Source organism: Aegilops tauschii, chromosome 5 (assembly GCF_002575655.3).
Source record: "Aegilops tauschii subsp. strangulata cultivar AL8/78 chromosome 5, Aet v6.0, whole genome shotgun sequence".
In the NCBI taxonomy this organism is placed as follows: domain Eukaryota; kingdom Viridiplantae; phylum Streptophyta; class Magnoliopsida; order Poales; family Poaceae; genus Aegilops; species Aegilops tauschii.
The window spans coordinates 99,793,513-99,865,275 of NC_053039.3; the positions used below are offsets into that span (position 1 = coordinate 99,793,513).

General features: G+C 46.1%; 3 protein-coding genes and 1 pseudogene across 14 annotated transcripts; 1 reads left to right on the plus strand and 3 right to left on the minus strand.

Annotated features, from left to right (window-relative positions):
- Positions 1–9,147: 9,147 nt before the first annotated feature.
- Positions 9,148–35,554, plus strand: LOC109755663 (formin-like protein 12). Of its 12 annotated transcripts, XM_073499921.1 has the most exons (19): positions 9,151–9,557; positions 10,218–10,915; positions 10,988–11,209; positions 11,294–14,825; positions 14,886–15,045; positions 15,196–15,319; positions 15,978–16,049; positions 24,928–25,026; positions 25,124–25,165; positions 25,370–25,450; positions 25,536–25,586; positions 25,669–25,750; positions 30,686–30,780; positions 33,340–33,411; positions 33,487–33,603; positions 33,724–33,792; positions 33,878–33,944; positions 34,802–35,120; positions 35,220–35,554. In XM_073499921.1, the coding sequence occupies exons 1-18, from the start codon at positions 9,485–9,487 to the stop codon at positions 34,981–34,983; spliced, it is 5,838 nt and encodes a 1,945-aa protein (XP_073356022.1). In that variant the 5' UTR covers positions 9,151–9,484; the 3' UTR covers positions 34,984–35,120; positions 35,220–35,554. The 12 variants fall into 12 exon arrangements, with proteins under 12 accessions (XP_073356028.1, XP_073356030.1, XP_073356025.1 ...); XM_073499927.1 differs by having other exon boundaries at positions 9,148–9,557; positions 11,294–15,045; positions 25,541–25,586; XM_073499929.1 differs by having other exon boundaries at positions 9,148–9,557; positions 11,294–15,045; positions 25,134–25,165; positions 25,674–25,750.
- Positions 16,056–20,905, minus strand: LOC141023304 (uncharacterized; annotated as a pseudogene).
- A 757-nt stretch (positions 35,555–36,311) lies between the features above and the next one.
- Positions 36,312–38,731, minus strand: LOC109755662 (uncharacterized). Its single transcript, XM_020314556.4, has one exon. The coding sequence runs from the start codon at positions 37,478–37,480 to the stop codon at positions 36,458–36,460; it is 1,023 nt and encodes a 340-aa protein (XP_020170145.1). The 5' UTR covers positions 37,481–38,731; the 3' UTR covers positions 36,312–36,457.
- Positions 38,732–62,644: 23,913 nt separating this feature from the next.
- LOC109755660 (uncharacterized) lies at positions 62,645–63,061 on the minus strand. The gene is made up of 2 exons (XM_020314552.1): positions 62,837–63,061; positions 62,645–62,791 (listed from the first exon to the last, which is right to left on the minus strand). Exons 1-2 carry the CDS (start codon positions 63,059–63,061, stop codon positions 62,645–62,647), a joined length of 372 nt encoding a protein of 123 aa, XP_020170141.1.
- Positions 63,062–71,763: the final 8,702 nt, after the last annotated feature.

A 71,763-nucleotide genomic window follows, 5' to 3' on the forward strand; every position in this document is an offset into this window, starting at 1 on the left:
TGAGACATCTCTCCGGCCAATAACCAACAGCGGGATCTGGATATCCATGTTGGCTCCCACATGTTCCACGATGATCTCATCGGATGAACCACGATGTCAAGGATTCAATCAATCCCGTATACGATTCCCTTTGTCTACCGGTATAACACTTGCCCGAGATTCAATCGTCGGTATACCGATACCTTGTTCAATATCGTTACAGCAAGAGTCTTTACTCGTTCCGTGACACATCATCCCGTGACCAACCCCTTAGTCACATTGAGCTCATTACGATGATGTCTTACCGAGTGGGCCCAGAGATACCTCTCCATCATACGGAGTGACAAATCCCAGTCTCGATTCGTGCCAACCCAACAGATACTTTCGGGGATACCCGTAGTGTACCTTTATAGCCACCCAGTTACGTTGTGACGTTTGGCACACCCAAAGTACCCTTACGGTATCCGGGAGTTGCACAATCTCATGGTCTAAGGAAAAGATACTTGACATTAGCAAAGCTTTAGTAGACGAACTACACGATCTTGTGCTATGCTTAGGATTGGGTCTTGTCCATCACATCATTATCCTAATGATGTGATCCTGTTATCAATGACATCCTATGTCCATGGTTAGGAAACAGTAACCATCTATTGATCAATGTGCTAGTCAACTAGAGGCTCACTAGGGACATGTTGTGGTCTATGTATTCACACATGTATTACGATTTCCGGATAACACAATTATAGCATGAACAATAGACAGTTATCATGAACAAGGAAATATAATAATAACCATTTTATTATTACCTCTAGGGCATATTTCTAATAGTATCCCACTTGCACTAGAGTCAATAACCTAGTTACATTGTGATGAATCGAACACCCATAGAGTTCTGGTGTTGATCATGCTTTGCACGTGGAAGAGGTTTAGTCAACGGATCTGCGACATTCAGGTCCGTATGCACTTTACAAATCTCTATGTCTCCATCTTGAACATTTTCACGAATGGAGTTGAAGCGACGCTTGGTATGCCTGGTCTTCTTGTGAAACCTGGGCTCCTTGGCAAGGGCAATAGCTCCACTGTTGTCACAGAAGAGAGTCATCGGGCCCGACGCATTGGGAATAACTCCTAGGTCGGTAATGAACTCCTTCATCCAGATTGCTTCATGTGCTGCCTCCGAGGCTGCCATGTACTCCGCTTCACATGTAGATCCCGCCACGACGCTTTGCTTGCAACTGCACCAGCTGACTCCCCCACCATTCAAAATATACACGTATCCGGTTTGTGACTTAGAGTCATCCAGATCTGTGTCGAAGCTAGCATCGACGTAACCCTTTACGAAGAGCTCTTCGTCACCTCCATAAACAAGAAACATATCCTTAGTCCTTTTCAGGTACTTCAGGATGTTCTTGACCGCTGTCCAGTGTTCCATGCCAGGATTACTTTGGTACCTTCCTACCAAACTTACGGCAAGGTTTACATCAGGTATGGTACACAGCATGGCATACATAATAGACCCTATGGCCGAGGCATAGGGGACGACACTCATCTTTTCTCTATCTTCTGCCGTGGTCGGGCATTGAGCCGTGCTCAATTTCACACCTTGCAATACAGGCAAGAACCCCTTCTTGGACTGATCCATATTGAACTTCTTCAATATCTTGTCAAGGTATGTGCTTTGTGAAAGACCTATGAGGCGTCTCGATCTATCTCTATAGATCTTGATGCCTAATATGTAAGCAGCTTCTCCAAGGTCCTTCATTGAAAAACACTTATTCAAGTAGGCCTTTATGCTTTCCAAGAATTCTATATCATTTCCCATCAATAGTATGTCATCCACATATAATATGAGAAATGCTACAGAGCTCCCACTCACTTTCTTGTAAACACAGGCTTCTCCATAAGTCTGTGTAAACCCAAACGCTTTGATCATCTCATCAAAGCGAATGTTCCAACTCCGAGATGCCTGCACCAGCCCATAGATTGAGCGCTGGAGCTTGCATACCTTGTCAGCATTCTTAGGATCGACAAAACCTTCCGGCTGCATCATATACAATTCTTCCTTAAGGAAGCCGTTAAGGAATGCCGTTTTGACGTCCATTTGCCATATTTCATAATCGTAGAATGCGGCAATTGCTAACATGATTCAGACGGACTTCAGCTTCGCTACGGGTGAGAAGGTCTCATCGTAGTCAACTCCTCGAACTTGTCGATAACCCTTAGCGACGAGTCGAGCTTTATAGATGGTAACATTCCCATCCGCGTCCGTCTTCTTCTTAAAGATCCATTTATTTTCTATCGCTCGCCGATCATCGGGCAAGTCTGTCAAAGTCCATACTTTGTTTTCATACATGGATCCTATCTCGGATTGCATGGCTTCAAGCCATTTGTTGGAATCTGGGCCTGCCATTGCTTCTTCATAGTTTGAAGGTTCATCGTTGTCCAACAACATGATTTCCAGGACAGGGTTTCCGTACCACTTTGGTGCGGAACGTGTCCTTGTGGACCTACGAAGTTCAGTGGTAACTTGATCATGATCGTCATCATTAACTTCCTCTCTAGTCGGTGCAGGCACCACAGAAACATTTTCTTGTGCCGCGCTACTTTCTGGTTCGAGAGGGGTCATCTCATCAAGTTCCACTTTCCTCCCACTTACTTCTTTCAATAGAAACTCTTTCTCTAGAAAGGACCCGTTCTTGGCAACGAAGATCTTGCCTTCGGATCTGAGGTAGAAGGTATACCCAATTGTTTCCTTAGGGTATCCTATGAAGACGCATTTTTCCAACTTGGGTTCAAGCTTTTCAGGTTGAAGTTTCTTGACATAAGCATCGCATCCCCAAACTTTAAGAAATGACAGCTTAGGTTTCTTTCCAAACCATAATTCATACGGTGTCGTCTCAACGGATTTCGACGGAGCCCTATTTAAAGTGAATGCGGCAGTCTCTAAAGCATAACCCCAAAATGATAGCGGTAGATCGGTAAGAGACATCATAGATCGCACCATATCCAATAGAGTGCGATTACGACATTCAGACACACCATTACGCTGAGGTGTTCCAGGCGGCATGAGTTGTGAAACAATTCCACATTTCCTTAAGTGTGTGCCAAATTCGTGACTCAAATATTCCCCTCCACGATCTGATCGTAAGAACTTTATTTTCCTGTCACGTTGATTCTCAACCTCACTCTGAAATTCCTTGAACTTTTCAAAGGTCTCAGACTTGTGTTTCATTAAGTAGACATACCCATATCTACTCAAGTCATCAGTGAGGGTGAGAACATAACGATAGCCACCGCGAGCCTCAACGCTCATTGGACCGCACACATCAGTATGTATGATTTCCAATAAGTTGGTTGCTCGCTCCATTGTTCCGGAGAACGGAGTCTTGGTCATTTTGCCCATGAGGCATGGTTCGCACGTGTCAAATGATTCATAATCAAGAGACTCCAAAAGTCCATCTGCATGGAGTTTCTTCATGCGTTTGACACCAATGTGACCAAGGCGGCAGTGCCACAAGTATGTGGGACTATCATTATCAACCTTACATTTCTTGGCATTCACACTATGAATATGTGTAACATCACGTTCGAGATTCATTAAGAATAAACCATTGACCAGCGGGGCATGACCATAAAACATGTCTCTCATATAAATAGAACAACCATTATTCTCGGATTTAAATGAGTAGCCATCTCGCATCAAACGAGATCCAGATACAATGTTCATGCTCAAAGCTGGCACTAAATAACAATTTTTGAGGTTTAAAACTAATCCCGTAGGTAAATGTAGAGGTAGCGTGCCGACGGCGATCACATCGACCTTGGAACCATTCCCGACGCGCATCATCACCTCGTCCTTCGCCAGTCTCCACTTATTCCGCAGCTCCTGTTTTGAGTTACAAATATGAGCAACCGCACCGGTATCAAATACCCAGGAGCTACTACGAGCGCTGGTTAGGTACACATCAATAACATGTATATCACATATACCTTTGGTATTGCCGACCTTCTTATCCGCTAAGTACTTGGGGCAGTTCCGCTTCCAGTGACCGTTTCCCTTGAAGTAAAAGCACTCAATCTCAGGCTTGGGTCCATGCTTTGGCTTCTTCCCGGCAACTGGCTTACCGGGCGCGGCAACTCCCTTGCTGTCCTTCTTGAAGTTCTTCTTACCCTTGCCTTTCTTGAACTTAGTGGTTTTATTCACCATCAACACTTGATGTTCCTTCTTGATCTCCACCTCCGCTAATTTCAGCATTGAATATACCTCAGGAATGGTCTTTTCCATCCCCTGCATATTGAAGTTCATCACAAAGCTCTTGTAGCTAGGTGGGAGCGACTGAAGGATTCTGTCAACGACCGCATCATCCGGGAGATTAACTCCCAACTGAGATAAGCGGTTGTGCAACCCAGACATTTTGAGTGTGTGCTCGCTGACAGAACTAGTCTCCTCCATCTTACAACTGTAGAACTTGTCGGAGACTTCATATCTCTCGACCCGGGCATGAGCTTGGAAAACCATTTTCAGCTCTTGGAACATCTCATATGCTCCGTGCTGCTCAAAACACTTTTGGAGCCCCAGTTCTAAGCTGTAAAGCATGCCGCACTGAACCAGGGAGTAATCATCACTACGCGACTGCCAGGCGTTCATAACGTCTTGAGTTGTTGGGAAAACAAGTGCATCACCTAGCGGTGCTTCAAGGACATATGCTTTCTTGGCAGCTATGAGGATAATCCTCAGGTTACGGACCCAGTCCGTGTAGTTGCTACCATCGTCTTTCAGCTTGGTTTTCTCTAGGAACGCGTTGAAGTTGAGGGCAACATTAGCGTGGGCCATTTGATCTACAAGACATATTGCAAAGTTTTAGACTATGTTCATGATAATTAAGTTCATCTAATCAAATTATTTAATGAACTCCCACTCAGATAGACATCCCTTTAGCCATCTAAGTGATACATGATCCGAGTCAACTAGGCCGTGTCCGATCATCACGTGAGACGGACTAGTCATCATCGGTGAACATCTTCATGTTGATCATATCTTCTATATGACTCATGTTCGACCTTTCGGTCTTCCATGTTCCGAGGCCATGTCTGTACATGCTAGGCTCGTCAAGTCAACCTAAGTGTATTGCGTGTGTAAATCTGGCTTACACCCGTTGTATGTGAACGTTAGAACCTATCACACCCGATCATCATGTGGTGCTTCGGAACAACGGACCTTAGCAACGGTGCACAGTTAGAGGGAACACAATTCTTGATATTTTAATGAGGGATCATCTTATTTATGCTACCGTCGTTCTAAGCAAATAAGATGTAAAAACATGATAAACATCACATGCAATCAAATAGTGACATGATATGGCCAATATCATTTTGCTCCTTTTGATCTCCATCTTCGGGGCGCCATGATCATCATCGTCATCGGCATGACACCATGATCTCCATCATCGTGTCTTCATGAAGTTGTCTCGTCAACTATTACTTCTACTACTATGGCTAACAGTTTAGCAATAAAGTAAAGTAATTACATGACATTTATGTTGACACACAGGTCATAAATAAATTAAGACAACTCCTATGGCTCCTGCCGGTTGTCATACTCATCAACATGCAAGTCGTGATTCCTATTACAAGAACATGATCAATCTCATACATCACATATATCATTCATCACATCCTTTTGGCCATATCACATCACACGACATATGCTGCAAAAACAAGTTAGCCGTCCTCTAATTGTTGTTGCAAATTTTTACGTGGCTGCTATAGGTTTCTTAGCAAGAACGTTTCTTACCTACGCCAAAACCACAACGTGATATGCCAATTTCTATTTACCCTTCATAAGGACCCTTTTCATCGAATCCGATTCGACTAAAGTGGGAGAGACAGACACCCGCTAGCCACCTTATGCAACTAGTGCATGTCAGTCGGTTGAACCTGTCTCACGTAAGCGTACGTGTAAGGTCGGTCCGGGCCGCTTCATCCCACGATGCCGCCGAATCAAGATAAGACTAGTAACGGCAAGTAAATTGACAAAATCAATGCCCACAACAACTTGTGTTCTACTCGTGCATAGAAACTACGCATAGACCTAGCTCATGATGCCACTGTTGGGGATCATTGCAGAAATTAAAAAATTTCTACGCATCACCAAGATCAATCTATGGAGCTTACTAGCAACGAGAGGGGAGTGCATCTTCATACCTTTGAAGATCGAGATGCAGAAGCGTTGCAAGAACGCGGTCGGTGGAGTCATACACGAAGCGATTCAGATCGCGGCCGAATCCGATCTAAGCACCGAACAACGATGCCTCCACGTTCGACACACGTGCAGCCCGGTGACGTCTCCCGCGCCTTGATCCAGCAAGGAGAGAGGGAGAGGTTGGGGAAGACTCCGTCCAGTAGCAGCACGACGGCGTGGTGGTGGAGGAGCGTGGCACTCCAGCAGGGCTTCGCCAAGCACTGCGAGAGACGAGGAGGGAGAGGGGTAGGGCTGCGCCAAGAGAGAGGGAGACTCGTGTCTCTGGTAGCCCCAAAACCCCCACTATATATAGGGAAAGGGGAGGGGGCCGGTCCCCTAGATCCATCTAGAGGGGGGGTGGCGGCCCCTCGGGGGGGGGCAGCGGCCCCCTTAGGGTTTCCAACTAGGGGGGGCGCCCGCCCCGCCGGGGGGCAGCGGCCCCCTAGGGTTTCCAACCCTAGGCGCCTTGGGCCCTTGGGGGGGGTGCACCAGCCCACTAAGGGGCTGGTTCCCACCCAACTACAGCCCATTAGGTCCTTCAGGGCAGGTGGACCCTCCCGGTGGACCCCCGGAACCCCTTCGGTGGTCCCGGTACAATACCGATAAACCCCAAAACCTTTCCGGTGACTGAAACTAGACTTCCCATATATAAATCATCACCTCCGGACCATTCCAGAACTCCTCGTGACGTCTGGGATCTCATCCGGGACTCCGAACAACATTCGGTAACCATGTACATCTATTCCCTAAAACCCTAGCGTCATCGAACCTTAAGTGTGTAGACCCTACGGGTTCGGGAACTATGCAGACATGACCGAGACATCTCTCCGGCCAATAACCAACAGCGGGATCTGGATACCCATGTTGGCTCCCACATGTTCCACGATGATCTCATCGGATGAACCACGATGTCAAGGATTCAATCAATCCCGTATACGATTCCCTTTGTCTACCGGTATGGCACTTGCCCGAGATTCGATCGTTGGTATACCGATACCTTGTTCAATCCCGTTACGGCAAGTCTCTTTACTCATTCTGTAACACATCATCCCGTGACCAACCCCTTAGTCACATTGAGCTCATTACGATGATGTCTTACCGAGTGGGCCCAGAGATACCTCTTCATCATACGGAGTGACAAATCTCAGTCTCGATTCGTGCCAACCCAACAGATACTTTTGAGGATACTCGTAGTGTACCTTTATAGCCACCCAGTTACGTTGTGACGTTTGGCACACCCAAAGTACCCTTACGGTATCCGGGAGTTGCACAATCTCATGGTCTAAGGAAAAGATACTTGACATTAGAAAAGCTTTAGCAGACGAACTACACGATCTTGTGCTATGCTTAGGATTGGGTCTTGTCCATCACATCATTATCCTAATGATGTGATCCCGTTATCAATGACATCCTATGTCCATGGTTAGGAAACCGTAACCATCTATTGATCAACGTGCTAGTCAACTAGAGGCTCACTAGGGACATGTTGTGGTCTATGTATTCACACATGTATTACGATTTTCGGATAACACAATTATAGCATGAACAATAGACAATTATCATGAACAAGGAAATATAATAATAACCATTTTATTATTGCCTCTAGGGCATATTTCCAACATAGTAATGGCGCACCGTTGGACATAGTAATGGCGCACTACCAGGTGCGCCATTATTATCTGATATACTAATGGCGCACCAGAGGTGTGCCATTAGTATTTGTTACTAGTGGCGTGGTAATAGTGGCGCACCTATAGTGCGCCATTAATGGCCAAAATAGGTGTGCCACTAACATGCCTTTTTCTAGTAGTGACTTTCCGCGCCCACTTTCTTTGGCAACAACACAATTAGTGCACAGTTTAGTTTAGAGAATCATCGTCCATCTCCCATGAAGAGTTTGATGAGAGCCGCCATGATGTCATTTTTTATAATGCCCCACGCCCTCTGAAAGAAGGCGCCGATGTATCCATCAGAACCTGGAGCTCGATCTGGATGTAACTCTTTAATTACTGACCACACTTCCTCTTTAGTGAAGATAGCCTCGATGCCCTGTAGATCTATCTGTTGCATGCCCAACTACTCCAGATACAGGGTGTGCTCTCTAGCGCGGGCCGTCCCAATGATGAAGTAGAAGGAGTCAGAAAAGACCTCCTCCATCCTCTCCTGATCTGTCACTATCTCTTCACCATGCTTAATATGTGGGATGAATTTTTTTGCTCTCCGCCCAGCAAATGCTTGAAAGAATTTAGTGTTCGCATCTCCTTCCTTAAGCCATCTGAAGTGTGACCTCTGTCTATCAATGATACGCAAGCCCAAGAAGTGCCAGTTTCAAGGTGCGCCTCAACCACCCTTCTAGTTTCGTAAGTTGTCTCACGTCTGAAGCCTTATCCAATATGAAAATGATCCATGTGGCATGGCCATTTGCAGCTTGATATTGCTGTTTTTGTGTTGTCCTAGTGTTTCTCATCAGCGTGTCCAGCCTCTTAAACGGGTCAGTGATGCGGTCATCACATACCCATGCATCACGAACGGCCTCTTCGAACCCCTCCAATCTAGTCCAAAACAGCTCGAACCGGAACCTTTTTCTATGCATGAATGAAGCATTAGTGGTGAGATGTAGCAGAGAATGATCCGAAACTCCGGATGAAAGGGCTTGGAGAAGACTCTCACTATGCTTCAAATCCCAATCCATGAAAAACTATAATGCGATCAATCTTGGTCAAGGTAGCCAGCTCCTCTTCATTAGACCAAGTGAACCTTCTCCCATAACATAGACTTTAGATATGCAATACTTAGAGCAATGTGATTTAGCAAAACTGTTTAAAAAAAAACCCAAACAGCCGAGCCGAGCCGAGCCGAGCCGTAGTTTCTGCTGTTCCGTCTCGTGCCGCCTCCTCCTTCCTCCCTCCTTTCTTCCTTCTCTCTCTCTCCTCTCCTTCCGCTTCCTTCTCCGCCACCTCAAACACCAAAAAATTAGCAGCGACCCCAAAAAACCAGAGATCTTTTCGCACCAAAAAATTTGAGGAAAAAAATACGAGGGCGAAACCCTAGCGAGGGGCGAATTCCGCCGCGCATTGCCTCCCCCCGCGCGCGTCGCGTGCCGGAGCTGGGTCGTGGGGTCGCCGGCGGCCGCGGCGGCGCGGGCGAGGCGTCGTTGGTAGTGCTCCTCGGTCGCTGGTTGCGCTTGAGCAGGCGGACGCGATCAGGAAGGGGGGTGCCGCAGCCTAGGCCGCCGGAGACGGCGGCAACGGGGAGGAGGAGGAAATGGCGCTGTTCCGGAGGCTGTTCTACCGGAAGCCGCCGGATCGGCTCCTCGAGATCGCAGACCGCGTCTACGGTAACCCCGCCCGCCTCGTCCTCTTGAAATGTTGGGGCAATTCGCCAAGGATACAAGGGGGCATGGAATTGCTCGCGATTTTTTTCATTATAGCTCTTTTAGCCTCATAAATTTAGCTGTTTTACGTAATAATTTGGTCTATACGGGAAGAAACTGCTAGTACAAGATTTTATTCTTTTTCCCCACATTTTATCACCAATGTCTACATTATGTACGTGCTGCATTAGTTACTTTTTTAAACACCATTCTAGTTTACTTAGGCCAATGCAAATGAATGTGCTGTTCTAACCTATGGAAAAGAACAAGTAGCTGTATAGCTAAGGCAAAACAGGCGCACGATCACTATCGTGCAGTTATAGTTTGAGAACTAGAACAAGACTGAAGCGGGGAGACAAAACTACGACATGAATGTGCTGCTCCTTTTTCCAATCACAACACTTAAATCTTGTGAATCGTATAGGTTTTCAATATGTTACTGAACTGTGCGAACAGAGGCTCCAAAAATTATCATGTAGTGCTGCTATTCCCATATCTGATTGTTTTCAACAAGTAGTGCCTGCCAGCCTTGCACCATGCTGCTAAAATCTTCGTGAATATGCTTACAGTTACAAGTCCAGTTTGACATGAAGAGAAAATGACTGGTCTGTTCAATGCTTGCAGTATTCGATTGTTGCTTCTCAACAGAAACCATGGATCAATTCAAATACAAGAATTACCTGGACAGCATTGTGTTGCAGCTCCGTGAGCAGTTTGCAGATTCTTCATTGATGGTATTAAACTTCAGAGATGAAGGAAAAAGTCTGGTTTCAGGCTTGTTCTCCCTGTACAGAATTACAGTCAAAGATTACCCCTGCCAATACTTAGGATGTCCATTGCTTCCTTTGGACATCGTCATCCACTTCCTCAGGCTGAGCGAGAGGTGGCTTATGTTTGAAGGGAAGCAAAATATTCTGCTAATGCACTGTGAGAAAGGCGGATGGCCAGTGTTGGCATTTATGCTTGCAGCTCTTCTTCTGTACCGGAAACAATACAATGGGGAACAAAGAACTCTGGACATGGTGTACAAGCAAGCACCGAAGGAGCTTCTTCAGATGTTAACAACATTAAATCCACAGCCTTCTCATGTTCGATATCTACAGTACATATGCAGAATGGACTACGAGTTGGGGTTGCCCACACAACCTATTCCTTTCACCCTGGATTGTGTAATTCTTAGAGGAGTACCAAATTTCGATGGAGTAGGTGGTTGTAGGCCAATAGTTCGAGTGTATGGGCAGGATATTCTAACGCTTGATAGAGGTCGCAATGCTCTTGCAACACCATTCAAAGCCAAGAAACATGTTAGGCGTTACAGACAGGTACCATCAAGCTCAGCTTAGATCTTGATCATTCTGCTATTTGTGTTAGTTACTTGTTAACTATCGCTGCAGGCAGACAACATGCCGGTGAAGTTAAATGTGGGATCATGCGTCCAAGGTGATGTGGTCCTTGAATGCTTGCATGTGGATGATGGCCTAGAAAATGAAAGGCTAATGTTTAGGGTGATGTTCAATACTTTCTTTATCCAGTCTCACATTTTACAGTTGAACTTTGAGCACATTGATGTCTCTTGGGATGCTGATCACCGGTTCATAAAGAACTTCAAAGCAGAGGTAGGCCGTGCTTTTTTCTTACATGTCTGGGGCAACTTATTATCAAATCGATTAATGTTAATTGCAAGTGCATGCCTGAACCAGGTACTCTTTTCAGAGTTTGATGCTGAATCTGATGCGTCTTCCGAAATTGCATCTGGTGATGATGATGATGACGACGACGACGACTGTGGTGATGAGATAGAAGTTGGCTCTGCTGATGAGTTCTTTGAAGCAGAAGAAATCTTCAGTAGTCTTGACTTACATGATGGACACAAGGATGCTGATTTTCGTTCCATAGCTTCTTCAGATCGTACTTCAAGCATTGAAGCTAGGAAAATCTCACCATTTTCCAGTCTTGAGCTGAGCAGTGATGATATTGATGGATCACCAGAAAGTAAAACCGATGACATGAATATGTCATTTGGAATACTAAATGATGAAAATGCATGCACATCTGTTGACACCAATATTATGCATGAAGATGTAACGAGAGTAGTGTCAAGTTTGGAAAGTACAACAGATGGAGGCAGAGACAACATCAATTCGAGTTCTGCTACCTACATAGATAAAGATGATGGCTGCACAGTTGAAAACAGTGATTCAAGGCAGGACAGGACAGTGGATCCCAAGCAAGACTTGAGTCATACTGATAACGTGCTGGTCAAAGAGGTGATTATATTGGAAACCAATAGTCCAAAGGACATTCAGATGATCAAAGAAGTAATCATATCTGAAGTCACCACTCCAAAACAAGTGCTGGAGGGCGAGATTGAATTAGGCAATGCAGTCCACAATTCAGAAAGCATCATATTGACGGAGGCTGATAGTACTGAAGGACTTAACATTGACATTGCTCTCAAACAGGATGAGGGAGATAGTCCAAGAGAAGAATGCGTTACTTCTGTCAATGGCACCAAACAAGAAAACAACAGTAATACGGATCAGCCTAGCATCAGTGAAACAAACGTACTAGTGATTGAGCCCGCAGATCAGAATAACAGGATGGAGCCTCCAGTGGTAGGGAGGCCACACCTGCAGAGCACAAGTGCTACCCTGATTTTAAATTCTGGTGAGCAAAAGATTAAGCAGTCTGATGCTTCCAATAACAATGGAACTGCAGAACAAACAGAGGGAACGGAAGCTTCCGTATCCAACTCGACAGGCCAACCTTTGAATATTTCTTCTGTGAATATGCTACCTGAAGGTTTTAGCCTGGAAGCAAATGGCGCTCTAACTCATGCCAGTGCAAGTACAGTTACAGCTGACTCGTCTCGACTGGCGCTAAAGAAAAAAACTTTTCTTCCTTTGTCAACACAACGTATTTTTGCTCCATTTTCTCCCAGGCGTAATGTGCTCCGTTCAGCATCGACAGATTTGTCCTTTCTATCTCCATTGCAAACAGAATCTAATCAGAACTCTGTTCCTTCTACAAGCGGGAGGGATGTTGTTGCTACACCTTCAGTGTCTCCACCGCCCCCATCCTCTACATCTCTGAGATCATCCCTAGTAAATCCCCCTCTACGACCAATCAAAACTGTTTCATCTTTACCTTCATCTTCATCATTGGAAGCATATATAGAGATGTCAGCTTCCTATTCTCCATTATCACATGTTAACCCTCATCGTCCCTTGATACCATTATCACCACCTCGACAACCTTACCCAGCAAAGACACATGAAAAAGATTTACATCCAGGTAGTCTATCTTTTCCTGTTTTGCCTGCTTCCAACAGGTATGCATCTCACCCTCCAGCGCCATCCCCACCTCCTCCTTCACATACACTTTGTACTAAAATTAATTCAAGCACCTCAATATCTCATCATGCACAAAGAAGAGAAAAAGGGTCTTGCTCCTCTAGTCCTCGTAAACAAACTATTCTCAACCTAGGTTTTTCCTCTCTAACTTTACCATCCAAAAGTAGTATAGTGATGACAGACTTTATCTTAGGAGCCTCTGATTTTATAGACACGGAAGTAACAAACAGAAGAAATATACCAACTGACATGGATGTTCCAACTACCAGTGAAGATACAAAGTATTTCTTTCACATGCCTCATTCTTTATCTCCCAAAACTTCTCAACATAGTACACCACAGTCTCCACCTCTGCTTCCTCTACTGCCACAACTACCATTGCCAATTACAGATAGTGAATCGGTACCACTTATAAGCTCAAAGTCTTCTTCAGATTGTTCATATAAAGAAGCAGCAACACCACCAGGAAAACAACCCCCCTCTCAACCTCCACTTCTTGGAGCAAATGATCCTTCAAGTTCAAAATTTAAAGAGGAAGTACCTCATGAACAGCCTTTAGATCCTCCTTTGGAAGCATGCAAGGAATTCTCGCGGCATGAACTGATCAATGAAACCCCACCCTCCGCAGTTCATATAAAAGAACATGGAGCCATTCCAACCCCACCACATCCACCCAGCTGGCATAGGGGAATTTCACCTGTTCATATACTTACACGTCAACCCCGTCACCCACCTTCAACACCACCTGCAGCCCCGCCTTTGCCACCACACTTGTCTTTACTCCCATCTCTAGAACCTTTGCCCTCACCTTCAGTTACACCCTCAACACAATCCTTGTCATCTCCCCATTTACCTCAAACACCAGCTCTTCATATAAATGATATATCATCCCCGTCTGCCCCACCGCCTCCTCCACCTCCGCCTAGAGAGCATGAAGTAATTTGCCCTTTGCCTCCAATTTCACCTAAAAGGCATGATGTACCCTCACCTCCACCACCACCTCCTTTTGGACAACATCAAGCACTTTTGCCTCCTTCCATTTCCCAGGATCATGTAATAGCTCCACCTCCACCTCTAACAAGGGATGCTGGAATTCTGCAGCCACCACCACCTCCACCTAGAGAGAGTGCTGGGAATTTCCCTCCTCATCCTATTGAAGGAAGCCCATCTCCAGCTCTACTAGAATGTCAAGTTGGAGCTCCAATTCCGCCATCACCTCCTTTTTGTGAAGGAAAGGAAAGAATTCCACCTCCAATTTCTCTTGAAGGAAATAAAACAACTCCACAGCCTTCTCTTATTAGAGGACGAGAAGGAACTCCACTGCAAGATGGATTTCAAGGTGGAGCTCCGCCTCCAACACCACCTCTTGGAGTGCATGGAGGGGCTCCATCGCCACCGCCACCACCTCCTGTAGCATGTGGAGTGGCTCCACCGCCGCCGCCACTTCCCGGAGGATACGAAGGGCCGCCTCCACCTCCTCTGCTACCTCCTGGTGCACATAGTGGAGCTCCACCGCGGCCACCACTTCCCGGAGGATACAAAGTGGCACCTCCACCTCCTCCGCTACCACCTGGAGCCTATGGTGGGGCTGCACCACCGCCGCTGCCACCTCCCGGAGGATATGGAGGGGCACCTCCACCTCCTCCACCTGGAGGAATCGGAGGAGTTCCACCTCCACCACCGCCTATTGGAGGGATAGGAGGTACTCCAACTCCTCCACCTCCTGCAGGATTTCGAGGTGGAGCTCCGTCTCCTCCTCCTCCTCCCGGAGGATATGGCGGGACTCCTCCACCACCTCCTCCTAGAGGGCATGGAGGAGTAGGTGCCCCCCCTCCCCCACCAGGTGCACCTGCTCCTCCAATGCCCCCCGGAATACCTGGTGGCCCCCCTCCACCTCCTGGAGTACCTGGTGGCCCCCCTCCACCTCCTGGTGGACGAGGTGGCCCCCCTCCACCTGGTGCAAGAGGTCTTCGTTCCTTGGGCGCAACCTCACTTACTGTAGCACGGAAGTCATCTCTAAAACCACTGCACTGGGTCAAAGTAACAAGAGCAATGCAAGGAAGTGTATGGGCAGAAATTCAAAAGCAAGATGCTGATAGGTACTCTCTGTTATTTCAATTGTTTGTTTGCCAGAAGATATAAATTCTCGTAACTTGCTCTGATGATCGAATGTCGCTATCAGCTCAATTCTCGCAAAATATATATTTAGTGCATTCTTATTCTGCTAACTGATAGCACCATCTATGCAGCGATTCTGAGTTCGATGTGAGTGAACTGGCATCTCTTTTCACTATTGCTCCAAAGGCAAAAGGTGGCGCAAAATCAGAAGGGGCTGGAAAATCTCTTGGTTCCAAAACTGATAAGATTCACCTGGTAACTTGTTCCAACAATTTCATCCAGCTCTGCTATGCTATTGGATTCTGTAGTGGCATCAAAGTTTATAGTGCATAGCATGTCAGCATCAAGAAATTTCCTATATTTTTCTGCACTAAAAAAACTGTAATATCCTTTCGGAAGGCAGGTCCATACAATGTAGACAGAGTGCAGCACTCTATTCAATTTTATAGAATGTTAATTACTTTAGGTTTAAACAAGCATTATACTATGCTTGCTCTTTAACATACTCGCTCCGTCCCAAAAAGCTTGTCTTAGATTTGTCTAGATACGGATGTATCTAGATACGGGTAACATGATATATCACATGTAAGGTCGCACAGAAGTAGTGTAAACTGTCTCCAAGTTACCATGTGAGACTGAAGTCATGGTAATGTTGAGACCATGCAAGCTGCAATGGCCTTTTTCGTGAACTAAACTTAGTGTAGGGAAAGAACATAGATGGTGTTTACACTTGGTTTTGCTTTTGTAGCATGTCTTAATTTTTAGCTACCTCAAAGTATGCTTAATTTTCTGACTCTAAGCTGCTTGCATTGGACTTTTTTAGTTATATTTCCTTTCTGACAACAAAACTTATGTCCTTGTGGTGCAAATAAAAACCCTGAAAGTTTTGTTCATGTCCTTGGAAAATCCGCAGATGGATATAAGACGGGCAAATAACACAGAGATCATGTTGACGAAAATCAAAATGCCACTCTCCGAAATGATGGTAAGTATCTCGCTACTAGCTGACGTCTCTTTGTTTCTAGAGAACATGCAAACAGCACATGCACATATTTTCACCGAGTAGGGAGCAGACATGCGTACAAGGGAGCTTAGCGGCAAAGTCGGCAAGACAAACGCCATAAGCAACCCTGGTAGGTGGTAGCAAAGAGGGCACATACTATCATTGGAAGGGCAAACCTGTTGATTGCTCAACTTCCTTCTAGTTAGTGTAGAAGATCCAGCATAGTTTGTTTTCATCAGTTTTATTGAAGTGTTAGCATGAAGATTGGGTATTAACTCAAATAAATTATCAGTGATGTAGAATAGAGGAGGGGCGTACCAGCCAGTGGCTCAATGTAGTGTGTGTGATGCTGTGCAGCTCACCAGACATGTCTGGCTGCCCTCTTCTAGGTCAGCCCCAATGGGCCTGGGCCACTTGGGCCAGCAATACATGGCCACACATTCAACACTCCCCGTCAAGAGGGGTGATAGATATCTATCATTCCCATCTTGTCACACGCTAAGCTGCATTCTCTGGTTCCCAGTCCTTTAGTCAAGCAATCTGCAATTTGTTGTCCTGAGCTCACATACCCTATCTTGATAATCTCAGCATCCAGCTTTTCTTTGATAAAGAATCTGTCAATCTCCACATGTTTGGTTCTATCATGTTGAACCGGGCTGTTTGCTATATTAATTGCCGGCTTGTTGTCACACCATACATTCATGCAACTGGTCTTCAATATCTTCAGCTCTTCTAATAGATTCCTTATCCATAACAACTCACTCAGTCCCTGAGACATGGCTCTGTATTCAGCCTCTGCAGTTGATTTGAAACAACAGGTTGTTTCTTGCTTCTCCAAGACACTAGATTTCCTCCTACAAAGACACAATAGCCTGAAGTTGATCTCGTGTCATCCAGGCAGCTAGCCCAATCAGCATCACAATAACCATCTACAACAAGGTGTCCATAACTCTTGAAAAACATTCCTTTCCCAGGAGTACCTTTCAAGTATCTCAAGATTCTATGTACCGCCTCAAGATGTTCACTTCTAGGCTCATGCATGTATCTGCTCACAACACTTACTGCTAATGCAATGTCTGGTCGTGTATGACTATGACGCAAGTACAACAATCTCCCAACTAATCTTCGATATCTCTCCTTATTCACTGGCTCTCCTGACTGGGCTGTCAATTTGTGGTTTTGATCTATTGGAGTTGATGCTGCCCGACATACTAGCATTCCTACATCGCTTAGGAGATCTAAAGTATACTTCCTCTGAGATAGCGCAATCCCCTTCGCAGACCCGACCACTTCTATGCCCAGGAAGTATTTGAGTCGGCCCAGATCTTTGACTTCAAAGGCCTTACCCAAACACTCTTTCAGTCTTGCTATTTCTTCTTTGTCATCCCCTGTGATAATAATATCATCCACATATACGGCAAGTATAGTGATTTTCCCTTGTTTATGTCTGTAGAACAGTGTATGATCACCGTTACACTGCCCATACTCCATACTACATACAACACGTCTGAACTTGTCAAACCATGCTCTCGGAGACTGTTTCAGACCATACAGAGATTTCCTTAACCTGCATACCTTGCCAACAGTCTCAGACGTAGAGAACCTGGGATCTCCATGTAGACCTCCTTCAGGTCCCCATGCAAGAAAGCATTCTTCACATCAAGTTGATGTACGGACCGCCCGAAATTCGCTGCACAAGAGATCTGGATCCTCAGTGTTCATCTTTGCTACTGGAGCAAAGGTCTCATCATAGTCAATGCCGTAGGTCTAGCTGTACCCCCCTCGCCACAAGCCTGCTTTGTACCTTTCAATCTTCCCTTCTGCATCCTGCTTCACAGTGTATACCTACTTGCAGCTGACTGCCTTCTTTCCTGTTGGAAGAGGTGTTAGTACCCATGTCTTGTTCTTACATGATGCCTCCAGCTCCTCTATCATAGCTGCTCGCCACTTTGGATCCACTTTTGCTGCCTTCCAATCAGTTGGAAGAGACACCAGCTGAAGAGAAGCAACAAATGCTTTGTGGCTCGAGATAATGCTTCATAGGAAACATGATTTCCAATATATTGGCATGAACCCATACTTTGGCGCTGGTATCCCTGATTTTGCTCGAGTACCTTTTCTCAAAGCAATTGGCAAGTCCTCTGTGTCAGATGAGCTTGCATTGCTACCTTGCTGCTCCCCCCTGCATCTGTGTTGGTTGCTCCCCCCTGAACATGATGCTGTCATCTTGAATATACTTGAGGATTACGCTCCTCATTCACCTTCTGCCACCTATGAGAAGCATCACCTTGCTTCCGTGAATACACCTTTAGCTGCTCCTCTTGCTCTGCTGTCCACCTCGGTACACAACCGATCTGGGTGGGAGTACCGTCTGCCTGACTCGGCACCCCATCAGTCACAATCGGTCCTTCACTCTGTGGTGTTATCATTTTCTGGGGCTGCTGCTCGCTTCGCTGTACCGGAATATCACCCTCAATTGGTTGCTGCAGCACCGAATCGGCACCACCACCACTCTCCCCCTCTTGACCTGTCACAGTAGACTGGGTATTTTTTTTCGAGAAAACGCAAAAGGCCTTTGCGTTTCATTTCATTGAAAAGGTGGGGTGTACAAGTACAATCCTCCTAGGAGGCTGGAATTACATAGCAGGCGCTAGGATCAGTGGACATCCCATGACTGCAGCAAGACGACCCTGAGTCCTTGGGCCCCTGCTGTGACCCAGGAGCTGATCTCTGCTTTGATCTTGTCCAGGATCTGTTCGGGAGATGGTCTAGCTTGCTCGAAGACACAATCATTTCTGTGCTTCCAGAGCATCCACGGCACTAGTAGGGTGACGGACTGCAGGGCTTTGCGCAATCCTGGTGGCGTGGCCTCCTTCGCGCAGCCACCAGTCCATGAGGTTGGCCTCGTGCTTCGGGACAGGGGCCGGGATGCGTGGCCATGTCAGGGTTGCGTGCCATGTCTGACTGGCAAAGGGGCACGCGAGCAGCAGGTGTTGGATCGTCTCGGGTGCTTGGTCGCAAAGGAGGCAGCGGGGGTGGTGCTGTAGCCCTCGACGAGCAAGCCTGTTTGCGGTCCAACACCGGTCTTGGTTAGCCAACCAGGGAAAAAATTTCACCCGCGGTGGCGCCCAGCTCTTCCAAATGAGCTTCCAGGAGTGGCAGGCAGTCGATCCCTGGAAAGTGGCCAAGTAGCATGATTGCGTGGAGTAAGTCCCGTTTGCAGACCATTTCCAGCGCAGCTTGTCCGGCTCGTTGGAGAGTGTAGTGCGCATCACGTCCTGCCACAGCAGCAAGTATTGCCTGATCTTGTGGACCCCGAGGGTGCCATGAATGTCGCGCGCCCACGCGTTCCCGGCGAGGCCGGCAGCCACAGTTATCGACTTGCGGCGTCGCTTGGGGATACACTCGTAGAGCAGGGGCGCGATCTCTCGGACGGATTGCCCGTGCAGCCATCGGTCCTCCTAGAAAAGGGCAATCGAGCCGTCTCCAAGCACCATGGATGTGGATGCGAAGAAAAGGGCTCGCTCATCGGCGGTGAACTGCAGGTCTAGGCCCTGCCACGCGCGCTCGCTGTCCGTGCGGGCAAACCAGAGCCAGCGCAAGCGCAGCGCCAGCCTGACACGCTCCAGGTCGCGAACTCCGAGTCCGCCATATTCGACCAGACGGCAAACATGTCTCCAGTTGACGTGGCAGTGTCCCCCGTTTGCAGCCGCGCGTCCTGCCCAGAGAAACCCTCGCTGGATCCTTTCGATTTGTCGTAGTGTTTTCTTTGGGGGCGCTAGTGCCAGCATTTGATGGACGGGAATGGCACTTAGCACTGATCTCACCATGGCCAGCCGCCCGGCTCTATTCATCAGCCACGCCTTCCAAGCTGGAAGTTGCCCAGCCACCGAGTCGACAAGGGGTTGCATCATGGCAACCGAGGGACGGCGCGTCGTCAACGGGATGCTGAGGTATTTGATAGGAAGGTCCGCAACTGGGCATCCCAGCTGCTCTATCAGTGTTGTGGTCTCATCGGTGCCATGAAGGACCGTGGCTGAGCTTTTGGCATAGTTCACCTGTAGGCCAGAGGCCATGCCGAACAGGTGAAGTATCCCTTTGACTGCGTCGACATCCCCAGGTGTGGCGTTGCAAAATAGCATCACGTCGTCGGCGTAGAGTGAGATAGCCGGGATGTCGCGTCGAGGGTAAAATGGTTCGGATTCCCTAAGATCAGTATGGTCAAGACTTTCAAGTAATCCACTAAGATCAGTTTTCTCACCATAAAATGGTTCGGATTCCCTAAAGGTGACATCCATGCTCACAAAGGTCCTCCGTTCAGAAGGACTCCAACACTTGTAGCTGCGCTGCCCAGAAGGGTACCCAGTGAAGATACACTTGACAGCTTGTGGATCCAATTTGCCCACAGATGGCCTGTGATCCCTGACAAAGCAGACACAACTGGACAGCTTGGGAGGAACCACAAAATCATTCTTTCCCAGAAGTAACTCAGAAGGTGACTTCATACCCAATATTCTCGATGATGTGCGATTGATCAGGTGTGTCGCAACCATCACTGCTTCACACCACAAGAATTTTGGCACATACATTGTAAACATCAGTGATCGAGCAACCTCCAGAATATGTCGATTCTTCCTTTCTACCACTCCATTCTGAAGAGTGTCCGGACATGAGGTTTGATGCAAAATCCCTTGCTCTGATAAGAAAGTCCCAAACACTTTGTTCACATACTCGGTGCCATTATCACTTCTTATCACATGTACCTCAACATTGAAGTGATTTTTCACATAGGCATAGAAAGTCTTGAAGCATTGGAAAGTTTCATCCTTGTGACGCATTTAGATCCATGTCATACGTGAGTGGCAATCAATAAAGGTCACAAAATACTTTGCACCACTAACTGACACCACCGGACTTGTCCACACATCCGAGTGAACAAGCATGAATTGGGATATACTTCTAAGAGCATCTCCAGCCGTTCGGCCCCCTGGGGCTTGAAATAGCGCCGCCTGGGGGCGAACTGGCGATAAATTCGGCTTGGGGGCCGTGGGTTTTCCAGCCGCCGCCCCAAGGTCGCCCCAGGCGCCGTTTTTTAAAAGCATACTCGGCCAAAATTCGGCCAAACACGACGCAGAATTGGGCGAAATTTAGGCGTTCCATTGATTTTTGTACATATTTAAAACATAATTTGAAAAAAAACAGCATTGACTACTACTACTACGCCGCGCCGCCTTGAGCCTACACGCCGAAGATCTTGCAGAAGGCGCTGTAGTCCCCGCCGTCGTCGTCCTCCTCCTTCACGCCTCCGCCGTCCTTGCTACACCCCTGCCCTGGGTCGCCTTGGCGGATGGGTTTGGTTGGCGGCGGTGCCTCGTCGTCGCTGTCCTCAAGGACGTTGACGCCGCCCTCGTCGCGACCGCGGCGCCAGGCGGCGATCTCCTAGAGGGCGCGGCGCTGGTGCTCCATCTCCAGCTGTACGTAGTCCTCCCGCGCCCACTTGAGGGAGGTCTCGTCGGCAGCGGCCATGTCCTCATGTTCCTTCACAGCGACGAGCCCTGTCTCCATCTTCGGCTAGGCGGGAGGAGGGAGCAGGGGGGCCACGACCGCCCTCATTGATGACGAGGGCGCCGCTGCGGGTGCGTCGCCCGAGCGGCGTCTCCACGGGCTCGGCCTTGACGTTGGCGAGCGCCGGCGACCCGGAGGAGCGGGAGGAGGAAGAGGACCCGCCCGCCATGCGCCTCGGCAGCCAAGAGCTGCCGCTCCGGCGGGGGGCCGGGGCCGGGGCCGCCGGGTACTCGAGCGGCGGCTCGTTGCCACCCTTGAGGTACTCTAGGACGGCGTGGAGCGTGCGTCCGGGGGTGCCCCACCACAGGCGGCACCCGTCGGTGTTGAAACGGCCCCTCACCGGCGCGTTGTTGGTGGAGGCGAGCTGCTCCTCGTGGCGGCGTTGGAAGTACGCCGTCCAGAACGCGTGGTTGCTGGCGGTGTACTTCGGAAGGTCCCGCACCTCCTCTGGCAGAGATGCCCGAACGCGCTCGATCTTGGCGGGGCGGCGGTCGTCGCTCGGTGTCGGGGGGACGGGGATGCCTCCGGCGCTGAGCCTCCACGAGCCCGGCACGCGCATGTCAGGCGGCGCTGGGTAGTTCGCCTCGTGGAGGAGGTAGGCCTCCCACTCGTGCAGGTGGCGGTGGCCGAATCCGTTGGCCGCCGCTCCATCGCCGTTTAATCGCTCTCCCATCGGTGGTTGTAAACGCGGCAGCTGTTGACGGGGAGAGAGAGGCGAGATGTGGGGCGCCGGCAGCGAGAGAGGGGCTGTGAGCGAAGGAGTGTACGTCCACCGGCGAGGAAGGGGGCGGCTTTTATAGCGGCCGGTGGCGGCGAGCGGGCGGAAGACGTGTGTACGCGTGCCGGGATGGGGCAGGGCGTGCGTCGGCGCGTCTTCATTGCGCCGCCCGTGAGGAATCAATGGAAGGCTGATCGCCGGCAGCCTTGGCAGATTCCCCGCGGGAAAACGAGGCGATGAGGACGACGAAAAGCGGCTGGTCGCTGACTCGGCGGGTCCACCGGGCTTTGGCGCCAAAATTGTTTCCCCCGGCGCCCCCGCGCGCCGGGTTCGGCCTGGGTCCGCCGACACCAAATTCGGCCCTAACCGGCGAAAAGTGGGCTTCTGGGGGCGCGACTGGGCCCTTTTTTTAGCGCCGGCGATAAAAAAGGGCCTTGGGGGGGGGGGGGGGGGGGAGTGGAGATGCTCTAAGTCCCTTACTCACATAAGACGTCCTCGTGTGTTTTGCAAACTCACACGCATCACATTGCAGCTTGTTCTTATCTACTCCATGCATTACATCAGGGAACAACTGGAACATTTTATCAAAGGATACATGACCCATTCTGTAGTGATGTTTCATGGCCCCGGACTCTCTTTCTTCCACAATTGCCGCAAACACTGGGCTGCCCATCTGACCAAGCCCCTCACGGTCCATGTACCACAGTCCCCTACACCTTATTCCAGTCCCCATCCTCCTTCCAATCGGCCTGTCCGTAAGCAAGCACATTCCTCTGTCAACTGTTATCGGTCCACCTGGTCAATTAGAGCACTCATAGACAACAGATTGACCGGGAAAGCTGGCACATGTAGGACCGAAGATAACTTAATATCAAGTGTAGATTGAACTGTCCCAATGCCCTTAATAGGTTGCGATGTCCTGTCAGCAGTACATATCGTGTTACTCTGAGAGGGAGTGAGCTGATCATATGACTCAAATTCTCTGAAGTCCCCTGCAACATGTTTAGACGCACCAGAGTCAAGAATCCACTCCGGATCAGTTCTGTGAGTAGCAATTGTGGCCTTTTCAGTGTCACCTTCATTTGTACGGAAAAAAGAGGCCGAACTTTTCCTCTCCTCGATGACCTCCGCCTCTTTGACATCCCTGATAAAGGTTGTCGTGTTCCTCATGCGAGCCACCCTTGCGCGTGCAACATCAAAGGCCGCTTCGGCGGAGGCCAGATGTGCACACAGCACAGCTTCCTCCTTGATGGCGGCGAGCAGGGCATCCTCCAAGTCTCTGCTTGGCACATTTCCTCCTCTCAGCTCTTCATCTCCGACGTGCCTTCCTCCTTCCTCTGCACCACACGAACATCTATCATCCGACCGCACCGAATCCATGACCGTGACCTCACCACCTGTCGTCTTCCTCCCTCAACTCTGCAAACAATAGCAGCAACAAGCAACCTCCACAGCTTTCCTCTCCTCTGCCAACAACCACAGCAGCACTAGCAGCCCTCAAGTGCAAGCAGCAGCTGTAGCAGATCAGCAGTGCAGACCACCACCAGCAACAACAGCACAATATTCAGCAGTGCCACTATTCAGCACTTCAGCAACCAGCAAGCAGCAGCACCAAGCACAGTCGCAGCTCGCCATCTTCCTCTGCCACAGCAGCCTCCTTCTCCTCAAACAGCAGCAACAGCAGCACTCAGTCTCCTTCTCCCCTGCTCCTCCCGCAGCAGCTCCCCCTCAGCGCAGATCCCCGCACCTCGGTCCTGACCCGCAGCATGGACCCGCACCTCCTCTGCAGCCGCACCTCCCGTGCAGCAACCACCCGAGCAGCCTCTCTTCCTCTTCAGCCGCCCGAGGACGAGGAAGAGCTCGAGCAGGGGTTCTGCCTTGGGTCCAAGAAGCAGCCACCCACGCAGCCCTGCCTGGCCGCTCTCCGCGTCACGCGCGCAGCACGCCGCCACCGCCGCCGCCGATTTGAGCCCCGCCGCAGCCTCCTCGCCGGACCCCACCGCCGGCTAGCTACTAGACGACCGTGGCGTCTGATACCATGTAGAACAGAGGAGGGGCGTACGAGCCAGTGGCTCAATGCAGTGTGTGTGATGCCGTGCAGCTCACCAGACATGTCTGGCTGCACTCTTCTAGGTCAGCCCCAATGGGCCTGGGCCACTTGGACCAGCAATACATGGCCACACATTCAACAAGTGAGTTATAGGGAAATTTAGTTTTGCCACTGGGTTCTTTCACCCGAAAATTTGCTTGGAAGTTCTTTGCATATTTGTTTTTCAGAATCACATTCTTTTGGTGAACTTGAGAACTCAGTTCATGGCTAAAGCTGCTTCATTTTAAAAAACCATCTCCCTGTTTTTTATGTGAACTTTACACCAATTTAATTCTGGTTTTTTAGCGAGTTGAGTCAATAGTCAAATAAGTTTAAAGTGTGCTGTTAATTCAGGAAATCTTCCCGCAAAAATAATAATCAGAAAATCATTCTTTTTTTCATAATTAAATCACGTGACTGCATATATTTTTTACATAGTAATTGTACTTTCTCTACCGATATGTCTTTACTTTCTCTGCTCATAATAGAGTGCTGCTCTGGCCTTGGACGATTCAATTTTAGACGCTGATCAGGTTGAAAATCTCATAAAGTTTTGCCCAACAAAAGAGGAAATGGATCTTCTAAAGGTTGTTTCCAAACTAACACTTCCTTGAATTTTCCCCTTGTCTCTAGTATAATCATGAACAATTTTTTTTCTACGTATTTTGTAAATTTGGCTGGCAGAACTTTACAGGAGACAAGGAAACTCTTGGAAAGTGTGAACAGGTAAATCTATATCTTTTGGCTTACACGCATTACTCTAATGCAAATATCATGTTTCATCTAAGTTTACCTGCTTATCACATAATTTATAGCTTCCTTCTCTTATATATTTCTCTGGTCATATTTTATCTGAATTGAAGTTTTAAATGACATTTTACATTTGTACCTCAGTTTACCTTACTATTTATCTTTTTCCTATATATGCAGTTCTTTCTAGAATTGATGAAGGTGCCAAGGATTGAATCTAAGTTTAGGATATTTGCTTTCAAGATTCAGTTTCAGACACAGGTCATACACTGTTAAGTTTTAGAGATTAAGGTCATTTGTGTTGTTCATGGCTTTCTCACTCTCCACTTATTTATTTCCTGCTTAGATTAGGGATGTTAGAAAGAATTTGCTGACCGTGGCAGCGGCTTGTGAGGAGGTAAACATTCTAACAACTAAGGTTTCTCACATTCAGTATTCATGTTTAGCACGCGAGAACTCATTTCTGATATGCCAATCAGCTCAGAGGCTCTGAGAAGCTGAAGGTGATCATGAAGAACATTCTGTTAATTGGGAACACATTAAATGAAGGGACACCAAGAGGTAATGTCTTCGCTGATTTCTAACTATCCTATTAGACTATTAGTTGGGAAGAATGCTCCAACTATCTATTGTACGGTACTATTTTGGGGAGTAGATTGTGTTAGAGTTATAATATAAGTCATGTACCCCTTTGTATTTATCCCGTTGTATAAGGGGTTTCCTGCATATGTTCCACACCTGTACATGTATATATATCGGCCTATGGCCTCATGGGAATATAAGTTGCTTATTCCTAACATGGTATTAGAGCTAGGTCAACTTTTTTTTGCACGTTGCAACTCGTGCTGTTGATCCACCTCGCGCCGTTACCCTCGTCTGTGGTCGCCGCTGGTCCTTCGTGCCTGCTCCTCTCCCCCTGCAGGTCAACGCCAGGACGGCGTGATCCCTCGTCCCGCCCGCTCACTGCTGGATCGCCAGGACCAGGCTGACCCGTGCCGCACTCGCGTCCTCATAGGATCCCAGTCGCCGCCCGATCGAGCTGTCCCTCTGTTGCCGATCTCCGCTGCACTCGCGTCCTCACCGGATCCCAGTCGCCGTCCTCGCCGGATTCCGCTGCCGATCTCCGCTGCTCGCCGGTTCTAGTCAGCCGTCCGCCCGATCTACTGATTCCCTAGTTGCTCTGCTCAGCTTTGCCGGCGTCCCGTCCGACTGTGCTCTCGATCTGGCCGCTGGGCTCGATCTGTTGTTCTCCAGCCGGATCAAGCTCTCGCGTTAGATTCTGTAAAAAAAAATGTCTGCTGCATCGGGCTATGTTGCTGTCCCTCGCTGTCCGGTGATCTTCGATGGTACTAACTACACCGAGTTCGCTGGCTTCATGCGCATTCACATGCGTGGCATCCGTCTCTGGGGTGTTCTTTCTGGCGAGGTCTGCTGTCCGCCACGTCCGGTTCCTCCGGTGGCCCCTACTCCGCCGACTCCACTGGTTCTTCCTACGGATGCTAATCAGGTCGCCAAGGATGCGGCTAAGCTTGCTGATGAGGCTGCTGATCGTGCTTATGATGAGAGGGTTTTGGCTTATGAGGAGGCTCTTCAGACGTATCATGGTGCTTTGTCTGTTTACACCCAGTGGCTTGATGATGATGCTTGTGCTGCAGTTGTTCTCACTGCTAGTGTTCTGCCTCAGTTTGCTTCTGAGTTTCTGGGTCTTCCTACTGTCTTTCAGATGTGGACCTGTCTTCGTCAGCGCTATGAGCCCTCTGGTGATGCCTTATACCTTTCTGTGGTTCGTCAGGAGCATGCTCTTCAGCAGGGTGACTCTACTGTTGATGACTTTTATGCATAGAGTTCTGCTATCTGGCGCCAACTTGATTCTCTCCGCAGTGCTGGTTGTCGTACTTGCCCCTGCTGTCAGGCTGTCCAGGCCAATTTGGAGTTTCATCGCGTCTACGAGTTCCTGTCTCGGCTCCGTAAGGAGTTTGAGCCCCGGCGTGCTCAGTTGTTTGCTCGTGGCCGTATTTCTCTCATGGAGGCGCTTTCAGAGATTCGTGCTGAGGAGACTCGCTTACGTGGTGCTGGTTTGCTGGAGGTTCCCTCTGTGCTCGCTACTCGGGCTTCTTCCACTCCACCTGCTGCACCGCCTCATTCTCGCTCGAGTGCTCCGCCGCTCTTGCCCACTCCTTCTGGAGGCTCAGGTCGCCCCCGTCCACATTGTGACTACTGCAACAATGATGGTCATATTGAGTCCCAGTGCTACACAAAGCGGAAACACCTGCGCAAGGCGCGATCCTCCTCCTGAGGGACTTCGTCATCTCCCTCGACAGCTTCAACCATTGCTTTGGGAGTTGGACTGGCTTCATGTTCCTTCCGCTGCCACCACCATCGCCAGTCCCTCCGCTGTTGTCGCCTCTGTTACTGGTTCCTTCAAGCAGTGGCATCATCGACTTGGTCATCTGTGTGGTTCTCGGTTATCGTCTTTAGTTCGTCGAGGTCTTCTGGGGTCTGTCTCAGGAGATGTCTCTTTAGAGTGTCAGGGTTGTCGTCTTGGCAAGCAGATTCAGTTACCATATTCACATAGTGGGTCAGTGTCTAAGCGTCCTTTTGATTTAGTCCATTCTGATGTATGGGATCCGGCTCCTTTCGCTTCGAAAGGTGGTCATAAATACTATATTATTTTCATCGATGATTTTTCTCGTTACACATGGCTTTATTTCATGACTTCTCGTAGTGAGGTGTTGTCTATTTATAAGCGTTTTGCTGCCATGGTTCATACTCAGTTCTCTTCACCCATTCGTGTTTTTCGTGCTGACTCCGCTGGCGAGTATATCTCTAAGATGTTGCGTGGTGTCCTTGCTGAGCAGGGTACTCTTGCCCAGTTCTCTTGTCCTGATGCTCATGCTCAGAATGGCGTGTCTGAGCGCAAGCATCGTCACCTTCTTGAGACGGCTCGTGCGATGATGATCGCCGCCTCTCTTCCGCCTCATTTTTGGGCCGAGGCTATCTCCACTTCCGCCTATCTCATCAACCTTCAGCCGTCTACTGCTTTGCAGGGTGGTGTTCCTTTTGAGCGTCTTTTTGATCGTTCTCCTGATTATTCGATGCTTCGCTTGTTTGGTTGTGTTTGCTATGTTCTTCTTGCCCCTCGCGAACGCACCAAACTGACCGCTCAGTCTGTTGAGTGTGTCTTCTTAGGCTACAGTGATGAACATAAGGGCTATCGTTGTTGGGATCCTATCGGTCGTCGGATGCGTATCTCTCGAGACGTGACTTTTGATGAGTCTCGTCCTTTCTACCCACGCCCATCTTCATCGATTTTTTCCGTGGAGGATATCTCTTTCCTCACTTTTCCTGACTCACCTATCACCCCCGTCGCGCCTGTGCCTATTCGTTCCACTCCCTCTGCTTCTCCACCCCTCGTCGATCTGCAGCCACCATCTTCCCCGGTCTCCTCACCTAGCATGTCACCAGATTCTACACCTTCATCTCCGGTGACTTCTTCGTCGCCACCCCCGATTCTACCTTGGCGATTCCTCCTTCTATTGTTCCATCTTTTCCTCAGCATTACACTCGTCGTTCACGACCTGTGGATGCTTCCTTGGATGAGTCGTCCTCTTCCTCTCAGCCTACTTATGGCTTGCGTTCTCGTCCTCCTCCGCCTGTTGATCGCTTTGGATTTCCCACCGCTGGTGCTGCTGTTCTTGAGCCGACTTCTTACCGTCAGGCTGTTGTTCATCCTGAATGGCAGTTTGCGATGGCAGAGGAGATTGCTGCTCTTGAACGCACTGGTACCTGGGATCTTGTTTCTCTTCCTCCCGGAGTCCGTCCCATCACTTGTAAGTGGGTCTACAAGGTTAAGACTCGCTCCGATGGTTCTCTTGAGCGTCACAAAGCTCGTCTCGTGGCTCGTGGTTTTCAGCAGGAGCATGGTCGTGATTATGACGAGACTTTTGCTCCTGTGGCCCATATGACCACTATTCGTACACTTCTTGCCGTTGCCTCTGCACGCCACTGGTCTATATCTCAGCTTGATGTTAAGAATGCCTTTCTTAATGGTGAGCTGCGTGAGGAGGTGTACATGCAGCCACCCCCTGGGTATTCTGTTCCTGATGGCATGGTATGTCGTCTTCGTCGCTCTCTCTATGGCCTTAAGCAAGCCCCTCGCGCCTGGTTTGAGCGTTTTGCCTCTGTGGTCACTACTGCTGGTTTTTCAGCAAGTGCTCATGATCCAGCCTTGTTTCTTCACCTTTCTCCTCGTGGTCGGACTCTTCTTCTTCTCTATGTTGATGACATGGTCATCACTGGGGATGACCCTGAGTATATTGCCTTTGTAAAGGCCCGTCTTAATGAGCAGTTTCTTATGTCTGATCTTGGACCTCTTCGCTACTTTCTTGGGATTGAAGTCTCTTCTACCTCTGATGGCTTTTTTATATCCCAGGAAAAGTATATCCAGGATCTTCTTGCTCGTGCTGCTCTTACTGACGAGCGCATTGTTGAGACTCCTATGGAGCTCAATGTTCACCTCCGTGCTACTGATGGTGATCCTCTCCCTGACCCGACGCGTTATCGTCATCTTGTTGGCAGTCTTGTCTATCTAGTTGTCACTCGTCCGGACATCTCTTATCCGGTTCATATTCTGAGTCAGTTTGTCTCTGCTCCCACATCGGTTCACTATAGTCATCTCCTTCGTGTTCTCCGATATCTTCGGGGCACGATCTCTCACCGTCTATTCTTTCCTAGCTCCAGTTCTTTACAGCTTCAGGCCTATTCGGATGCTACGTGGGCTAGTGATCCTTCTGATCGCCGTTCACTTTCTGCTTACTGTGTTTTTCTTGGTGGTTCTCTCATTGCCTGGAAGACGAAGAAACAGATTGCAGTTTCCCGTTCGAGTGCTGAGGCTGAGTTGCGAGCCATGGCTCTTTTGACGGCAGAGGTGACTTGGTTACGGTGGTTACTTCAGGATTTTGGTGTTTCTGTCACTACACCGACTCTGCTCTTATCTGACAGTACGGGTGCTATTAGCATTGCGCGCGATCCTGTGAAGCATGAGCTCACCAAGCATATTGGTGTTGATGCTTTCTATGTGCGCGCTGCTGTGCAGGATCAGGTTTTTGCTCTTCAGTATGTGCCTTCCGAGTTACAGTTGGCAGATTTCCTGACGAAGGCCCAGACTAGAGCACAACATGGCTTTTATCTCTCCAAACTCAGTGTTGTTCATCCACCATGAGTTTGAGGGGGGGTGTTAGAGTTATAATATAAGTCATGTACCCCTTTGTATTTATCTCATTGTATAAGGGGTTTCCTGCATATGTTCCACACCTGTACATGTATATATATCGGCCTATGGCCTCATGGGAATATAAGTTGCTTATTCCTAACAGATTGAAACTGTATCAATACCAGTTTATTGCATCTTCAGGAGGTTTTGTTTACCAAACAATTTTATCCTCTGCCTCATATCTTCTTTTTAATTTCAATTTCTTTTTTGCTGTCCCCTTGCAGGCCAGGCTGTTGGTTTCCGCTTGGACAGTATCCTAAAACTTGTAGAGACCCGTGCAACCAGCAGTAGAACAACACTAATGCACTTTCTTTGCAAGGTATGGATTGATTGATTAAAAAATGAGGAAAATAACATTATATAGTTAGCTGATTCATGTTAATCCACGTAGAACCCCAATCCAGATCATGCAAACTAGTTTGTGGTTTGGCAATGATCTGCTTTGTGCCAGTTGAGAATGGGGGATGGCAAACACCATTGACGATAACCTGATGGCAAGGTGCAGTAGAGGATGGATGCTCGAGACTCGATAGGCAAAGTGAGAACAAGGAGGGGTGCTTGATTGGCTGGGGCAGGCCCACCTCAATTCGAAATGAATACACAATTTCTTTTGTGTAAACATACATGTGTATTGGCAAAAACTGATAAATAGCCTAAATCGACTCAACAGCCTAAATAGGCTTTATCTCTTGCCTCCCATGCCCCACTTGCCATCCCATGAAGTCCCGTGGTGCTCTCAGCGCTTCCTGATCTCACCTGGCCATCTGATGACTGGTAATTCACAGCGCTCTGGCTCGAGGCAAATCCGATTTTTCTGGTCCATATGAATCCAGTTGCAGCCTCGAATATGGTTTGCAAAGACAGGGGAGGGGGGGGGGGGGTTGCTGTTGTTGTTCTGTCTGTACAGAATGATGCCCTCATGGTCAGACTTCATAAATTCTACAGTAAGGAGAAGATTCCATGGGTTAGCCTGGTATGGTGATATTATGAGGACAACAGCACCCCCCATCCTTCCAGTCGTGTGGGTTCTTTTGGTGGCCTGATGTCTTCAGCCTCGTGACAAGTACAAAAGAATCGCCAAATATTAATAGAGGCGACAAAAAAAATCCTTTTTAGTTGATCCTTGAATTGAGCGGCCTCTCTGTTAGGACAACAGCATCACCTCCTCCTTCCACTCATGCGGGTTCTTTTTGGTGGTGTTGATGTCTTCGGCCTTCCCAGGGTTCAAATGACACCAATGATTTTTCACTAGCCTACTTTAGAGGTAACAAAATACTCTTACAAACACGCAATGCTACCACTATACTTACAAATATGACACCAGCAATAATTTTTTCTGGCTTCGCCCCTGGGCCTCTGTGACAAGTAAAAAAGAATCGCCAGATGTCATATTAATAGAGGCGGCAAACATCTCCTTTGTACATGATCCTTGAATCGGGCGGCCTCCCTGTGAGCTTTATGCCAGACTTCACTCTTTCACCACAAATGACCAGCTTAGCTTTTTGGATGATCAGCCTAGCTGTCAATATCCTTCACATGATTCGCCTTCTGCTTTCTAGTCAAGCCTACAATGAGCTGCTTTACCTCCATCAACATCTTAACAGAATCTACCTTCATGATCTCAGTAATGATGTCTGGAGCTGCATCTGGGGTCAAAAAATTGTCCAAGGTAAAAACTAAATAAGTCTCCAAGGATCCCATGTTATCTTAAATGGCTCTGGGCCTGCAACTGCAAGTGCAATCCTAAAGTCAAGGCCTTTTCCTGGCTCCTACTCCAAGACCGACTTAACACCAGAGACATGTTAATCAGAAGGAACTAGATTTTACAGTTCCACCTGCGTGCTTTGTGGACCCGATACTCTAGAAACTCACGATTATCTGTTCTTTCATTACTTAAGCAAGGCTTGTGGCTTGCTGGTATTACCTGCACACTAATTGGCCTCCCTCGTGCTATAGAGCACATCTCAAGAGTTGGCACACCTATTTCTCGAAGCCGTTTTGCTTGAAATCTTTACCCTAATGTAATCTTTGAGCAAACTAGACCCTCCTTTGCTTCGTGGAAGATTAACTTTCTCAAGGACTGCCAGCTACTTTTGTATAGGTTTAAAAAGTAGGCTAAGGCTCAGTTTACTATTGCTGAACTGTGATGAGCTTAACTTATTTTATAATCTGCTCGAAAAAATAACCACAAGAGCAGGGTAAATTGGTTAGCCAAACAGCAAAAGGGGCAAAAGCTGGTCGGAAAAGCTGGATTATCATAATCAACCGCAATGCCAAATGCAGCCTAAGAGTCTAAGACCCCTATGCTTAACTGGCTGGATTCTTTAGCTTAGTATCCCATGTAGCCATCTTGTTGTAGAGATCAACTCACAGGGTTTCCAGTAAATATTGTACATTAGTTGTAATTTTTCTGTTTATTAATAAGTTCACTGTTGGGGCCTCGCTACAGTTTCCTCAAAAAGACAGGCAATTCAACCTGAAAATATTGGAATTATCTGTATGCATATACTAGGCCATGTCTGAAGATACTCGTATTAACAAAGGAGAATCTGAATCATGGTTATAAGTAATTCGATATGATTTTACATTGATTTCAAATCGCAGGATATTATTATTGACCAGGTCCTATTTTTTGTAATGTAGATTTGTTTATAATTCAAACTCTTGTGAATCTATAGACAATTGGCTAGTTTAGTGTTGAATCGTAGATCATGATATGGGTGTTGTAAACGTAGACGCGGACCTTAGAATCACAATGTGTTATAAATTTGAAGAAAATCAATCGCCAATATTTTTCTTGGTTCATGGCTTCATGCTGCATATTTTGCATTCATACAGTATGTTTCAAAACTTAATGACTGGTTTAAGTGTTCTTCAGTCCCTTGCAGGAAAGTCACCAGAACTACTGGATTTTCATGAGGATCTAGTTAGCTTGGAAGCTGCTTCGAAGGTATTGTGCATGCTGACTAATATGGATGACTTGCATTGATAATATTTACTAAATATTCTGGAGTTATTTAAACAGTTGCAATTGAAAGCATTGGCGGAGGAACAGCAGGCAGTTGTAAAAGGGCTAGAGAAAGTTGAACAGGAACTAACTGCTTCAGAAACTGATGGGCCAGTTTCTGATGTTTTTCGAAAGGTACATTTCCCATCCTTCTGAGACCATTTGCTTTTAATGAAGTGTTTTGGTAGCTATTTTGTATTTTTCAATGTTTTCTTGTATGGTGCTCTATATATTTGTTGCTTCAATGCAATGTAGACTTTAAAGGAGTTCCTTGATGATTCTGGTGCTGATGTACGTGCCCTATCAGCACTCTACGCTGATGTAGTAAGCCTTTCGTGCCCCTCCCTGCTTTCATTACTAATAGTGTACACTTCAAATTTGCCCACTTTTGACGTACAAGTGCTGACAGGGTAGAAGTGCAGATGCAATTTCCCTTTATTTTGGAGAAGACCCTGCAAAATACCCTTTTGAGCAAGGTAATTTCCATGCCAAATTATCAATTGAATCAGTCTATGTGAGATGGTTCTAAATGAATGTATATTTTATTTCCTCCTTTTCCAATTATGCTTGTGAAGTTTTAGTGAAGATAGTGTGTTGTCACCATTGATGCACTAAGATGATAGAGTGTGAAACTAGAGACTATGGATGTGTTTGGTCTGATTTAAAATGGTATAGGCAGACTGCACCTGCCCTTCACCAAGACAACGATACATTTTCAGTTTTTCTTCTGCAATAAGTTAATCAACGCTTCACCTGGAAGTGTGGAGCCAGGGCTGAGAAAACTTCTTGAGATTCATTGGTCGATGTTATAACGAGCTAAAGGCGAGATTTTGAACCTCGGCTGGATTAATGAGGATTCTCTCCCAAGTACTCCTAGCTATACTTCTTTGTGGTGATTTTGGCTTATTGCTACCTGTCTCCAGTTTTATCAATACTGGTTGAGTGGTTGCCTGGTTGGGATCACCATTTACCTGATCGTCTGATCTGCTTGACTGGTTGCTTATTTGCCTCTAGAATACTCCTATAGTTTGCTCCTTATCAGATCTGCTGTAGCTATTTCCCTCTTCAGTTTGCTCTCTTTGAGCCAGTAAATATCAAATGGCAAACATACATGTCTATGAACTACAACAGTTCCTTTTATGCGATTTATGACCTGCTTTATCATTTAATCGATGTTAAATGTCTTTCTTTCACTTTGAAATTAAAAAATGTCATCAATGTCCTAAACTCCTCCTTGCATGTCCTCATCTATCTCCAAAATAAAGCAAGCATTTGCTAGTAATTTGATATCCCTCTTATCTCTCACTCATACTGAATCTTGAAAACTATGCAGTTGCTTCCACCCTTCTGACCTTTGTGGGGTTATTTCGGAAGGCGCACGAGGAGAATCTCAAGCAGATTGAGGCTGAGAGGAAGAAAGCGCTGAAAGAAGCGGAAAAGGAAGCAAGCCAGGACAGAACTCCTGTAAAATCGAAAGATGGAAATGTAGGATCACCAAGGTCGCCCTTCAAATGATATCTGTCCCGAAACATGGACACGGTCATCAGTTTTTCCTCAGCAGACGACCTCTGCCAGCCATGCAGACCTTCAGGAGGCTGGACTGTCACCAGATGCATGACTTCCTTGGGGACATCTCATGCCTACAAGACAAGGTAACATACAATTATGCATATGCTCTGTTTCATCCTAACTCGTGAAATGTTCTTCTCGGTATAACCCTAACCTAGAATCACTTATTTGGTTTCGTACAGATACTTCCGGTTGGACATCCACGTTTGATAGCCCATGACACTGTACAAAGCTAACCCAGCACCTAACGTAGGTCCATGTGTACAGATTTCTTATTAGATTTTCCCCCATTTGTTTTACACTAGCAGTAGCAGCAGGAGTAGGCCAGTGGTTGTAAATTAGGAAAATGAAAGAAATGTAAGCAATGATTTGTAGTCTAGAAGAAATAGAAAAGGATTAGTGTTTACCACAGGAAATTTTGCTACCAACAGATTAGGCGGTTTTGAAGCGATAGATAGGTTGACACACAACACTATAGCTCAACCAGGTGATTCTACAATATATGTACTTTCTGTAACCGCTATGCACAGTCATGTTTTCGATTTGTTGCCAAATCATGCATCGAGGTGCTTGTGCATGAACCCTGTCTTGAAAGAGCAACACATGTGGTTGTTCTCCTGATCAACTGAAGTGATAGCTTCAGTGTTTTTGTCTGATGATGTGCAAAACGGAAAATGGTCCTCTGTTGCTAATTCACACTGCACTCTCTTCTCTTCTGCTCCCTCCACTGTCCCCTAATCAGTAATTTCATCTGTGGTGGTGTATGGAACTGCATTTTATGCTGTAATTGTTCTTTTTTGTGGTCCGTGGAACTGCATTTTCTGTTGAAGTTACAGAATTACTGGCATTTTTTTTCCTTTTTTGTGTGGTCTGTGGAACTGCATTTTCTGTTGAATTTGCAGCATTACTGGCAAAAAAATTCTGCCGTGAAACTGGCAGTAATGCTGTAATTTCAATGCTCCGTATCTGGCAGTAAGCCTATGTTCGAACACAGAAATTCAAACCTGACAGATGTGATCACCGGTGCAGAGCTTGAGATAGTCTTCTGTACTAGATAATGTCTTCAACAATGGTCCATGTGAAACAAGCTTTACCCGGAAGTTTTCAACCAAAACAGAAGTACAGAATGCTGAACCCACCCATATCATTCTCCTTTTTTTGTTTGCACGGTGCAAAATCCACTGGTTATTTATTTCAGTTTGACGGAGTATTTTTTTTCTGCTGTACAATAGAACCATCTTTTACACTTCATTTCCACGCCAACAGAAAAAAAAGGAAGCAAACGAATAAAACTATTCAGAAAAAAGGGAAATAAAGTAGAGCTATCCCAGTTTACTACTGTAGTATGTTTCTCTGGACCGTCTGATGAGACCCTCCCAAGAGTTTCTCAGAATCACAAAGCTACGCGGCTATTGTTTGTCTATGCCTGGAGGTCGCCCTTCTCCTCGGGCTCCAGCTCTCTCAGCTCATCGGCCTCGCTCCTCCTGCAGCTCCGGTAGAACATGCAGCTGATGATGATCTCCAGCACCACGCAGAGCGCGTGGATGTAGGCGATCGAGAAGGCCTCGCCGGCGACCCCCGGCGCCAGCCTCCCGGCCTTCCGGCGCTGCGACACCACCCGCAGCTGAAACAGCGCCTCGGCCGCCGCCATGCCCAGGTTGGTGGGCAGCGCCAGCGCCAGCGCCGTGGGCACGCGGCCCCTGATGAGGACGCACGCCCTGAGCACCGCGGCGTGCCCGGCGCAGCGCTCCTCCATGGCGGCCACCACGACGGCGAGGTTGCAGACGACGGTGGCGACGCCGACGGCCACGGAGTATACGATGGCGCCCGCGGCGGAGAGCGCGAGCTTGGACGAGCGGGAGGTGAAGCCCAGCAGGTCGGCGGCGCCGAAGGCCAGGAAGAGCAGCGAGAAGGCGGCGGCGTTGGCGGAGAGCATGGCGAAGGAGCCGACGAGGTGCGTGGCCACGAGCGCCGGGTACGCGCGCGCCACGGCGCCGCAGGGCGGGAGCGACATGCGCCCCCGCCGCCGCCGCTCGTGCGCCGGGTCCGCGCGGAGCACGCCGGCGACGCAGGCCTTGGCGAGCAGCAGGACGGTGAGCGCCACGGGCAGCGTGGCCGCGTACGTGAACACGGTCTGCGACAGCTTGCCGTTGAGCAGCGCGAAGAAGGGCGACGGCGGGAACCCCGCGGCGTGGAACATCCCCCGGAGCCGCGACGACACGCCGCGCAGCACCGCCCCCGACGAGGACGTGGAGGAGGACGCGGCGGCCTGGGACGCGAGTACGGCCGCGGAGAAGGGCAGCGCGAGCATGGCCGCCACGGGGCTGAAGCAGTGGTAGCCGTTGAAGAAGGCCGCCACGGCCGCCCTCATCACCCTCCCGGCCTTCCACGACGACGCGCCGCCATAGTACCCACCAGTCAGCAGCCCTCCTCTCCTCACCATGACGCGAGTCTCTTCCTACGAGGTGATAGAGGTCGGGCACAGGCAGCAATGAGCAATGAGCAATGCGGTGCTGTGTTGTGTAGCTCGAGTGGCGGAGTTTTTATGGTGGGTTGCGATGGTTGGCGGGAGGTCAAGACTCAAGAGGAGGAAGGAGGAGGAGTGTGTGAGAGTTGATCCGGGCCAACCACCGGCGGAAGGAACTGACACCGTAACTGCAAGAGGAAGAAATCAGAGATGGACAGGAGGAGGACCGGAGAAGAAGCAATCCACTCCTATGCCGAATTATTAATATACTCCTATATAGTACTGTGTGCGAGTACTGATTAGGCTAGAAATTAATCATCGCCATTTTTATCCGACGAGCGAGCGTTTCTTTCCTTTTCTTTCCGTTCCTTGCCTGTTATGTGCATACAAAAGAGGCGCATTGTGTTTGCCAAACGAAAAAAAGAAAAGAAAAGAAGAGAGGCGCATTGTAGGTGACGTGCGTGCGTGCGTCGGGTGCGAGCTAGATAGCTAGGTAGGCGATGGATGCATGCAGATCGAGCGGTGCGGGTGACGACGAAGGGGTTTCTTGCATCACATCCCACTCAATGGAGGGATATGTGTGCAGCTTTCGGACGGACGTGGAGGGGGCCTGGCGGTGGAACCGTGGCAGCGATGGTTCCGACGTTGCATATGCCCTGCGTTTCTTGCATCACAAGTTATTTTACCCACTCGATCCCATGTTTTACTTTTTTTTTGCGGGGAATATCCCATGTTTTACTTTAACATTTTTTTTGGGCGAACGATCCGAAACTCTTTATTAATCAAAATACCAGCATTATGATAAAATTCATAAACAAAAAAGGAAATACAATCCAGTCCCACAGCGTACACACCACCGGGCCGAAAAAAAAAGCTTCGGGCCTACATTCGGAGGAGGGATGGCAACATAGAAAGAACCCTAACCGCCTTTGGCTTGCGTCTGTTTGCATGCATGCCCTAGAAACTCTCTCCGCTCGCGACTTGTGTCACCAAGTCATGTTCTCTCTCCTTTTTGTTAGTCAAGCGAAAATCAGCTTAACTAATGATTTAGAAACGCTTACAAATATTCTAGCTAGATTTAAAATAGCAATTGAAAAATTAAGATTGTTCACTAGCCAACCACCCAAACTTCACCTCATTTGCACAAATGTACTGGGAAAGGAATATCACGTTTGCTTGTTTACCGAAGTTTGAAACTATCCAGAAAGTCCAAAATATTTACCAAAAATAAACCATAATTCATTATGTTGGTTGTTTAAATTTCATCTCATTTGCAGCGACAACTCAGAAGAAAATCTTTTGAGTTGGTATCTCAAAAATTGAGAGAAAGTCTAGCTTATTCATTTTTTAAATAAAATAAAAATCAAGCATAATTTACTGAGTCGGATGTTCAAATTTCTGCTAAGGAGAAAATTGCTTTTCAAGTCACTACCTCAAATTCGGATGTGGAGAAAGAGGAGAGTGAATATAATGTACAAGCTGGAAGAGGCTCGAAATTTAAACAATTTTGAGATTTGGGGAAGGAGGTAAACCTCATCATGGGCAGCCCAACCCGACGGCCTGGTCGGAGGAGGTATCTCTGCCCCTCAGGGTAAAATTTATGGGTGTAAAGGAATGAAATTCAAGAAAGTCCTCAACTGCTCCCGAGCACCAATGAGCTCGCGATGAAGAGTAAATTCAAAAATTCTGATTTGGTTTAGCAAACTTTGACAAATTTCATCATGGAAGACATTCGTGAAAGTTGCGGCAAACAAAAAATCAGCACTCCAAAATGTTTTTGAAAATGGTATTTTGGAGCATGAAATTTGTTTTTTTCCTTGCTACGACTTCCACTATTGTGATTTCAGGATGAAACTTTGTAAGCACTCAGATGTTTGCCATAAAAAAAACTAATTATGCTTTTACTGTTTATCCAGGCTTATTTGAGCTCGAGCTAAGAATAGCCGTGTCCTGAATATTCACTTGTAGCATGCACTACATTGAAGCAATATTTCCCCTTTTCCACAATATATTAGAATTTCTTGTGGACATGCTGTGTGCAGAACAAGAATAGGACACACACACCCAAAAAAAAAAAGTCCGCTAGGGTCAAAGTGGGACGACGGAGTACAACTGTCACTCTCGCTGTTGGGTGAAATTAGGCCAGACACCGAATTCCACCACCGGCCCATGCACTCAATTGGCGGTTGCCACGGTTGGTCATTTTGATATAATAATCAGTTGGCCTAGTGCTGGTGCTGGTTCTCCAGCTTTATTTACCCAACATTAGACTATTATTATTAGTTTATCTGGATGGAGGTTAGTTATGTTGCTTGCTTGCATGTGCTTCACTTGGAATGGAAGCTACCTCAGACTCTTCAGAGTCATACGCAACTATAGCCATCTGTTATTTTATTTTTATTTCGATTTGAGGAACGAGCACTGCATGTAGTTGACAAATGATAAGGCAACATGTGTGCTTAAGTTAAATTAAGGGCTGAGGCAGCATGCATATATGATATCCCTAACATGCTATCTATCTCAAAATATGTTTTGTTTAATGCAATTTCCTCCATTATCCGACCCCCACTTGAATGTCAAAATACCTTTCGTTAATCTGGCACCTTTGATTTTTTTTTTCATGGGATTCAATATGATATTTTTTTTGCTATATAGATGTTCCATTTGAAGATTAAGACATTTTCTCGTAAGCCACCCTGAACTCAATTGTGAAGGAAAATAAACTATTGAGTTTAATCTCTTTGGGCGGAAAAAAATCCTATATATGGGCCATGACCCTTAAGCTCATTATTTTCTTACGAGAAACCGCTAAAAGCACTGCCTTCGAAGGAAATGATCTTTTATGTACACAGTGCCTAAGGATGTGTTTGGTTGATTGCATCGTATTTAGTCACTATGCATACTTGTCCTACTAGGGTTTGGTTACGTATATGCAGACAAAAACAATCATCTGTATGTTGATTGGTTGCCTGCATATCCTCTTCCTGCATCATAGCGACGCCTCTACCAGTAGCGGAGCTACACAATTTTTGCTGGGCGGGCCAAGCTGAAGGAACGCGTTGATTTTCTCCCACATGACCCAACTTTTGCCTTCATTATTCACTGTTTTGGTCGTGGATTGGGCGGGCCACGACCATGTTTTGTTTCAACTAAGCTCCGCCTCTGGCCTCTACGCACTGTGTTTAGTTGCTCGCATTGTATGTGCTCATACGAGTGCATGTTAGTTGGTTGCATACGAGCATAGAGTTGTGCTCACCTTGTACCCTACTTGATGAGCTTACCCACTACTACTACACCTTACACACGATCACACCGAGCACACGAACACCACAACACTGCAATGACGATGAACCGGACGAAGATGATGAAGTTCTTCAATCTAAACTGACGATCCACCTTGCCAACTTCAACACTGTTGCATGCCTGCTTTCACATAAACTTGGAGTAAGCTTCTTCTGCCGCCTGCCTACTCTTATCCTAGGAGTGCACAAGATCAATAATTGAAGCAGAAAGCAATGGAGCACACAAGCATCAAGCAATGGAGCAGAAGAGCAATAGTAAGCATGCATGATCATACGGCATAGCAAGTTCAGCCTAGCACTACTATGGTGTCATCCTACCACCACATCCAAAAGAGGGTGTAATCCTACCACCGTAAGTTTGTGACCACCGTGAGGGGTTAGTATTGTTGGGGAACGGAAGCGTTAGGTTAACGCGGTTGATGTAGTCGAACGTCTTCACTATCCAACCGATCCTAGTACCGAACGTACGGCACCTCCGTGTTCACCACACGTTCAGCTCGATGACGTCCCTCGAACTCTTGATCCAGCAGAGGGTCGAGGGAGAGTTCCGTCAGCACGACGGCATGGTGACGGTGATGGTGATGTGATCCGCGCAGGGCTTCGCCTAAGCACTACGATGCTATGACCGGAGGCGTAAACTGTGGAGGGGGGCACCGCACACGGCTAAGAACAATTGTTGTGCCTTTGGGGTGCCCCCCGCCCCAGTATAAAAAGGAGGAGGGGGGAGGCCGGCCGGCCCTAGGGGGCGCGCCAATTGGGGGGGAGTCGCACTAGGACTCCTAGTCCTAGTCGGCTCCCCCCTTCCTTCCAACGAAGAGGGGGAAAGGGGAAAGAGGGGGAGAGGGAGAAGGAAAAGGGGGGCCGCGCCCCCCACCCCTTGTCCAATTCGGACTGGGTAGGGGAAGGCGCCACCTTTTGTGGCCTGCCTCCCTCTCTCCACTATGGCCCATGAGGCCCATTAACTTTCCCGGGGGGGTTCTGGTAACCTCCCGGTACTCCGAAAAATCCCCGAACCTCTTCGGAACCATTCCGGTGCCCATATATAACCTTCCAATATATGAATCTTTACCTCTCGATCATTTCGAGACTCCTCGGCATGTCCGTGATCTCACCCGGGACTCCGAAAAAACTTCAGTCACCAAAACACATAACTCATAATACAAATCGTCATCGAACGTTAAGCGTGCGGACCCTACGGGTTCGAGAACTATGTAGACATGACCGAGACACATCTCCGGTCAATAACCAATAGCGGAACCAGGATGCTCATATTGGTTCCTACATATTCTACGAAGATCTTTATCGGTCAAACCGCATAAACAACATATGTTATTCCCTTTGTCATCGGTATGTTACTTGCCCGAGATTCGATCGTCGGTATCTTCATATCTAGTTCAATCTCGTTACCGGCAAGTCTCTTTACTCGTTCCGTAATGCATCATTCTGCAACTAACTCATTAGTCACATTGCTTGCAAGGCTTATAGTGATGTGCATTATCGAGAGGGCCCAGAGATACCTCTCCGAAACTCGGAGTGACAAATCCTAATCTCGATCTATGCCAACCCAACAAACACCTTCAGAGACACCTGTAGAGCATCTTTATAATCACTGCTACCTCTTGAGCACTGCGTTGGTTTTCCCTTGAAGAGGAAAGGGTGATGCAGCAAAGTAGCGTTAGTATTTCCCTTAGTTTTTGAGAAACAAGGTATCAATCCAGTAGGAGGCCACGCTCAAGTCCCTTGTACCTACACAAACAAATAAGAACCTTGCAACCAACACGATAAAGGGGTTGTCAATCCCTTCACGGCCACTTGCAAAAGTGAGATCTGATAGAGATGATAAGATAATATTTTTGGTATTTTTATGATAAAGATAAAAAGTAAAGATTGCAAAATAAACAGCAATAAAAATAGCTTGTTGACGGAAGATTAATATGATGGAAAATAGACCCCGGGGGCATAGGTTTCACTAGTGGCTTCTCTCAAGATAGCATAAGTATTACGGTGGGTAAACAAATTACTGTCGAGCAATTGATATAATTGAGCATAGTTATGAGAATATCTAGGTATGATCATGTATATAGGCATCACGTCCGTGACAAGTAGACCGACTCCTGCCTGCATCTACTACTATTACTCCACACATCGACCACTATCCAGCATGCATCTAGAGTATTAAGTTCATAAGAACAGAGTGACGCTTTAAGCAAGATGACATGATGTAGAGGGATAAACTCATGCAATATGATATAAATCCCACCTTGTTATCCTTGATGGCAACAATACAATACGTGTCATTTCCCCTACTGTCACTGGGATCGAGCACCGCAAGATTGAACCCAAAGCTAAGCACTTCTCCCATTGCAAGAAAGATCAATCTAGTAGGCCAAACCAAACTGATAATTCGAAGAGACTTGCAAAGATAACCAATCATACATAAAAGAATTCAGAGAAGATTCAAATATTGTTCATAGATAATCTGGATCATAAACCCACAATTCATCGGATCTCGACAAACACACCACAAAATAAGATTACATCGAATAGATCTCCAACAGAATCGAGGAGAACTTTGTATTGAGATCCAAAGAGAGAGAAGAAGCCATCTACCTAATAACTATGGACTCGAAGGTCTGAGGTAAACTACTCACACATCATCGGAGAGGCTAGGGTGTTGATGTAGAAGCCCTTCGTGATCAATGCCCCCTCCGGTGGAGCGCCGGAAAAGGCCCCAAGATGGGATCTCACGGGTACAGAAGGTTGCGGCGGTGGAACTAGGTTTTCGTGGTGCTCCTCGATGGTTTGGGGGTACGTAGGTATATATAGGAGGAAGAAGTAGGTCGGTGGAGCCACGAGGGGCCCACGAGGGTGGAGGGCGCGCCCAGGGGGTAGGCGCGCCCCCTGCCTCATGGCCTCCTTGTTGGTTGCTTGACGTCCACTCCAAGTCCTCTGGATCACGTTTGTTCCAAAAATCACGCTCCTGAAGGTTTCATTCCGTTTGGACTCCGTTTGATATTCTTTTTCTGCGAAACACTGAAATAGGCAAAAAAACAGCAATTTGGGATGGGCCTCCGGTTAATAGGTTAGTCCCAAAATAATATAAAAGTGTATAAATAAGCCCATTAAACATCCAAAACAGAATATATAATAGCATGGAACAATAAAAAATTATAGATACGTTGGAGACGTATCAAGCATCCCCAAGCTTAATTCCTGCTCGTCCTTGAGTAGATAAATGATAAAAACAGAATTTTTGATGTGGAATGCTACCAAGCATATTCTTCAATGTAATTTTCTATATTGTGGCATGAATGTTCAGATCCGAAAGATTCAAGATAAAAGTTTAATATTGACATAAAAATAATAATACTTCAAGCATACTAACTAAGCAATTATGTCTTCTCAAAATAACATAGCCAAAGAAAGCTCATCCCTACAAAATCATATAGTTTGGCCATGCTTCATTTTCGTCACACAAGATGCTCTCATCTTGCACAAACCCGATGACAAGCCAAGCAATTGTTTCATACTTTAGTAATCTCAAACTTTTTTCAACTTCTACGCAATACATGAGCGTGAGCCATGGATATAGCACTATGGGTGGAATAGAATATAATGATGGGGGTTGTGTGGAGAAGACAAAAAAGGAGAAAGTCTCACATTGACGCGGCTAATCAACGGGCTAGGGAGATGCCCATCGATTGATGTCAATGCAAGGAGTAGGGATTGCCATGCAACAGATGCACTAGAGCTATAAATGTATGAAAGCTCAACAAAAGGAACTAAGTGGGTGTGCATCCAACTTGCTTGCTCACGAAGACCTAGGGCATTTGAGGAAGCCCATTGTTGGAATATACAAGCCAAGTTCTATAATGAAAAATTCCCACTAGTATATGAAAGTGACAAAACAAGAGACTCTCTATCATAAAAATCATGGTGCTACTTTAAAGCACAAGTGTCGAAAAAGGATAGTAGCATTGCCCCTTTTTTGGGCCTTTTTTTATTTGGCCTTTCTTCTTTTTTTTGGGACAATGCTCTATGAATGATGATCATCACACTTCTATTTAGTTACAACTCAATGATTATAACTCGATACTAGAACAAAGTATGACTCTATATGAATGCCTCCGGTGGTGTACCGGGATGGGCAATGAATCAAGAGTGACATGTATGAAAAATTATGAATGGTGGCGTTGCCACAAATACGATGTCAACTACATGATCATGCAAGGCAATATGACAATGATGAAGCGTGTCATGATAAACGGAACAGTGGAAAGTTGCATGGCAATATATCTCGGAATGGCTATGGAAATGCCATAATAGGTAGGTATGGTGGCTGTTTTGAGAAAGATATAAGGAGGTTTATGTGTGATAGAGCGTATCGTATCACGGGGTTTGGATGCACCGGCGAAGTTTGCACCAACTCTCAAGGTGAGAAAGGGCAATGCACGGTACCGAAGAGGCTAGCAATGATGGAAGGTTGACAGTGCGTTTAATCCATGGACTCAACATTAGTCATAAAGAACTCACATACTTATTGCAAAAATCTACAAGTCATCAAAAACCAAGCACTACGCGCATGCTCCTAGGGGGATAGATTGGTAGGAAAAGATCATCGCTCGTCCCCGACCGCCACTCATAAGGATGACAATCAAAGAACACCTCATGTTTCAAATTTGTTACATAACGTTTACCATACGTGCATGCTACGGGACTTGCAAACTTCAACACAAGTATTTCTCAATTTCACAATTACTCTACTAGAACAACTTTAATATTACCACCTCCATATCTCAAAACAATCATCAAGTATCAAACTTCTCCTAGTATTCAACGCACTTATATGGAAATTTTTATTATGCTCATCTTGGATCCCTATCATATTAGGACTAATTTCACAATTAAAGAAAATTACCATGCTGTTTAAGACTCTCAAAATAATATAAGTGAAGCATGAGAGATCAATAATTTCTATAAAATAAAACCACCGCCGTGCTCTAAAAAATATAAGTGAAGCACTAGAGCAAAAACTATATAGCTCAAAAGATATAAGTGAAGCACATAGAGTATTCTAGTAAATTCCGAATCATGTGTGTCTCTCTCAAAAGGTGTGTACAACAAGGATGATTGTGGTAAACTAAAAAGCAAAGACTCAAATCATACAAGACGCTCCAAGCAAAACACATATCATGTGGTGAATAAAAATATAGCCCCAAGTAAAGTTACCGATAGACGAAGACAAAAGAGGGGATGCCTTCCGGGGCATCCCCAAGCTTAGGCTTTTGGTTGTCCTTGAATTTTACCTTGGGGTGCCATGTGCATCCCCAAGCTTAGGCTCTTGCCAATCCTTGTTCTATAATCCATCAAATCATTACCCAAAACTTGAAAACTTCACAACACAGAACTTAACAGAAAATCTCGTGAGCTCCGTTAGTGAAAGAAAACAAAACACCACTTCAAGGTACTGTAATGAACTCATTCTTTATTTATATTGGTGTTAAACCTACTGTATTCCAACTTCTCTATGGTTTATAAACTCTTTTACTAGCCATAGATTCATCAAAATAAGCAAAGAACACACGAAAAACAGAATCTGTCAAAAACAGAACAGTATGTAGTAATTGTTTTCTCCCAACACCAGGCCAAGGGAGACGACGAAGTGTTCTCCCAACGAACCTTCCCAGGCCGGAAAGAGGCGCCAAAGGGCGAAGCCCCTGTCGCCGAGCACCAGGGGGAGTCAATTCCCATGGAAACTGGGGGTGAGGGCCGTATCCAATTCGGCCCTCAATCGGACTCGATTCCGGAGACCGGCACGGCTCCAGGATCCGGCACGCAGCCTCCTTCGAAAGGAGGGGGTGTGTCTATTCCTCCGGTGACCCCTGTCCAACCAGGGGCACCAGGTATTCTGCTGGAAACGCTGCGAGGCACTTCCATTATGGAGGAGCACCGTGTTCTTATGGGCACGGTGATTGAAAGGGTTCAGTCCGCTAATAGCGGACTGACCGAAGTCTGTAGCAGCCTGCTGACAAGTTTTGAGGTAAGCGACATAGAAGGAAAAAGTCCCGATATGGACAGTAGCCCCTGAGACACTGTCCGGTGCTCGGAAAGAGAGACCGGACAGGGGATCAATACTTTATTTATAGGAGACTAACCTTATATGAATGGATAAGCAGGCGTCGCTGCTAGCCGCGACCTCGCATACTGCCGAAGTCTCTGAACTGAAGCAGAGGCTGGAGCGAGCCGAGAACGAGCTCGGCGAGGTGAAGACTCAGCTCCAGGTGAAGCAAGGTATGAAAACGACTTGTTGTGTTTTCGGAAGGAATAAGCAGTGTACATTGACCGGATTGTCATAATATGTGTAGGGGCGGCGACCGAGGTCGATGCCCTAAAAAAGGCTCTGGCCGAAGCCGAGGGGAAGGCTGTCGAGCAGCAAGCCGCCCGGAGAAAGCTCGAGGCCCGGGTCAAGGAGGTCCAGCAGGAGCTCCAAGATGCGGTGAAAAAATGCGAGGCCTTAGAGCATGATGCATCGGTTCAAGGGGCCGAACTCGCCAAGGCTTGTAGGAGTGTGGAGACCGCACGAAATGAGGCCCAGGCCGCCCTCCAGGAGATCTAGGAGGCCAAGAAGATCACAGCGGGTAAGGCATTTAAGCTGCGAAGTAAGTATGCGGAGAAGCAGTACCTTTTACTAACCCGGATTCGGAGTTCCCCAAGGGCGTTTGCGGATTTACCATGCAGCGTACCAGACGTTGCGGAGTTCTACCAAGCCGAAGGAGGGGGTTCTACGGAGGCTCTATTCTGGTCGCAGTATGCGACGCCAGAGCATCCCGTGCCCTTCACTGATCGGCTGAAACAGCTGGTGGAGCTGCACAGGGTGGCCGAACTAGCCATGAAGGATTTGATGATCCAGCTGTGGCCAACCGAAGCTGTGCCCGGCAGCTACTTCGGACTCGTGAGGCGACTAGTGGAGGCCTGTCCGCGGCTGGATAGCGTCAAGCGCTCAGCCTACATCGAAGGTGCCCGCATGGCCTTCGCCCATTGCAAGATGTGGTGGGCGAAGATGAACGCCGTCAACGTGGCCAGAGGGCCGCCAGAGGGCAAGGAGCACCGCACACCCGAACGATATTTTGCGGATGTCCTAGAAGGGTCTCGACTTGCAGCAGCGCAGTGTGGGCAAGACATTATTTTCGAATGAATACATTCGAGTTGTCCTTTGCCTTGTATTATGAAAACAAAGCCTGTTTTGTAATATAATTTCATTATGCTTTAATTGTTTCCTCCCGTGCGGCCGTGTTGTATGCAATCTGAGGGTTGGCCAGTCGTCGGCTTCTGCCCTCGCGTAGGTAGTACGGAGGTGTTCGGGATGGAATCTAAACAATCTTGATCCAATTGTATGGTCCTTGAAGGAGTTGTTTAGCGCAACGAACAAGGCAATCAGACTATACGGCTTAAACGCCCTCACTTAGCCATAGGAGTTTTATAATAAAGCATGGGCGCAGCCCCTGGTCCAAGCCAGGGTGATGTCAGCATCTGATCGGGAAGTGTCGATCCTTCGCATAACGCGGAGAAAATCTCCAACGATTTTGTAACCCTCGAACAGCTGACCAGCTCTCGCCGTATCACGACAGTTAGTTTTCGGCTTTCTCTACTGAGGTGCTCATCCGGTCAAGGCCAGGGCACAATCGCAGTAGTTCTCCCTTTACTACCCTAGCCGATGTAGCGGAACGTAGGGTAGCAAGCACAGGAGCCGGGCAACCCAACTATTGACCAAAGACATGATTCGGAGCCAATGCATATAATGCTAAATTCGGGGTGCCGAACTTATCTATAAGAAGTGTTCGGGCTTTGCTGCCGTATTGTGGGGCGACAAGTAGCCCCTGGCGAATAGAAACATACAAAAGAGTACCGATGCAGCCGATAAGCAGATCGAAATAAAATGAAGTAAGAAGCGAAAACCACAGAAACTGGGCCACAAACCATTTTTATTATAACTGGATGGATACGTCAAGGCGTATCTTGTACAGACGGTGCGATAAGTATCCGGGCTATTTAACATGCCGGAATCAATAGGGTGCAGCGTGCGGGTCCTGAGAAATAACTATGAATACCGTCAAGAAGAACGTATAGAGGTTACCCTACACACCTGTGCTGCTTGCCTCCGTTGTATGCCAATCCTTTGAAAGGACTTGTGATCAAGCCCGTGGAAAAAGGTACCCGAAACAAGAAGAAAAAGTGAAAGTATGAGTGTCCGGGATCGGTCTGGCCGAACTGTAGGTCCTGGATTAGCTTGTGCCTCCGTCGATGTCCATGGAATTTTGAGTGCGTAATTGTGTACACGTGGTACGAATGCCACTACCTCATCGGGACTGGGACGGAGGCCGAATTGCTAATCAAGCTCTTGACGAGCCGTTCCATCCTGTTGCAGTGTAGTCCGGAACCTCTTAATGACGTCCGAGGGCTCGACAGTCGTACTATGGTGCTGCTTGAGAAGGCCGCTCTGTGCTTCTGCTGCTAGGGCGGCGGTGTGCTCCTCTGTTTGGAGGGAGCACTCCGTATTGCCATTGACTGTTATGACGCCGCGTGGACCGGGCATCTTAAGCTTGAGTTAAGCATAGTGTGGCACTACATTGAATCTAGCAAATGCGGTTCGTCCGAGCAGTGCGTGATAGCCGCTGCAAAAGGGGACGATATCGAAGATTAACTCTTCGCTTCGGAAGTTGTCCGGAGAACCGAAAACCACCTCCAGCGTGATTGAGCGCGTACAGCGGGCCTCTACGCCTGGTATGACTCCTTTAAAGGTAGTTTTTGTTGGTTTGATTCGTGAGGGGTTAATGCCCATCTTCCGCACTGTGTCCTGATAAAGCAGGTTGAGGCTGCTACCACCATCCATCAGGACTCGTGTTAGGTGAAACCCGTCAATAATTGGGTCGAGGACTAGTGCGGTTGAACCGCCATGGCGGATACTAGTCGGGTGATCTTGACGATCGAAGGTGATCGGGAATGATGACCACGGATTGAATTTGGGGGCGACTGGCTCTACCGCGTAGACGTCCCTAAGTGCTTGCTTGCGCTCCTTTTTGGGGATGTGTGTAGCGTATATCATGTTCACCATTTTGACTTGAGGGGGAAATTTCTTCTGTCCCCCAGTGTTTGGCTGCCGGGGCTCTTCGTCCTCGTCCTCACTTGTGATCCATTTTCTTTGTTTTCAGCGTTTAACTTGCCAGCCTGTTTGAAAACCCAACAGTCTCAGTTGGTGTGATTGGCTTGTTTGTCTGGGGTGCCATGTATCTGGCACGGACGGTCGAGTATGCGGTCTAGGCTGGAAGGTCCTTCATTGTTTCTTTTGTAGGGCTTCTTCCGTTGGCCGGACTTGGAGCCACTGAATCCGGCGTTAACTGTGGTGTCATTGGTGTTGTCGCCATTGCTTTGGCGTTTGTGTCTATTGCGCCGGAGCTTGCTGGTGCTGTTCTTGGCCTCGGAGGGGCCTGCCTCGCTGGCTGTGTTCTTGCTATGAGCCAGCCAGCTGTCCTCACCCGTGCAAAAGCGGGTCATGAGTCCCGTAAGGGCTGCCATAGACTTCGACTTTTCTTGGTCGAGGTGGCGTGCTAGCCATTCGTCACGGATGCTGTGTTTGAAGGCTGCTAGGGCCTCAGCATCCGGACAGTCAATGATCTAGTTCTTTTTGGTTAGGAACCTAGTCCAGAATTTTGTGGCTGATTCTCCAGGTTGTTGAACTATGTGGCTTAAGTCGTCGGCGTCTGGTGGCCGGACATAGGTTCCTTGGAAGTTATCCAGGAAGGCTTCTTCCAAGTCCTCCCAGCTGCCGATAGAATTTTCAGGCAGGCTGTTAAGCCAGTGTCGAGCTGGCCCTTTGAGCTTTAGTGGGAGGTATTTAATGGCGTGGAGGTCATCTCCTCTAGCCATATGGATGAGGAGAATGAAATCCTCGATCCATACTGCAGGATCGGTTGTGTCGTCGTATGATTCGATATTGACAGGCTCGAACCCCTCGGGGAATTCATGATCCAGTACCTCATCTGTGAAGCAGAGAGGGTGTGCGGCGCCTCTATATCGGGACGCATCGCGGCATAGCTCTGATGGAGTCCGTTTGCGGCATTCGGCCCGGGCGTGGTTAGGTTTGTCATGTTCGAATAGGTAGCTGTCGTCGTGCCTCGAGGCGCGTCCTCGCGATCCGTAGATCGATCTTGTATGTCCTGCTCTACTGTCCAGGGTTTGCCGGAGGTCGTGGTGTGATCCTGAATTCTTCCGTCTCTATTTTTACGGGGCGGTGGGCAGGTTGCTGTTCGGCCTGAGTTGTCGCTTTATCCCGACCGCGGGGTGGCCGGTCGGCTGCCCTGTCTCGACCACGTGGTGGTCGCTCCGCATTACGCGAGGGAGATATGTGCTCCGACGCCTCCTCACCGAATTGAGGTAGCAGTCTGCGTTTCGGGTAGCTCCTGGCTGGGCGCTTGAGGCCGTATTCTTCGGCTGTCAGGACATCGGTCCATCTGCCGACGAGCAGATCTTGTTCAGCTTGAAGCTGCTGCTATTTCTTTTTAAGGCTCCTTGCAGTGGCTATGAGCTGAAGCTTAAAGCGCTCCTGCTCCAGAGGATCCTCATGCATGATGAAGTCTTCGTTGCTGAGGCTTGTCTCCTCCTCGGAGGGTGGACGGTAACTATCGTCCTCCGAGTCATCTTCTATGGTCTGTTCATCAGGGTTATCTTGCCCGTTGTCATGTTCCTCCTGTTCGGATGCAGCTCCGACAGGGTCTTCATTGTTTTCGGCGTCACCCGGAGTACTATTTTCTCCGGTGCCAGTGTTGCCATCCTTTGAGCGACGGGGCTTAGAATGGCGTTTGGGCCGTCGGTGCTTGGATTGCGTCTCAGAGGGTTTATTCGCATCTGGCTCTTCTTTGTCGTCGCCAGATCCTTTAGGTGTATCAACCATGAACACGTCGTACGAAGAGGTGGCCGTCCAACGTCCAGTGAATGGCGGGTCTTGGCCTTGCTCCTTGTCGGCATCGTCGTCCATACCATCGATGTCTTCGGAGCCATAATCAAGCACGTCGGTTAAGTCATCGACAGTGGCTATGAAGTGGGTGGCGGGTGGGAAGCAAAATTCCTCGTCATCCGCCTCTAGCTCGAACCGAATGTAGTTCGGTTGTGAGTCCTCCTCCAAGGACAAGTTTTTTAAAGAGTTTAGTACGTCACCCAAAGGTGAATGCTGGAAGGTGTCTGTGGCGCTAAATTCGAAAATCGATAACCGATCCAGCTCGGTGTCCACATGCATACCTGGTCTGGAACGTATAGCCGGAGACGAGTCCGGAGTTCCGTTGACGCAAACATTGCAGGATGTCGAGTCCGTGTGCGGCTCCAATGCCGCGGACTTTGTGGCCTCAGAGGGCACAATCTACTTCAGTTGTGAGGCCGTTGCAGCGACATGATCCATCTCCTGGATGTAATCCGATAACAGATATAAGTCATGTTCATCGGGACGAGGGGGAGCGATCGCTGCGGTTTCAAACCCATTGAAGATCGAGTCTCGACGGGTATCCGCGACGTAGTTCAGGCTTCCAAATCTGACCTGGTGGCCAGGGGCATAGCTATCGATCTGCTCCAGACGGCCAAGTGAGTTGGCCCGCAGTACGAAGTCGCCGAACACAAAAATCTGTCCGGGGAGGAAGGTTCTTCCTTGGACAGCATCATTATCAACGATTGAAGGGGCCATCAAACCTTTTGTCGATGGCACAGTGGAACTCTCAATGAAAGCACCAATGTCGGTGTCAAAACCGGCAGATCTCGGGTAGGGGGTCCCGAACTGTGCGTCTAGGATCGATGGTAACAGGAGACGGGGGACACGATGTTTACCCAGGTTCGGGCCCTCTCTATGGAGGTAATACCCTACTTCCTGCTTGATTGATCTTGATGAATATGAGTGTTACAAGAGTTGATCTACCACGAGATCGTAACGGCTAAACCCTAGAAGTCTAGCCTGCATGACTATGGTAATGTGTATCTCTATCCGGACTACGCTCTCCGGTTTATATAGACACCGGAGAGATCTAGGGTTACATGGGGTCGGTTACATAAGAAGGAATCTTGATAATTGGTCGCCTAGCTTGCCTTCCACGCCAAGGAGAGTCCAATCCGGACACGGGTATAGTCTTCGGCCTTCATATCTTCATAGCCCATCAGTCCGGCCCAATGAATAACAGGCCGGACGCCCGAGGACCCCTTAGTCCAGGACTCCCTCACACGTCGTAACACATCTTCTGGTAATGCGGGTAATTTTGCTTCGAGGCGGAAAGCACCTCGCTCAGGTAGTAGACCAGGCGTTGGACTGCTTGGACCTTCTCCTTCTCTGGTCGCTCGACCACTATCACCGTGCTGACTGACCGTGAGGTTGCGGCGATATAGAGCAACAACGGCTCCTTCTCGGCTGGCGCGGCCAGGACTGGTGCGGTGGAGAGCATGCGCTTGAGATCCCGGAAAGCTTCATCCGCCTGGTCGTTCCATTCGAACGGCGTCGTCTTCTTCATAAGCTGGTATAGGGGCAAGGCCCTCTCGTCCAGCCGGATGAGAAACCGGCTGACCAAGGCCAAGCAGCCGGTGAACTTCTGGACATCGCGCAGCCGAGCCGGCTTGCGCATGCGCTTGATGGCCTTGATCTTCTCCGGGTTTGCCTCAATGCCGCGCTCCGAGACGAGGAAGCCGAGTAGCTTTTCGGCCGGGACGCCGAAAACGCATTTCTCCAGGTTGAGCTTGACCTTGTATTCGCGCAGGTTGGCGAAGGTCTCCTTCAAATCGTCGTGGAGCATGAGGTGCTGCTTGGTCTTCACCATGATGTCATCCACGTAGACGTGGATGTTGTGGCCGAGTTGCGGCAGCAAGCATTTTCGCATGCAGCGCTGGAAAGTGGCGCCGGCGTTCTTCAAGCCGAACGACATGATGATGTAGCAATACGCCCCAAAGGGCGTGATAAGGATGTCTTCAGGGCGTCGGCTGGATCCAGCTTGATCTGTTGGTAGCCGGAGTAAGCATCCAGGAAGGACAGGAGCTCACTGATACGTCTCCAACATATCTATAATTTTTGATTGCTCCATGCTATATTATATTCTGTTTTGGATGATTAATGGGCTTTGTTATACACTTTTATATTATTTTTGGGACTAACCTATTAACCGGAGTCCCAGCCCAAATTGCTGTTTTTTTGCCTATTTCAGAGTTTCGCAGAAAAAGAATTTCAAATGGAGTCCAAACGGAAGGAAACCTTCGGGAACGTGATTTTCGGAACAAACGTGATCCAGAGGACTTGGAGTCTACGTAAAGCAATCAACGAGGAGAGCACGAGGTAGGGGGCGCGCCCACCTCCCCCAGGCGCGCCCTCCACCCTCGTGGGGCCCACGTTGCTCCACCGACGTACTTCTTCCTCCTATATATACCTACGTACCTCCAAACCATCAGAGGCATCCACGAAAACCTAATTCCACAGATGCAACCTTTTGTACCCGTGAGATCCCATCTTGGGGCCTTTTCCGGCGTCCTGCCCGAGGGGGCATTGATCACGGAGGGCTTCTACATCAACACCATAGCCTCTCCGATGATGTGTGAGTAGTTTACCTCAGACCTTCGGGTCCCTAGTTATTAGCTAGATTGCTTCTTCTCTCTCTTTGGATCTCAATACAAAGTTCTCCTCGATTCTCTTGGAGATCTATTTGATGTAACTCTTCTTTTGCGGTGTGTTTGTCGGGACCGATGAATTGTGGGTTTATGATCAAGATTATCTATGAACAATATTTGAATCTTCTCTGAATTCTTTTATGTATGATTGGTTATCTTTGCAAGTCTCTTCAAATTATCAGTTTGGTTTGGCCTACTAGATTGACCTTTCTTGCAATGGTGAAGTGCTTAGCTTTGAGTTCAATCTTGCGGTGTCCTTTCCCAGTGACAGTAGGGGCAGCAAGGCACATATTGTATTCTTGCCATCGAGGATAACAAGATGGGGTTTATATCATATTGCATGAGTTTATCCCTCTACATCATGTCATCATACTTAAAGCATTACTCTGTTCTTATGAACTTAATACTCTAGATGCATGCTGGATAGCGGTCGATGTGTGGAGTAATAGTAGTAGATGCAGGCAGGAGTCGGTCTACTTGTCACGGACGTGATGCCTATATACATGATCATACCTAGATATTCTCATAACTATGCTCAATTCTATCAATTGCTCGACAGTAATTTGTTCAGCCACCGTAATACTTATGCTATCTTGAGAGAATCCACTAGTGAAACCTATGGCCCCCGGGTCTATTCTCCATTATATTAATCTTCCAACACTTAGCTATTTTTATTGCCTTTTATTTTACTTTGCATGTTTATCATAAAAATACCAAAAATATTATCTTATCATATCTATCAGATCTCACTTTCGTAAGTTACCGTGAAGGGATTGACAACCCCTTTATCGCGTTGGTTGCGAGGTTCTAATTTGTTTGCGTAGGTGCGAGGGACTTGAGCGTGGCCTCCTACTGGATTGATACCTTGGTTCTAAAAACTGAGGGAAATACTTACGCTACTTTGCTGCATCACCCTTTCCTCTTCAAGGAAAAAACCAACACAGTGCTCAAGAGGTAGCAAGAAGGACTTCTGGCGCCGTTGCCGGGGAGTCTACGCAAAAGTCAACATACCAAGTACCCATCACAAACCCTTATCCCCCGCATTACATTATTTGCCATTTGCCTCTCGTTTTCCTCTCCCCCACTTCACCTTTGCCATTTTATTCGCCCTCTTTTTCCCTTCGCCTCTTTCTCGCTCGCCTTTTTGTTTGGTCGTGTGTTGGATTGCTTGCTTGTCACGATGGCTCAAGATAATACTAAATTGTGTGACTTTACCAATACCGACAACAATGATTTTCTTAGCACTCCGATTGCTCCTTTTACCGATGCTGAATCTTGTGAAATTAATGCTGCTTTGTTGAATCTTGTCATGAAAGATCAATTCGCCGGCCTTCCTAGTGAAGATGCCGCTACCCATCTAAATAGCTTCGTTGATTTGTGTGATATGCAAAAGAAGAAAGATGTGCCCAATGATATTGTTAAATTGAAGCTATTTCCTTTTTCGCTTAGAGATCGTGCTAAAGCTTGGTTTTCGTCTTTGCCTAAAAATAGCATTGATTCTTGGAATAAGTGCAAAGATGCTTTTATCTCTAAGTATTTTCCTCCTGCTAAGATCATCTCTCTTAGAAACGATATTATGAATTTTAAGAAACTTGATCATGAACATGTTGCACAAGCTTGGGAGAGGATGAAATTAATGATACGTAATTGCCCTACTCATGGTTTGAATTTGTGGATGATTATACAAAATTTTTATGCCGGATTGAATTTTGCTTCTAGAAATCTTTTAGATTCGGCCGCGGGAGGCACTTTTATGGAAATCACCTTAGGAGAAGCTACTAAACTCCTAGATAATATTATGGTTAATTATTCTCAATGGCACACCGAAAGATCTACTAATAAAAAAGTGCATGCAATAGAAGAAATTAATGTTTTGACTGGAAAGATGGATGAACTTATGAAATTATTTGCTAATAAGAGTGTTTCTTCTGATCCTAATGATATGCCTTTGTCTACTTTGATTGAGAATAATAATGAATCTATGGATGTGAATTTTGTTGGTAGGAATAATTTTGGTAACAACGCGTATAGAGGAAACTTTAATCCTAGGCCGTATCCTAGTAATTATGGTAATTCCTACAACAACTGTTATGGAAATTTTAATAAGATTCCCTCTGAATTTGAGACTAGTGTTAAAGAATTTATGATTTCGCAAAAGAATTTCAATGCTTTGCTTGAAGAAAAATTGCCTAAGATTGATGAATTGGCTAGGAACATGGATAGAATTTCTCTTGATGTTGATTCTTTGAAACTTAGATCTATTCCACCTAAGCATGATATCAATGAGTCTCTCAAAGCCATGAGAATTTCCATTGATGAGTGCAAAGAAAGAACCGCTAGGATGCGTGCTAATAAAGATTGCTTTGTAAAAGCGTGTTCTTCTAATATTTATGAGAATAAAGATGTAGATCTAAAAGTTATTGATGTGTCCCCTATTAAATCTTTGTTTTGCAATATGAATCTTGATAATGATGGGACTGAAGATGAGTCACCTTTACCTAGAAGGCGTTCCAAAAATTCGGAGTTTTTAGATCTTGATGCAAAAATTGGTAAAAGTGAGACTGAAGAGGTCAAAACTTTAGATATCAATGAACCCACTATCTTGGATTTCAAGGAATTTAATTATGATAATTGCTCTTTGATAGATTGTATTTCCTTGTTGCAATCCGTGCTAAATTCTCCTCATGCTTATAGTCAAAATAAAGCTTTTACTAAACATATCGTTGATGCTTTAATGCAATCTTATGAAGAAAAACTTGAGTTGGAAGTTCCTATCCCTAGAGAACTTTATGATGAGTGGGAACCTACTATTAAAATTAAAATTAAATATCATGGATGCTATGCTTTGTGTGATTTTGGGTGCTAGTGTTTCTACGATTCCAAAAACTTTATGTGATTTGCTAGGTTTTCGTGAATTTGATGATTGTTCTTTAAACTTGCACCTTGCGGATTCCACCATTAAGAAACCTATGGGAAGAATTAATGATGTTCTTATTGTTGCAAATAGGAACTATGTTCCTGTATATTTTATTGTTCTTGATATAGATTGCAATCCTTCATGTCCTATTATTCTTGGTAGACCTTTCCTTAGAACGATTGGTGCAATCATTGATATGAAGGAAGGAAATATTAGATTCCAATTTCTGTTAAAGAAAGGCATGGAACACTTCCCTAGAAAGAAAATTAAATTGCCATATGAATCTATTATGAGATCCACTTATGGATTGCCTACCAAAGATGACCTAGATCTATCCGTGTTTTTATGCCTAGCTAGGGGTGTTAAACGATAGCGCTTGTTGGGAGGCAACCCAATTTTATTTTTAGTTTTTTTTTCTTTTTGCTTCTGTTTAGGAATAAATCTTTGATCTAGCCTCTGGTTAGATTTTTTTTATGTTTTAATTAGTGTTTGTGCCAAGTTAAACCTATAGGATCTTCTTGGATGATAGTTATTTGATCTTGCTGAAAATTCCAGAAACTTTCTGTTCACGAAAACAATTGTTAAAATCACCAGAACGTGATAAAATATTGATTCCAGTTGCAGCAGATCAATAAACAAATTGTTTAGGTCTTCCTATTTAGGTAGATTTGTTTCAGTTCCAGAAGTTTGCGTTAGTTACAGATTACTACAGACTGTTCTGTTTTTGACAGATTCTGTTTTTCGTGTGTTGTTTGCTTATTTTGATGAATCTATGGCTAGTAAAATAGTTTATAAACCATAGAGAAGTTGGAATACAGTAGGTTTAACACCAATATAAATAAAGAATGAGTTCATTACAGTACCTTGAAGTGGTGTTTTGTTTTCTTTCGCTAACGGAGCTTACGAGATTTTCTGTTAAGTTTTGTGTTGTGAAGTTTTCAAGTTTTGGGTAAAGATTTGATTGATTATGGAACAAGGAGTGGCAAGAGCCTAAGCTTGGGGATTCCCATGGCACCCCAAGTTAATCTAAGGACATCAAAAAGCCAAAGCTTGGGGATGCCCCGGAAGGCATCCCCTCTTTCGTCTTCGTCCATCGGTAACTTTACTTGGAGCTATATTTTTATTCACCACATGATAAGTGTTTTGCTTGGAGCGTCTTGTATGATTTGAGTCTTTAATTTTTAGTTTTCCACAATCATCCTTGCTGTACACACCTTTTGAGAGAGACACACATGATTCGGAATTTATTAGAATACTCTATGCGCTTTGCTTATATCTTTTGAGCTATATAGTTTTGCTCTAGTGCTTCACTTATATCTTTTAGAGGACGGAGGTGGTTTTGTTTTATAGAAACTATTGTTCTCTCATGCTTCACTTATATTATTTTGAGAGTTCTACAAAACAGCATGGTAATTTGCTTAAATTGGGAAATCAGTCCTAATATGCTTGGTATTCAAGATTAGTAAAAACTTTCTTATGAGTGTGTTGAATACTAAGAGAAGTTTGATGATTGATGATTGTTTTGAGATATGGAGGTAGTGATATTAAAGTTGTGCTAGTTGAGTAGTTGTGAACTCGAGAAATACTTGCGTTGAAGTTTGTAAGTCCCGTAGCATGCACATATGGTAAACGTTATGTAACAAATTTGAAACATGAGGTGTTCTTTGATTGTCCTCCTTATGAGTGGCGGTCAGGGACGAGCGATGGTCTTCTCCTACCAATCTATCCCCCTAGGAGCATGCGCGTAGTGCTTGGTTTTTGATGACTTGTAGATTTTTGCAATAAGTATGTGAGTTCTTTATGACTAATGTTGAGTCCATGGATTATACGCACTTTTACCCTTCCATCATTCCTAGCCTCTTCGGTACCATGCATTGCCCTTTCTCACCTTGAGAGTTGGTGCAAACTTCGCCGGTGCATCCAAACCCCGTGATATGATACGCTCTATCACACATAAACCTCCTTATATCTTCCTAAAAACAGCCACCATACCTACCTATTATGGCATTTCCATAGCCATTCCGAGATATATTGCCATGCAACTTTCCACCGTTTCGTTTATCATGACACGTTCATCATTGTCATATTGCCTTGCATGATCATGTAGTTGACATCGTATTTGTGGCATAGCCACCGTTCATAATTTTTCATACATGTCACTCTTGATTCATTGCCCATCCCGGTACACCGCCGGAGGTATTCATATTGAGTCATACTTTGTTCTAGTATCGAGTTGTAATCATTGAGTTGTAAATTAATAGAAGTGTGATGATCATCATTCATAGAGCATTGTCCCAATCAAAAAAAGAGAAAGGCCAAATAAAAAAAGGAAGGCCCAAAAAAAGGGAGAACATAAAAAGGGGTAATGCTACTATCCTTTTTCCACACTTGTGCTTCAAAGTAGCACCATGATCTTCATGATAGAGAGTCTCTTGTTTTGTCACATTCATATACTAGTGGGAATTTTTCATTATAGAACTTGGCTTGTATATTCCAACAATGGGCTTCCTCAAATGCCCTAGGTCTTCGTGAGCAAGCAAGTTCGATGCACACCCACCTAGTTTCTTTTGTTGAGCTTTCATACATTTATAGCTCTAGTGCATCTGTTGCATGGCAATCCCTACTCCTTGCATTAACATCAATCGATGGGCATCTCCTTAGCCCGTTGATTAACCGCGTTGATGTGAGACTTTCTCCTTTTTTGTCTTCTACACATAACCCCCATCATTATATTCTATTCCACCCATAGTGCTATATCCATGGCTCACGCTCATGTATTGCGTGAAGGTTGAAAAAGTTTGAGATTACTAAAGTATGAAACAATTGTTTGGCTTGTCATCGGGGTTGTGCATGATGAGAGCATTCTTGTGTGACGAAAATGGAGCATGAGCAAACTATATGATTTTGTAGGGATGAACTTTCTTTGGCCATGTTATTTTGAGAAGACATAATTGCTTAGTTAGTATGCTTGAAGTATTATTACTTTTATGTTAATATTAAAATTTTATCTTGAATCTTTTGGATCTGAATATTCATACCACAATTAAGAGGGTTACATTAAAAAATTATGCCAAGTAGCATTCCACATCAAAAATTCTATTTTTATCATTTACCTACTCGAGGACGAGCAGGAATTAAGCTTGGGGTTTGATACGTCTCCAACGTATCTATAATTTTTGATTGCTCCATGCTATATTATATTCTGTTTTGGATGATTAATGGGCTTTGTTATACACTTTTATATTATTTTTGGGACTAACCTATTAACCGGAGGCCCAGCCCAAATTGCTGTTTTTTTGCCTATTTCAGAGTTTCGCAGAAAAAGAATATCAAACGGAGTCCAAACGGAATGAAACCTTCGGGAACGTGATTTTTGGAACAAACGTGATCCAGAGGACTTGGAGTCTACGTAAAGCAATCAACGAGGACAGCACGAGGTAGGGGGGCGCGCCCACCTCCCCCAGGCGCGCCCTCCACCCTCGTGGGGCCCACGTTGCTCCACCGACGTACTTCTTCCTCCTATATATACCTACGTACCCCCAAACCATCAGAGGCATCCACGAAAACCTAATTCCACCGCGGAAACCTTCTGTACCCATGAGATCCCATCTTGGGGCCTTTTCCGGCGTCCTGCCGGAGGGGGCATTGATCACGGAGGGCTTCTACATCAACACCATAGCCTCTCCGATGATGTGTGAGTAGTTTACCTCAGACCTTTGGGTCCATAGTTATTAGCTAGATGGCTTCTTCTCTCTCTTTGGATCTCAATACAAAGTTCTCCTCGATTCTCTTGGAGATCTATTTGATGTAACTCTTCTTTTGCGGTGTGTTTGTCAGGACCGATGAATTGTGGGTTTATGATCAAGATTATGTATGAACAATATTTGAATCTTCTCTGAATTCTTTTATGTATGATTGGTTATCTTTGCAAGTCTCTTCAAATTATCAGTTTGGTTTGGCCTACTAGATTGATCTTTCTTGCAATGGAAGAAGTGCTTAGCTTTGGGTTCAATCTTGCGGTGTCCTTTCCCAGTGACAGTAGGGGCAGCAAGGCACGTATTGTATTGTTGCCATCGAGGATAACAAGATGGGGTTTATATCATATTGCATGAGTTTATCCCTCTACATCATGTCATCTTGCTTAAGGCGTTACTCCGTTCTTATGAACTTAATACTCTAGATGCATGCTGGATAGCGGTCGATGTGTGGAGTAATAGTAGTAGATGCAGGCAGGAGTCGGTCTACTTGTCACGGACGTGATGCCTATATACATGATCATACCTAGATATTCTCATAACTATGCTCAATTCTATCAATTGCTCGACAGTAATTTGTTCACCCACCGTAATACTTATGCTATCTTGAGAGAATCCACTAGTGAAACCTATGGGCCTCGGGTCTATTCTCCATCATATTAATCTTCCAACACTTAGCTATTTTTATTGCCTTTTATTTTACTTTGCATCTTTATCATAAAAATACCAAAAATATTATCTTATCATATCTATCAGATCTCACTTTCGTAAGTGACCGTGAAGGGATTGACAACCCCTTTATCGCGTTGGTTGCGAGGTTCTAATTTGTTTGTGTAGGTGCGAGGGACTTGAGCGTGGCCTCCTACTGGATTGATACCTTGGTTCTCAAAACTGAGGGAAATACTTACGCTACTTTGCTGCATCACCCTTTCCTCTTCAAGGGAAAAACCAATGCAGTGCTCAAGAGGTAGCACTCACACCCGGCAGTGGAGTCGATGACTTGGTCGATCCGCGGGAGGGCGAATGGGTCTTTGGGGTAGGCCTTGTTTAGGCTGGTGTAGTCGATGCACATGCACTAGGTCTTATTCTACTTCAGGACGAGGACTGGGTTGGCTAGCCACTCGGGGTGAAACACTTCCATGGTGAAGCCGGCCGCCGAGAGCTTGGCGACCTCTTCACCGATGGTCCTTCTCTTCTCTTTGGAATAGCGTCGTAGGGGTTGACGGACAGGCTTGGCGTCCTTGCGGACGTAGAGTTTGTGCTCGGCGTACTTCCTCGGGATACCCGGCATGTCCTTTGGGGTCCATGCGAAGATATCCGGATTCTCATGGAGGAAGTCGACGAGCTCGCCTTCCTATTTGCTGTCGAGGCGGGTGCCCACGACAATGTACTTGCTGCAGCTGGGGTCTTCCAGGTTCAGCTTCACCTTCTTGGTCTCCTTGGAGGGCTTGAACGTGGCCTCATCGACCGGCTCCTCAGTCGGGATCTACGCGGCCGACGCCTCTTGGGCCAGGACGACGATCTGGTCGAGTTGGCGCCGCTCCTCGGCTATGACCAGCGACTCGGCCAGCTTGGCGCCGTCTCGGGCGCAGTCCAGGGACCGGCGGTAGTCGCCGGTGACGGAGATGAGGCCCTTTGGACCCGGCAGCTTCATCTTCAGGTAGGCGTAGTGGGGGACCGCCATGAACTTGGCGAGCGCGGGCCGGCCCAGCAGTGCGTGGTATGCGCTGGATAGGTCCACCACCTCGAAGCAGATCGGCTCGCGTCGAAAGTGGCTGCTGTCGCCGAACAGGACGTCGAGTCGGATCCGGCCGATCGGCGAGCAGGAGAGGCTGGGAACGATGCCGTGGAAGATCGTCCGGGTCGGCTCCAGGTCCTTGGCCTCGAGGCCGAGTTTGGTCATGGTGTCGCGGTAGAGGATGTTGATGCTGCTGCCGCCGTCGACGAGAACCCGGGAGAACTTGCAGGTGCACCGGGGTGATAACCCACAAGTATAGGGGATCACAACAGTTTTCGAGGGTAGAGTATTCAACCCAAATTTATTGATTCGACACAAGGGGAGCCAAAGAATATTCTCAAGTATTAGCAGTTGAGTTGTCAATTCAACCACACCTGGATAACTTAGTATCTGCAGCAAAGTATTTGGTAACAAAGTAATATGGAAGTAACGGTAACGATAGCAAAAGTAATATTTTTGGGTTTTGTAGTGATTGTAACAGTAGCAATGGAAAAGTAAATAGGCGAGAAACAATATGTGAAAAGCTCGTAGGCATTGGATCGGTGATGGAGAATTATGCCGGATGCGGTTCATCATGTAACAATCATAACATAGGGTGACACAGAACTAGCTCCAATTCATCAATGTAATGTAGGCATGTATTCCGAATATAGTCATACGTGCTTATGGAAAAGAACTTGCATGACATCTTTTGTCCTACCCTCCCGTGGCAGCGGGGTCCTAGCGGAAACTAAGGGATATTAAGGCCTCCTTTTAATAGAGTACCAGACCAAAGCATTAACACATAGTGAATACATGAACTCCTCAAACTATGGTCATCACCGGGAGTGGTCCCGATTATTGTCACTTCGGGGTTGCCGGATCATAACACATAGTAGGTGACTATAGACTTGCAAGATAGGATCAAGAACTCACATATATTCATGAAAACATAATAGGTTCAGATCTGAAATCATGGCACTCGGGCCCTAGTGACAAGCATTAAGCATAGCAAAGTCATAGCAACATCAATCTCAGAATATAGTGGATACTAGGGATCAAACCCTAACAAAACTAACTCGATTACATGATAAATCTCATCCAACCCATCACCGTCCAGCAAGCCTACGATGGAATTACTCACGCACGGCGGTGAGCATCATGAAATTGGTGATGGAGGATGGTTGATTATGACGATGGCGACGGATTCCCCTCTCCGGAGCCCCGAACGGACTCCAAATCAGCCCCCCCGAGAGGTTTTTGGGCTTGGCGGCGGCTCTGTATCGTAAAACGCGATGAATCCTTCTCCCTGCTTTTTTTCTCCCCGAACACGAATATATGGAGTTGGAATTGAGGTCGGTGGAGCATCAGGGGGCCCACAAGGCAGGGGGCGCGCCCCCACCCTCATGGACAGGTGGAGGCCCCCCTGACGTGGATTCTTCTTCCAGTATTTTTTATATTTTCCAAAAATAAGTTCCGTGGAGTTTCAGGTCATTCCGAGAACGTTTGTTTCTGCACATAAATAACACCATGGAAAGTCTGCTGAAAACAGCGTTAGTCCGGGTTAGTTCCATTCAAATCATGCAAGTTAGAGTCCAAAACAAGGGCAAAAGTGTTTGGAAAAGTAGATACGAGGGAGACGTATCAACTCCCCCAAGCTTAAACCTTTGCTTGTCCTCAAGCAATTCAGTTGATAAACTGAAAGTGAGAAAGAAAAACTTTTACAAACTCTGTTTGCTCTTGTTGTTGTAAATATGTAAAGCCAGCATTCAAGCTTTCAGCAAAGATTATAACTAACCATATTCACAATAACATTTAGGTCTCATGTTTACTCATGTCAATGGCATAATCAACTAGCGAGCAATAATAATAAATCTCGGATGACAACACTTTCTCAAAACAATCATGATATGATATAACAAGATGGTATCTCGATAGCCCTTTCTGAGACCGCAAAACATAAATGCAGAGCACCTTTAAAGATCAAGGACTGACTAGACATTGTAATTCATGGTAAAAGAGATCCAATCATAGTCATACCCAATATAAATTAACAGTAATGGATGCAAATGACAGCGGTGCTCTCCAGCTGGTGCTTTTTAATAATAGGGTGATGACTCAACATAAAAGTAAATAGATAGGCCCTTCGCAGAGGGAAGCGGGGATTTGTAGAGGTGCCAGAGCTCGATTTTAAAGCAGAGATAAATAATATTTTGAGCGGCATACTTTCATTTTCAACATAACAACCAAGAGATGGCGATATCTTCCATGCTACACACATTATAGGCGGTTCCCAAACAGAATGGTAAAGTTTATACTCCCCCTCCACCAACAAGCATCAATCCATGGCTTGCTCGAAACAGCGAGTGCCTCCAACTAGCAACAGCCCCGGGGGAGTTTTGTTTGCAATTAATTTGATTTGATTTGCATAAAGCATGGGACTGGGCATCCCGGTGACCAGCCATTTTCTCGTGAGTGAGGAGCGGAGTCCACTCCTCTTGAGAATAACCCGCCTAACATGGAAGATGCGGACAACCCTAGTTGATACATGAGCTATTCGAGCATACAAAACAGAATTTCATTTGAAGGTTTTGAGTTTGGCACTTACAAATTTACTTGGAACGACAGGTAGATACCGCATATAGGAAGGTATAGTGGACTCATATGGAATAACTTTGGGGTTTAAGGGACTGGATGCACAAGCAGTATTCCCGCTTAGTACAAGTGAAGGCTAGAAAAAGACTGGGAAGCGACCAACTAGAGAGCGACAACAGTCATGAACATGCATTAAAATTAGTATACATTGAGTGCAAGCATGAGTAGGATATAATCCACCATGAACATAAATATCGTAAGGCTATGTTGATTTGTTTCAACTACATGTGTGAACATGTGCCAAGTTAAGTCACTTAAATCATTCAAAGGAGGATACCACCCCACTATACCACATCACAACCATTTTAATAGCATGTTGGCACGCAAGGTAAACCATTATAACTCATAGCTAATTAAGCATGGCATAAGCAACTATAATATCTAATTGTCATTGCAAACATGTTCATTCATAATAAGCTGAATCAAGAATGATGAACTAATCATATTTACAAAAACAAGAGAGGTCGAGTTCATACCAGGTTCTCTCATCTCAGTCAGTCCATCATATATCGTCATAATTGCCTTTCACTTGCACGACCGAACGATGTGAATAATAATAGTGCACGTGCATTGGACTAAGCTGGAATCTGCGAGCATTCAATAAATAGGAGGAGACAAGGCAACATGGGCTCTTGGTTAAATCAACAATAATGCATATAAGAGCCACTTCAACAATTTAATTATGGTCTTCTCCTATCAACCCCCAAAGAAACGAAAAGAAATAAAACTATTTACACGGGAAAGCTCCCAACAAGCAAAAGAAGAACGGGAAATCTTTTTGGGTTTTCTTTTTAATTATTACTACTATAGCAAGAAGGTAAACTAACTAAAAGCTACAACTATTTTTTTGGTTTTTCTTAAGGTTTATCAAACACACAAGAAGAAAGTATAAAAAGGAAATAAACTAACATGGATATCATAGTGAAAAAGTATGAGCACCGACATCTAGCAATGAGTGTGTAAACATAAATGTAATGTCGGCGAGAAATACGTACTCCCCCAAGCTTAGGCTTTTGGCCTAAGTTGGTTTAGTGCCATGGATGGCCTGGAGGATATCCAAAGTTGTAGTTGGGGTCGTACTAAGATGCAACGGTCATTGCATCGTGTGCTGCAGCTTGGAGGCGAGCTATCTCAGCTCTCCTCTTATACTCCTCTGCCTCCTCTCTGGTTATAAAATATCTCCCTTTTGCCTGAAAGTCAAAGAAAGTAGAAGCAGGGAGAGCGGCGTGATAGGTGCGTCGTTTGTCAAAGATTAGTCGGTACTGGAGGAACTGATCGTTCCTCTCAACAAAATGATGACGAACCATAGCCTCATAATCCAAATAAGTAGGAGGCAACTCAATATCATCCTCACGTATGGCTATACCCAGAAAATTAGCTATACGGGTTGCATAAATTCCACCAAAGAAATCTCCATGTAATCTATTATTATGCAACCTACGTGCAACAATGGCTCCCAAATTATAATTCTTATCTCTTAACACAGTGCTCCTGAGAACACTGAGGTCAGGGACACACATATGACATGCTTCATCCATATCATTTATGCACCTACCTATGAAGAGAGCAAAATAATGTATAGCAGGAAAATGAATGCTCCCTATGGTAGCTTGTGCTATGTCTCTAGATTCCCCCACAGTTATACTAGCAAGAGAATCTCTAAATTCATATTTGCGGGGTTCACTAGCACTACCCCATTGTGGAAGTTTGCAAGCAGTGGTAAAATCCTCTAAGTCCATAGTAAAAGATTTTTCATAAAGATCAAACAGGACAGTTTGGGAATTGCGTGAATATGAAAATTCAAACCTCCTCACAAAGGAACTAGTGAGATAATGGTACTGGGGGCACTTTTCTGCCTCAAAGCTCACAAGATCAGCGTTACGCAAATATGCGTTAAATTCTTCCTTAATTCCCGCTTGATCCATGAAGTCCTCCGAAGGCCATTCACAAGGCTGCAAGGGAGCGTCCCTTGGTGGTTTATCATCAGCATCACGCATTGCAGGCCTGGGTCCTTGTTTCCTTGAAGAACCACCTTGGTACATTTTCCTAAGCATATTTCTTCCTCTGAAAATTTTCTGAAATTTTTAGTAACTTCAAATAAAAGTGAGCCAAGCTCAACAAAATTGATAGCAACTACTCCTACAAGTGCCTAGAGCCTATATCATGCATTAGAACTACTTGGAACCATATAAATTTGACATGCAAGCTCGAGAACATGGTCACCTAGGCAGCACAAATTTGCAATAAATAAAGCACTAGAACAAAAACTAATTGGACCAATGGAGGAGTCACATACCAAGGAACAATCCCCCCAAGCAGTTTTGTGAGAGGTGCTTTGAGCAAGGAGATCGAAAATCGCAGCAAAATGAGCTAGAACTCGTGCTTGAGCTGGATGGTGATTTTTTTGGAGGAAGAAGAAGTGTGTGGGTGCAGGAATAAGTGGAGGAGAGCCACCATGGGCCCACGAGGCAGGGGGGCGTGCCCAGGGGGGTGGGCGCGCCCTCCACCCTCGTGGCCAGGTGCTTGCTCCCCCTGCTGTGTTCTCAGTGCCAGATATTCTCAAATATTTTAGAAAAAATCATATTTCATTTTCGGGGCATTTGGAGAACTTTTATTTTCGGGGTATTTTTATATTGCACGGATAATTCAGAAAACAGACAGAAAAATACTATTTTTACTTTATTTCAACTAAATAACAGAAAGTAAAAGGAGGGTACAGAAGGTTGTGTCTTCTAACTTCATCCATCTCATGCTCATCAAAAGGAATCCTCTAACAGGGTTGATCAAGTCTTGTTAACAAACTCATTTCGAATAACATGGAACCGGAGAAATTTCGAATAACACTATGTTACCTCAACGGGGATATGCACATCCCCAATAATAAGAATATCATATCTCTTTTTGACAGTAGGAAGAGGAAATTCGAAACCTCCAAAAATAATCGGTGGAATTTTTCCAATAGAATTGATACTGTGGACTTGAGGTTGTTTCCTCGGAAAGTGTACTGTATGCTCATTACCATTAACATGAAAAGTGACATTGCCTTTGTTGCAATCAATAACAGCCCCTGCAGTGTTCAAAAAGGGTCTTCCAAGAATAATAGACATACTATCGTCCTCGGGAATATCAAGAATAACAAAGTCCGTTAAAATAGTAACGTTTGCAACCACAACAGGCACATCCTCACAAATACCGATAGGTATAGCAGTTGATTTGTCAGCCATTTGCAAAGATATTTCAGTAGGTGTCAACTTATTCAAATCAAGTCTACGATATAAAGAGAGAGGCATAACACTAACACCGGCTCCAAGATCACATAAAGCAGTTTCAACATAATTTCTTTTAATGGAGCATGGTATAGTGGGTACTCCTAGATCTCCAAGTTTCTTAGGTATTCCACCCTTAAAAGTATAATTAGCAAGCATGGTGGAAATTTCAGCTTCCGGTATCTTTCTTTTATTAGTAACAATATCTTTCATATACTTAGCACAATGATTCATTTTGAGCATATCAGTTAATCGCATACACAAAAAGATAGGTCTAATCATTTCAGCAAAGTGCTCAAAATCCTCATCATCCTTTTTCTTGGATGGTATGGAAGGAAAAGGCATGGGTTTTTGAACCCATGGTTCTCTTTCTTTACCATGTTTCCTAGCAACAAAGTCTCTCTTATCATAACGTTGATTCTTTGATTGTGGGTTATCAAGATCAACAGCAGGTTCAGTTTCTACATCATTATCATTACTAGGTTGAGCGTCATCATGAACATCATCATTAACATTATCACTAGGTTCATGTTCATTACCAGATTGTGTTTCAGCATCAGAAATATAAATATCATTTGGATTCTCAGGTGTGTCTACAACAGGTTCACTAGGAGCATGCAAAGTCCTATCATTTTTCTTTTTCTTCTTTTTAGAAGGACTAGGTGCATCAATATTATTTCTCTGAGAATCTTGTTCAATTCTCTTAGGGTGGCCTTCAGGATACAAAGGTTCCTTTGTCATTTTACCGGTTCTAGTAGCCACTCCAAGCTATAAAGGCTTCTTGATGAACTATAACATGCAAGGGATGGAAAAGACAATTCCCGAGCTCTTCGCAATGCTTAAGGCTTCGGAGGTATAAATCAAGAAGGAGCATCAAGTGTTGATGGTTAACAAGACCACTAGTTTCAAGAAAAAGGGCAAAGGGAAGAAGGGGAACTTCAAAAAGAATAGCAAACAAGTTGCTGCTCCCGGGAAGAAGCCCAAGTCTGGACCTAAGCCTGAAACTAAGTGCTTCTACTGCAAAGGGACTGGTCACTAGAAGCAGAACTGCCCCAAGTATTTGGCGGATAAGAAGGATGGCAAAGTGAAAGGTATATTTGATATACATGTTATTGGTGTGTACCTTACTAATGCTCGTAGTAGCGCCTGGGTATTTGATACTGGTTCTGTTGCTCATATTTGCAACTCGAAACAAGAGCTATGGATTAAATGAAGATTGGTAAGGATGAGGTGATGATGCGCGTCGGAAATGGTTCCATGGTCGATGTGATCGCCATCGGCAGGCTACCTCTGCATCTACCTTCGGGATTAGTTTTAGACCTAAATAATTGTTGTTTGGTGCCAGCGTTGAGCATGAACATTATATATGGATCTTGTTTGATGCGAGACGGTTATTCATTTAAATCAGAGAATAATGGTTGTTCTATTTATATGAGTAATATCTTTTATGGTCATGCACCCTTGATGAGTGGTCTATTTTTGTTGAATCTCGATTGTAGTGATACACATATTCATAATATTGAAGCCAAAAGATGCAAAGTTAGTAATGATAGTGCAACTTATTTGTGGCACTGCCGTTTAGGTCATATTGGTGTAAAGCACATGAAGAAACTCCATGCTGATGGGCTTTTGGAATCACTTGATTATGAATCACTTGATGCTTGCGAACCATGCCTCATGGGCTAGATGACTAAGACTCTGTTCTCCGGAACAATGGAGCGAGCAACTGACTTATTGGAATTAATACATACAGATGTATGCGGTCCAATGAGTGTTGAGGTTCGCGGCATGTATTGTTATTTTCTGACCTTCACAGATGATTTGAGCAGATTTGGGTATATCTACTTGATGAAACATAAGTCTGAAACATTTGAAAGGTTCAAAGAATTTCAGAGTGAAGTGGAAAATCATCGTAACAAGAAAATAAAGTTTCTACGATCTGATCGTGGAGGTGAATATTTGAGTTATGAGTTTGGTCTTCATTTGAAACAATGTGGAATAGTTTCGCAATTCACGACACCTAGAACACCACAGCGTAATGGTGTGTCCGAACGTCGTACCTATACTTTATTAGATATGGTGCGATCTATGATGTCTCTTACCGATTTACCACTATCGTTTTGGGGTTATGCTTTAGAGACGGCTGCATTCATGTTAAATAGGGCACCATCTAAATCCGTTGAGACGACTCCATATGAACTGTGGTTTGGCAAGAAACCTAAGCTGTCGTTTCTTAAAGTTTAGGGTTGTGATGCTTATGTGAAAAAGTTTCAACCCGATAAGCTCGAACCCAAATCAGAGAAATGCGTCTTCATAGGATACCCAAAGGAAACTGTTGGGTACACCTTCTATCACAGATCTGAAGGCAAGATATTCGTTGCTAAGAATGGATCCTTTCTAGAGAAGGAGTTTCTCTCGAAAGAAGTGAGTGGGAGGAAAGTAGAACTTGATGAGGTAATTGTACCTTCTCACGAATTGGAAAGTAGTTCATCATAGAAATCAGTTCCAATGATGCCTACACCAGTTAGTGAGAAAGTTAATGATGATGATCATGAAACTTTAGATCAAGTTACTAGCAAACCTCGTAGGTCAACCAGAGTACGGTCCGCACCAGAGTGGTACGGTAATCCTGTTCTGGAAGTCATGTTACTAGACCATGATGAACCTACGAACTATGAGGAAGCGATGATGAGCCCAGATTCCGCAAAATGGCTTGAGGCCATGAAATTTGAGATGGGATCCATGTATGAGAACAAAGTGTGGACTTTGGTTGACTTGCCCGATGATCGACAAGCCATAGAGAATAAATGGATCTTCAAGAAGAAGACTGACGCTGACGATAATGTTACTGTCTACAAAGCGCGACTTGTTGCAAAAGGTTTTTGACAAGTTCAAGGAGTTGACTACGATGAGACCTTCTCACCCGTAGCGATGCTTAAGTCTGTCCGAATCATGTTCGCAATTGCC

Coding starts and splice junctions, on each gene's coding strand:
- LOC109755663 (XM_045228414.2), top strand. CDS start 9,485: ATGGCGCTGTTCCGGAGGCTGTTCTACCGGAAGCCGCCGGATCGGCTC. Junction 25,751..30,685: donor AAATGAAGGGACACCAAGAG/GTAATGTCTTCG, acceptor GTCCCCTTGCAG/GCCAGGCTGTTGGTTTCCGC. Junction 33,412..33,486: donor GCTTGGAAGCTGCTTCGAAG/GTATTGTGCATG, acceptor TTATTTAAACAG/TTGCAATTGAAAGCATTGGC.
- LOC109755662 (XM_020314556.4), bottom strand. CDS start 37,480: ATGGTGAGGAGAGGAGGGCTGCTGACTGGTGGGTACTATGGCGGCGCG.
- LOC109755660 (XM_020314552.1), bottom strand. CDS start 63,061: ATGACCAAACTCGGCCTCGAGGCCAAGGACCTGGAGCCGACCCGGACG. Junction 62,792..62,836: donor CGCTCGCCAAGTTCATGGCG/GTCCCCCACTAC, acceptor CCGGGTCCAAAG/GGCCTCATCTCCGTCACCGG.